This window comes from Humulus lupulus, chromosome 6, assembly GCF_963169125.1.
Source record: "Humulus lupulus chromosome 6, drHumLupu1.1, whole genome shotgun sequence".
Classification (NCBI taxonomy): Eukaryota; Viridiplantae; Streptophyta; class Magnoliopsida; order Rosales; family Cannabaceae; genus Humulus; species Humulus lupulus.
The window spans coordinates 33,632,507-33,704,595 of NC_084798.1; the positions used below are offsets into that span (position 1 = coordinate 33,632,507).

Sequence of the window (72,089 nt, forward strand, 5' to 3'; positions counted from 1 at the left end):
ATTTATTACAATGAAATCTCTTAAGTATGTTTATTATTTGTGAATTTGTTTTAATAAAATAAAATAAATATTATATTTATTTATTTTGTTCTTTTAATATATATAATAACACTTTAATCATATATAATTTACCAAATACTTTTATACAACTTTTCTAACTCACAACACAACACTGAGCAATTTTTTCCCACAAATTTTTTTCCCATAACACGATTGTACCAAACTCACCATTTATATATTTACGTATTTATTATATAGATTATTAAGAATAAATAATTATGAATTAAATATAAAAAAATAATTTCTTTTTATAATTTATATTTACTTGATAATTTAAAAAATTATTCGTTTTATTAATTTTATATTAATAAACCACCTCAATTATAGAGTTGATGTAATATTATTTTTGCATAGTACTTTCAAATTACAATTTCCTAGCAACAAATTTATAATTCAGTTATTTTTCATTACAACACAAAGGTCAACCAAACTAGTTCTAACAGTATACAATTAAGTTTTTGTAAGGTCATTTGTTTTTCGGCATTGATTTTTGCAAGCCAAATACTAAAACCCGTTAAAGTCGGCCACACGTTGTATACTAATAATGGTGATTGCAAAATCAGCTCAAGGAAAGTTGCTTTTGTATGTATGTATATATCTATCCTATATATATATCTTCTGTATAATAAGTGTGTAGATAACAGAAATTTTTGGTCTTAATGATTTTTTATTTTTTTTAAGAGTTTATATCTTTTTGGACCCTGTGTTTTTTTTCATTACCTGTTTAGACCCTGTGTTTTGACAAATTACTTTTTGGACCCTATATTTTGTAAAATGGTTAAAATAGAATCTTAAACTCAATTTTGATGAAGAAAAAATTGAATATAACAACACAGTTTTTAAACAGAATGATTTTATTTTTGTTATGAATTGTTAGTTTGGTAAATTATTTGTGATTTTAGTTGAGAAAACATTGATCAAAATCAGGTTTATGGTTCTATTTTAACAATTTTACAAAACATAGGGTCCAAAAAGTAATTTATCAAAACACAGTGTCCAAACAGGTAATGAGAAAAAACACAGAGTCCAAAAATATATAAACCTTTTTTTTAATGTTAACTTTAACGAATATTTTTATATTTAACAGAATATTATTATATTTAACGGTAATTTGTAAACACTTAAATTTAAATAAAATAAAATAAATAATTAAAAAAATTAAAATAAGATATTTTTGAGATATTTTACAATGATAATTATTTAAAAATAATAAATAATTAAATAAATTAAAATATGATATTTTAAAGATATTTTATAATGATAATTATTTTAAAATAATAAATAATTAAAAATTTTAAAATAAGATATTTTTGAGATATTTTACATTGATAATTATTTAAAAATAATAAAATCATACATTTTATAACTTAAATAAAATTTATTTAAAATTAAACTCATTTATTAGAATAATATCATATTAAACATATAATATAATCTACTATCAATTAGCAGCAAATTGTTCTTTAAAAAAAACTAGCAAGAAACTTAAATTTAAAATCCACGTATAATATTTAATATTATATTAAGCATATAATATATAATCTCTTCTTGTCACTCTCAAATTAAAAAACTAGAACAAACATAAACTTAAACAAAAATAAAGAAATTATTTAATTAAAATATGATATTTATTTAAAATTATATGACATTAATAAAAATTTAATAAAAATAATTAATAAATTCTATAAATAAAACTAAGCAGATGTGCATACTTCACGCTGTTTGTATCTAGTATATATATATATATATATTTCTTTTATATAATAAGTGTGTAGATAACGGAAATTCTTGGTTTTAACGGTTTTTTATTTTTTTAATGTTAACTTTAACGGAATATTCTTATATTTAACAGAATATTTTTATATTTAACTGTAGTTTGCAAACACTTAAACTTAAATAAAATAAATAAATAAATAATTAAAAATAAATAAAAATATGATATTTTTGAGATATTTTACGAGGGAAATTTGACTTTTTATGCTTAATAGTGGGTTGTAATTCAAAAAAATGCTAGACATTTTTATCATTACAAAATAATGCCAATTCATTTTAGCATACCCAAAATACCCCTATCACACCTATCTCCTCTCTTCCTTCTTCTTGTTTCTTCCTCACTCTCTTTCACTCACCTCACCTCACACCGCCACTAAGAGCACCACCGTAGAAGGAAGTCGAGCAACCCTTACGAAGGGACCCCTATGAAAGCCATTTGTAGAGATCAAGACCAAAGTAAGGGTTGAGAAATCTTGGAGAAAAATTTTATGGGTAAGCAATTTTTTCTTAAATACTTGGATTAGTGATGTTTCCTTTAAACTTTTTGGGCATTTCGAATAATTCTGAACAATATTTGCACATTTTTTGGTTTTTTTTTTCTGGTTTTTTGTCGATCTGCATTTTCTGGGTATTTTCTGGGTTTGGGTTGTGATCGACGGTTGCTCGATGCCTGCTCGATGCAGGCTCGATGGCATATCAATTTTTACGATTGCATGTTGTGCTTGAAGGTTACTCGATACCTACTCAATGGGGGCTCGATGGTAATGCGCATTATCACTATTTCATGCATGCTCGATGGTTGCTCGATGCCTGCTCGATGCAGGCTCGATGGAACATCAATTTTTACGGTTGAATGTTGTGCTCAATGGTTACTCGATACTTACTCGATGGGTACTCGATGGTAATGTGCATTCTCACTATTTCATGCATGCTCGATCGATGCTCGATGCCTGCTCGATGCAGGCTCGATGGCACATCATTTTTTATGTTGCATGTTGTGCTCGATGGTTACTCGATACCTACTCGATGCAAGCTCGATGGTAATGTGCATTCTCACTATTTCGTGCATGCTCGATGGAGGCTCGATGCCTGCTCGATGGTCATGTTTTTCAGCATCGTTAAAATACCATTTCCTACCATCTGTTTTTCAGCTAATTGTATTTGTGTTTTTTTATTTCAGGTTCTACTGTTTACGTATTTGTTTCTTACAACGGTGTTTGGGAAACAGATGGTAAGAAATTGTATTTTAAGGATGATGAAGGTGAAGTGATACCAGTAGAGAATGATGTCACTTACTTGCAACTACTTGACATACTGCACGAGACATTTCAGGTGGATAGAGAGGTGTATGAATTGAAACTCGAGGTGCCATACGTATGCGGCGACCAACCATTTGCACCGGTTCAATTGAGGAATGATCTTCAAGTTCGTGTATTCTTAGGAATAAGCTTGAAAGAATGAATAGTCTTATGTGTGACTCCAGTTAAGAAGAATTTCATATCAGATCCTTCTCCTAGTGTGAACAAAAAAGACAAGACCAGTGTCAATCCATCTCCTGCAGGTAGCAGTTACAAGCATCTTAGCGAGGTGGGCACTTTTGTTCCAGTTACTAATTCGATGGCTACTATTCAGCTTGATATACCACAAGGAGGTCCCACAGGTGTGCTTGAGGCATATGAGTACGATCCCTATGTGAATGATAGAATGGGGTATTAGGCTCATTCCTTTTTTTTTTTTTATGTATTGAAGATAATAATGATGGTTCCGAGGATGACTCGTATTATAGTGCAAATGTTTCAAATGAGGAGTTAGACATTTCCCAAGCCCAACAAGTAGAAGAAGAGTTAGGACTGCCTCTTGCACATGCACACCTCCCAACTCAAGGACGCCGAGCACCTGCTCGAGACAGTAATCAACCTGCTAGGACAAAAGATAACACTGGGTGGAGGGAGACAATTGTATCAAGAGAAGATCACACCAGATGGAGTGCCCCAATGTTTACAAAAGAAGATATTGAGGCATATGCTAAAACTCATTCCTCATCATCTGGTGCACCAATGGGAGAAATATATGTTGGGAAGACTTTTGAGGACAAGATTGATTTAAAAACCAAAGCTGCTCTATTTGCAATGAATAATAACTTTGAGTATATGGGGAAAAAGTATGGTACTTACGTGTGGTATATCACATGCAAAGATCCTGACTGTTGTTGGAGACTAAGAGGGAAAAAACTACCAATGTCCCCCATGTTTGAGATCACGGTATACAAGAGCGTACACACATGCTCACTAGAAGTGCGACAAAAAGGTCATCGTCAAGCTGCACCGTGGGTCGTTGGACACCTCATAAAGAACAAATATGTAGTTGATGGGACCAGTTACATGGCAAACAACATAAAGGAGGATATGAAGAAAATTTTTGGTATTGATATGAGTTATGAAAAGGCATGGAGATGTAGAGAGAAGGCACTTACGTATGTTAGGGGGACATATGAGGATTCGTATTGCAAGTTGTCATCCTACTTGCACATGTTGCAGCAAAAGAATCTAGGTACAATTACTGATTTTGTCACTGAAGATGGTCGTTTCCTATATTGCTTCTTTGCCCTTGGAGTTTGTAGGAGGGGATTCAGATTTTGTCGTCCTGTGATATGTGTGGATGTCACGTCCTTGAAGAATAAGTACGGTGGCCATATGCTATGTGTCGTTGCTTTGGATGCGAATAGTCATTTATATCCAATTGCGTTCGGGTTGGTGGATAGTGAGAACCACAACTCGTGGAAATATTTCATGACGAAGTTGAAGAAAGCCATTGGAGACGTTGATGACTTGGCTTTCGTGTCAGATAGGCATGCTAGTATATATATATGCGTGGATAAGCTGGTCATTTTTTTTTTGTCGTATATATCTACACTATATATATCTATACTACTATATATATATTTGTGAATAAGCTTATGAATCCTCCTTTTTTGTCCTTTTCTTTTTGTTTTTCTCTAAGCCCTGAAAGCTTTTTTTTCTTTCTTTTACTTATTTCATTGATCTCATACATGACCACGAGCCAAGTGTATTATAAATCAAATTTTATCAAATCATAATGTTAAGATTTTTTTTGTCTTATCTTCTCTTATTTATGTACAATAAATATGAAAATATATATAAAATTTAACAAAATAATTCATATTTATCCACTAATTAAACTACTACACTTTATATTAAACTGACAATAAATGAGTAAAAATATATTCACATATTTCTTCATAAATATATATCACATTCATGATCATATAAAATTGCTATAAAAATAATAAAGAAGAAATATTATTTTATGATTATTTTTTTAAGACAAATGTGTTCGTTTTCTTTTGATATTTTACTTGGTGTTTCATTTTCAATATATTATTATGAAGTTTTTCCAATGTATATAGTTAGTTTTTTATTTAAAAAAAAAAAAACTACTTAATGTAATAAGTATGTTAGTTTTATTTTCTATTGAATATCCTCATTTAATTTTTCCTTTACACTTGATTGGAGTTTTTAAGAATAATTATATCTATAATTTATTGATTTGCAAGGTTGTCATTATTATTTTTTTTAATGGGAGAATGACGTATTTATTTCTTCCAAATTAATAAATTGTTTGTGATGTTATTAATAATTGAATTAAATATTTAAAAAAATATTAGTTTACAACTATGTTATCTTCTCACAAAATATCAATTTATTAAATAAAGAAAAATTGTCATAGAATCAGAGAAGTGAAAAAATACATAATAGTAATAATAATACAATCAATTCAATTTCCAAGCCAAGAGGAAAAAAATATTAATTATGAACTATTTGTTTATATTGTTATTTAATTTCTTCACCTACAAGAATTCAAAACAAAAATATATTTCTTCACTTATTCATTTTTAAATCACTTTTAGTTTTTTGGCAAGAAGCAAAACGCTAGAGAAAGAGTAACAATGTTAACGGGTTGCTCGTGCCTTAAGCACGGACTATTCACTAGTATATACATTTATATATATAGATATATAAATATAATGAAATGTATCTTTTTGGAAAATTCTTCTATAGGGCTTCACTTTAAGCCCTACCGTTGGGACTCTAAGTGTTTCTCGATTAGTGAACAGTTTTCGGCGCGATTTTTTTTATGGCCGTGTATATTGTAGCTATTTAGAGCATCTTGCAAATTTTCAGAAAATTCCGAATAGTTTACAGTACCGAAAACTAGGTTCAAACACGTTGATTTCCACGCGCATAAAAAAAATTAGTCACGCGTGCAACAGCATGTTTGAGCCTAGTTTTTGGCACTGTAAACTATTCGGAATTTTTTGAAAATTTGCAGGATGTTTTACATAGTTACAATATACACGGTTATAAAAAAAATATCACGCTGAAAACTGTTCATGAATCGAGAACACTGAGAGTCCCACCGATAAAGCTTAAAGTGAAGCCCCTATGTAGCAGAATTCCCCGTGTCTTTTTTACTAAAATTTTTCCTTCTAAAACAACACATTATTTTATGCTGTTTTTAAGAAGAAAGTATATTTTCCTCTCTCCTCTCTCTTAGGCTATTTTGTTATTATCCCCACCCCCCTGCCCACTTCTCTATCTCCTACTCTTTCTTCTAGGTTTGGATTAAAACTTTTATACCTTTCATTAAAATCTTCCAGTTTTTCGAACAAGAAAATGCATTCGTATAAAATATATATAAATTTGAAAATTTCGAAATTATTTTCTAGATTGTGTAACCAATCACTCTTATTCATTTCTGGTGTGATTTGTTGATTTTAAGAATTAAGGGTAGATTTTTGTTAGGGATTTTATTATTTTATTGTTGTGATTTGTTGGTTGCTTTCACAATCGGAATAGATTTTTATTGGTGGGTTGATTAATGCATTTGTTGGTCTCTTACATCCATTAATGAGTGCTAATAATGTGTTTATATTGCTTTGATTGATACCAATTTGTGGCTGAGATTTGTTGTTTCTTTTCCGTTTATATGTATGAGTATTTGGTGCAAAATTACAAATGTTTGGGGTAATGGTTGGACTTAGAGCATCTTCAATATATATATATGATGTATTCTTAAAATATAGAACATTTTAAAGAAAATTTCCTCCAATACTATGCTAAAAGTGTCAAATTTAGCACATGTTAAAATGATCTAAATTTGGATTAGAATATAACATAATTCAAATTTAGATCAATAATAAATGTTAATTTATTTTTTATTATTGTTTATTTTTAGTATTTTATTTATTATTGTCATTAAATGTTCATTTTTATTTACTTTTTTTGCCATCATTTATTATTTAATTATTATTTTTAATATCTTATTTATTATTGATATTAAATGTGGATTTTTTATATCATTTTTATATCTATGTGTATTAGAGCACAATTATAAAAATTATGTTAAATATATCATTTATTAACTTTTGTACTAAATATAGCACTATTTTATATGTTGCATAAAAAGATGGCCTTAAATATTAAATATATTAATGGAAAGAGTATCTTCTTTTTATTTATATATATATATGTGGCGCTTAGTACCAATTTATTAAATGCCACAAATAACAACTCATATTGACCTGGTGTTTTTTTTTTCTTTTTTTCTTTTTCTAATATGAATTTTTCATTAATAGAATCAATTATATAGCACATACCAGTTTAAATTGCTTACAAAAAAAAAAAAAATCAATCTGACCTACATTAATTTATCAAGTTGAATGCGATGTTCAACATCAAAGAATTACCTACCCCAATAAACCTAGCTATAATTGTTCCAAAGATTAAGGCTATAATAAATACTATTAATGAAAATAAAACAACCATCCATAAATTTCATGAAAGCCAACACAATACGCCATTAGATCAGGAACCAAGGGGTTAATATCTACTTGAACAACACCCAGAGCCAAAACTGAAGGTAATCCATCCAAGTGTTGTCCAAAACAGGCACACCAATTGTCTCTACAAAACAAACACAACGAAGCACCACCATAAAAGTCACTAGCCCCATTAGTAAAGTAGTAAAACGATGGGTGATAAACACCATTATTAAGAAAACTAAACAAACTAAAATCCAAATCACAAACACAAAAAACCACAAAAGAAAAAAAAAAACTAAGTAATTAGTCCACAAATCCCATGCATCTTCCTTCTCCCCTGAACCCCTTGAACCTAACCCAAAAGCTTAGAGCTACCAACCCATCAGAAGCAACCTTGAACCATCAACCTCAGTCCATGGTCGAGCATCATGCCGCCCACCCTACGCCAAAGGTGAGACTAGAGAAACCAATGGAACAAATTAATTAAGCCACCCGAAGCACAACAAGGAGGAAGTCAAATCAGGACGCCATAAACTACATGGTTAACCACCTGCGAGATAATGCACCCTCTTGGCCAAAGCCCCGCTGAAGGCTAGATACAAGCTCGCAGGCTGAGAGGAGATGGAAAACGAGCAACCTAAGGTAATGGCTAGCAACTGACAAACCTATTGAGAAAAAAATAGGGTTTTTTCTCGTTAAACAAATACATTGAAATAAATTTAACAATTTATAAAATGAATTTTAAAAATTAAAAATGTTGAAAGACATTTTAAATTTATTAAAACTCTAAAAGAAAATAAGAAAAATTTAAATAAACTTTAAAAATGAATTGTTTGGACAAAATTTGATTCTACCCAAAAATCAAATGATAATTCTTTTAATCTTTTAACAATTATAATATATAAACAAAATAAGTTAAAATTGCTACTTGTAAAACGAGGACGTGAATCACCTAAAATCAACACTTTGTTTGAGCCAAAGAATTGCCCAAATGTTTAACGAGGGAAAGAAGTTACAATATGCTTTGGACTACAAAAATGTACTGACAATTTTTGAGAAATTGAAGGATCAGTCGGATGGACTTGTTGAAAAATTCGAAAGCAAAGGAAACTACACAAAATCCGAAAAATAAATCACCAACTACATTGATAAAAATTCTCAAGGACATGAGTTCAATAATTTGTTACATATTTTTTGGCTCGATATCTTTCCTCAAATCTCTTCTTTAATATCACGTTTTCATCTAATCAATGTATTGCTCTTTGTTGGTGTTGATCACCCGAAACATAAACATTCTGTTGGCTAAACCAATAGTATAAATGTGTTCTTCATTGAATTGAGTGAAAAGAACAAAGGGGGGAGTACCTGCAAAAGACATTCTGATGCTTAAGTTAGCATAATGTTCGCCTTCTAAATTCTCAATCTACACAAACTTTAATCAAACTAAAGTCTGAGGTCCCCAAATTTGGTCCCTCTTCTCCTATTTATAGAAAAATAACAACAAATAAGGTTAAAGAAGCTTATCGTGATTGGTCCATGTGTCCGGTTTCACTAACTTTCTTCTCGCCTTTTTCTTTCCTTCACATTATGAGCTAAACTCAAGCCACAGGCTCTCCACGCAATCTATCTGCTTTGAGCTCAGGGATCATTGATTTGTTCGTTCATTTTGAGCTCAGATCTCCTTGATCTATTCAATCATTTTGAAGCTCAAAGCACATCTCTTTGAGCGCAAAGCTCACCAATCCATTCAATCATTTTCAGCACGGAGCTCATCAATCTATTCAATCATTTTGAGCTTAGAGCTCATTAATTTATTCAATCATTTTGAGCTCAAAGCTCCTCAATCTATTCGTTCATTTTGAGGCCAAAGCTTCATCAATCTATTTAATCATGCTGAGCCCAGTGCTTAACCATCACACTTTTGTTTCCTTAACAAGGTACTTCTCTGATCTTTACATTTTCTCTTGTCAATTCAATGCCACGTCATCTCGGGGAAATTACCCACATACAATTGCCCCTCGCCTTTTTTCATTTACATCATGAAACAATGGACAAAGACGATTTTTGATCTGCATGATGTGCTCTGATCAGAAACTCTGCACTAATCCATGCACATGCTTGGATTTTTGTCAAGAATTTATTATCGATCACATCTATAAAAGTCCAAGTCAATCACGCGGGAAAAGGTTTCTCTATTGTAATGCCCCAAAATCCCTAATAAGGTTTATGACCTTGATTAAGAGGCCGGGAGGGCCATAATTAATTTATTATGCCATTAAATGATTATATGTATGTTTATGTGAATTATATTATTATATGATGATAAATGCATGCATATGGGTCCACATTTTATTATAAGGGCATTTGGGAGATTTGACCCGTTGATGGCGTAATTGTATATTTTCATGCATGTGGGTGAATTATAAATAAGGCCACCTTATAATGTGGATTTTTTCGAGCCATTCGGCATGAGATGATCTTTTAATGCAAGTTATCAGTTTGGTCATAACTGGGTTAATTTTGGGGCTCGGGGTGAGTCTTGGGGTGAATTGAGGACTAGAATATTGCCAGGAATTAAAAGGATAATGGGATATGGTATTAGCATTTGAGAATATTGGAAGTATCGAGAATTGGAGGGTGTTAATTATGAGTAACGAGATAGGCGGGAAGGGATGGTTTTACCCTTGGGAGCCTTTAGAAAACTTTAAATACCCTAGGGACATTTTGGTCTTTTGACCTTAAGATTTATATAAACCATAGATGGCTATAGAAGTTTACCAAAAACAGAGCAAAGGTTCCTCCTCTCCCGTGCACCATTTCTCCACTTTTTCTCTTTGAATTTTTGAGCTCAATTTGGGGAATCAAGCTAGGGAGACAAGCCTTGAGGGTTTTGGGTTATGTTCCACCATTGAAAGGGTCTTAAGCTGAGATTGAGGTGAGTTTTAACCATGGAATCTCTTGTTGTTGCTCTGTTTTCATTTTCGTTTTTGAGTTGGAAAGTTGAGGATTTGATGGAAGTTTTGGCCAGGGTTACTTGGGTTGTAATGCCTAGAATATGTATAGATGGTTTTTGGGTTCATTTGGGGGTTTCGATTCCCAAGGCTCGGGATCGAATCTACTCACTATTTGGGTACAATTCAAGGTCCCGAGAGTGAGGTTTAGGTCAAGACCCTTTTATTGTTGATTTCATTAATTGGATATTGTATTTGGTTATGACTAGGTGGCCACTAAGGGATTAAAGGATCGATCGTTCTCAAGGATCGTTCAATTGTTATTCTCACTTGAACCAGAGGTAAGAAAAACTGCACCCCGTATGTGATGCATGTGATGCACGAGAAACATGTGGTTAGGGCCTGCCATGAATGTTGAATATGAAATTGATCAGAGCTTGAGTCTTTGTGTTTGCGCATGATCCTAATTATGCTAGCAATTGTTAAGTAAGCATGCTGAATGGCCTACAATCAGATATTTGACATATGATATATGCCTGGTAGCATTGCTTACTTGTGAATGGCACTGACTTACTAGTTAGAATTGGCAATGGTGTCAGAACTAGTTGTGAAGATGTGACTTACTAATCAAGTTCGACAATAGTTTTGAGCACTGGTCGTATGTTACCGACCTAAGGGTCAAGAGTGGCATAAGCGTCATGAACGCAGAGCCGATAAAAGATTAGATCTAATCGATATCTGCATTGAATGACTCATCATGACCATTAATTCTGGACCGACCCCAAGTTCGATGAAAAACTAAAAGTGTTTGTTTAGTCTATGACTAGTTACTCAGAGCCAGGACTAGAAGGTCCAGGTGACCGCATCATCACATGGTTAAGGGTACGGAACCCACACTAGTGACTCTTTGGTCACTCATTTGGTTTACGTAGTGACTCCCTCATCAGTCACTCATTTGAGGGTGCGGAACCCATGTTAGTGACTTGCTCATTAGTCACTCATCTAGTTTAAGTTAGTGACTTGCTCATCAGTCACTCATCTGAGGGTGCGGAACCCATGTTAGTGACTTACTCCTCTATCACTCATTTGATTAGGGCTACAAACCCCAGCATGGTTATCGGAACCTTCAGTGTTAATCACTCATATGTTTTGGATTGACTTGATAGTCATCCATATAGGAGGGCATGACCCACAACCATTATTATTTGGATTTATTTGCATGCGTGATTAAGGCTTTTATTGCTAGGCATGCACATTATGATTTAGTAACATGTTATTACAGTTCATGAGCATATTGAGTTTTCTTGCTGGACTTCGGCTCACGGGTGCTATGTGGTGTAGGTAAAGGCAAAAGAAAGCTGGACCATCCTTGAGTTGAAGAGCTTAGGTGACGATGTGTACATATGCGGCTGCTCGTCCGCAACGACTGAGGGTTGAAAGAGGAACTAGGGTTAAACCCTATTTTGCTGCTTAGATCGGTTGGTTGTAAATATTTTCTTGTAATGAACCTTTAAATTATATTTTTGGGATCCCAATGTATACAGTAAACATTTTAGTGAAATGTTATATCTTATCCAAATTTTTTTTTTTAATCCTAAACCGCTAATCATACTTAGTTACATGATTATGGCCAAATGACTTGATTAGCGAGTTTAACATTGTTTAAAAGGCACACCATAACGGTCCCTAGAGTTTAGGGCGTTACATCTATCTTCTAACCGCCTACACCTTTTATCTTCCTTCTTTTTTTGGAAATTTCTTCCCTTTCATAAAACTCGTGTCTCCTTCTCCTAATTTCTTCCTCCCCATTCTTCTTCGAATCATGCCTAGTGTCTTATGCTACCATCTTTTTTATCTTCCAAATCTTCTTTTCCATCTACAAATTCACTGCCAATGGGGAGGAATTCAAGGCTACAAATCGCGAATCACCGCTCTGAACGTATAATAACATTCACGAGCACAATCCTATTGGCATTGAGATCTTGTTCAAAAATACAATGAAGAGTTACATGGCAAGGGTTATTTTCCTCACTCTATCGATCGCCGCGCTACATTTCTACTAGCTGATCGTGACAATAAGAGGGAGTACCAGTTCTACGATCGCTATCTTGGGTGTGTGTCAACCTACAAGACCAATCCTAATTATGCCCATCATGTTGCTTTTCAAGTGAACGACTTAATCATGCTCCAGAACATGATTTCAAAAAGTTCTGTGTAGTTTGTTGAAGCTTAGGAAGTGCCTTCTGACTCTGAGGGAGGTTCTGATGCAGTTTTGCTCAAAATCCTCATTCTCCCTCTCAATCTTGCACTTTGAGTGATAATGCTGGCCTTGCAAAGACCTTTGCCCTTTTTAACACCATAGTTATCACCCCATCCATCAATGACCCTTCTCTCACCATTGTATCTAGTGCAGCTTCTCATCCTTAAATTGAGGATTGAATGGTGCCCTCTTCTCCCACTGTTCGCAAGTCTAAAAGAAAAATAACTACACACAAGGATAAACTTTCTAAGTCTTCGAGCTTAGACGCAAGTAACAATAAACGACTGACTAGACCCACAGACAAGCCTGATGCACCTGAGCTCCCGTCTGCCCCCAAGCATCCTAAACTTTCAGCAATCCCACAAAATATCATTTCTTCTTCTCCTTCTGCATCTTCGACTAGTTCATTACCGCCCACCCTAACAAACTTTCAATCTCCTAAATTACCACTCCTAGATCCCCTTTTACCAAGCTCTGATAAAGAAAGTTGGGTCAATCCCAAATTTTTTGACATGTTAACTAGGGCCAAAAGCATCACTGCTTCCCTTACTGGTTCAACTTCTCTCCAACCTCCTCCCACGAGCTCAACTCAAACTCCTATTCTCAGTCCGAGCTCAGCTATGGCATTGGATTCTATTGTCATCTCTACTATAGTCATTCCACACCCTGTCTCATCTTCTATCGAGATAAACTTAGTAACTACTAAGCCTACCACTCGACAATATCATTGCCTCAAACACATTAACTTCCTCCCCTTCCGAGTTACCTCCAATAACTTTACTAAAAATTTCATCTCTTAATTCCATTGATGCTCCAACAATTTCTCTGCAAGTTGCGCCCATTAAATCTTGCCAACCTTCCCTTCTAGTCCCTGCGAAATGCTTTACTCCTTGCACTGCTCTCGGGCTGAATCTTTCCCTTGATGTCCAGCAAAAGTCTAGGAGACCTTACTGTAGAAGATTTCCAAGAGCTACACTTATCCCATGACTTTCGTGAACTTTACAAGTCTTCCAATGATACTACTATCATTTGTGCCTTAACATCTCTTGAATTTTTTGCTATGCAGATTGTTGATAATACTACGTATCCTGCAGTTCAAATAGGTGACATCACAATCAACTCTACTAACAACACCGCCCCTGTTATCTCTAGCCATTGTATTGCTAGCTCATCAATTGATGTCACTTTCGACATACCCTGCCCCAGTCCTCCCCCGAGTGTGTCATTTGCGCAGAACAAAATTGATCCATAGCAAAATGGTAAAAAAAGATACTCTAAGGGAATTCTTTATGATAACTCTTTCTCATGCAGAGTTCGTGATTCTGGGAGCTGAAAACACTATAAAGGATAAAGGTCATCGATCTACTGTGAAATCCAAAGAGATCCAAACATCAGTATTAAAACTTGTAAACAGAACGATTTGGAAGAAGTTGATTGTTATTTCTTGATGACCAAAAATGAGTACAACTGAGTATATATACAAGTAAGTAACTGAATACAACTGAAAGAACTAATCTTCTAACAGAAAGCCTAAGACAAATAACAGAACTAACAACTGGAACTAATACAATTACAAGACTGTTACAGAGGTGTCTTAACAGCCCCCCTCAAACTCATGGTTGAGAGAGACTCAACAGTGAGTTTGCCACGAAGAAGAGGAAACCTTGAGCTCGAAATGGACTTGGTAAAGCAATCTGCAATTTGATCAAATGCTGGTACATGTCGGACTTCCAGCATTTTGCTTGCAACTTTCTCTTGAACAAAGTATAAGTCAAGCTCAATATGCCTAGTCTTAGCATGAAGAACTGGATTAGCAGTAAGCAAAATTGTGCTGAGGTTATCACACCAGACCACAGGAGGACGAGACAAGCCAATTTTGAGTTCACTGAGTAGTGATTGAACCTAAGTGAGTTCAGCTGTTATAGTTGCAAGACTTCGAAATTCTGCTTCTGTAGAGGACCTCGAAACAGTTTGCTATTTCTTTGACTTCCAAGCAATCAAATTAGGACCAAGAAAGATACAAAAGCCACTTGTGGACCTTCTATCATCAGGATCCGCAGCCCAATTCACATCACAAAATCCAACAAGATCAAGAGTGGTAGACTTTTGTAAGTGCAAACCATAGTCAATAGTGCCAGAGAGATAACTTAGGATTCGTTTCACTGCTATCCAATGACTTTGTAAGGGATTTTGCATGAATTGGCAGACCTTATTTACACTGTATGAAATCTGTGGGCATGTGACAGTGAGGTATTGCAGGGCCCCAACTATGGAGCGATAAAATTGAGAGTTTTCAACCGGATCACTGTTGTAAGCAGACAATCTAAGGCCTGCATTCATTGTAGTAGAGTGTGGCTTTGCAAACTGAAGCTTTGTTCGTGCAAGTAAGTCTTTGAGGTACTTGGCTTGAGAAAGATGCATCCCAGTAGCTGTGTGATTGACTTCAATGCCAAGAAAAAAATTAAACTCACCCAAATCTTTCAGTGAGAAGTTCTTATTGAGAGCTGAAATAAGTGAGGTAGTGTACAACGTAGAGCTGCCTGTGATAAGTATATCGTCAACATACACTAATACAATGGTTAGATGATTGTTTGCAGCTCGAGTGAACATGGAATGGTCAGCTTTGGAGGCAATAAAACCAAGAGAGAGTAGAGCGGAAGCTAATTTGTCAAACCAAGCCCTAGGTGCCTGCTTTAGACCATAAATGGTTTTGTGAAGTTTACAAACTGCATTAGGGTGGTTGGCATCTTCAAAACCAGGTGGTTGTTGCATAAAGACATCTTCCATGAGATCCCCATTGAGAAATGCGTTGTTAACGTCCAACTGATGTATAGTCCATCCCTTTGACAGTGCCATTGTGAGAACAACTCGAATTGTTATGGGCTTCACAACGGGACTAAAAGTTTCTGAAAAATCAAATCCGGGTTGTTGGTGATACCCTTTTGCTACCAACCATGCCTTATACTTGTTTAGAGTGCCATCTGGATTCTCTTTAACTTTAAAAATCCACTTGCATCCTACTGGTTGTCTACCTTCTGGAAGAGTGATAAGAGACCAAGTTTTGTTGGTGGTAAGGGCTTGAAATTCTGCATTCATAGCTGCTGTCCAGTTGGCATCTTTTAGAGCTTCTTTGGGTGAGGTGGGAACCAGTGTAGAGAGGAACACCTTTGGTTTATGAATCCCACTTTTGGCTCGTGTTTGCATAGCATGAGTGTTTGCTGTTGTTGGAACAATGGCAGCTGGAGCAATAGAAGAATCGGAGGCTGGTGCAGAAGCCATAAGTGTACCTGCAACATCAACAACAGACTGAGCAGCCAAAGGGTTAGAATCAACACTTGGAGATGATGGATCAGCAGTGGATATTGCAGCATGTTGATTGAGTGTGGTTTCTGAAATTGAGTGAGAAGGGACATTATAAGAGGATGATGGCTGAGAATATAAGTTGTGAGACGAAGAAGACTCAGTTGTTGTGGGAGTTTGAAGAATTGGTGGGGAAGCAGAAGGAAGAATAACAGGGGTTGAAGAGAGGACTCGGGCTGAAGCTTTTTGAGTGGCATTTGGTGAAAAGGGAAAGGACTGTTCATCAAATCTAACATCCCTCCCTAGACAAGTATATTCGACCTTCTGGACTTAGACATTTGTAGCCTTTGTGAACAAGGCTGTAACCCAGAAATGTGCACCTAGTGGACCTGAACTGAAGTTTATTTTTGTTGTAAGGGCGCAAGTTTGGATAGCATGCACAGCCAAACACTTTTAAATTGTTATAGTCGGGTGCCCTGTGAAAAAGAAGCTCAAATGGTGAGATAGAGTTAAGACTAGGTGTAGGTAATCGATTAATAAGATAAGCTGCAGTTCTAAAGGCTTCATCCCAAAATTTTAGAGGCATGGAAGCATGAGCAAGAAGGAACAGGCCACATTCAACCAAATGTCTATGTTTTCTTTCTACAGTACCATTTTGTTCATGTGTGTGAGGGCAGGACAGTTTGTGTAAAATTCCATGGGCTTGTAAAAATTGATCAAATGCCTGAAATTCACCACCACCATCAGATTGAATGGCCTTAATTTGTGTGTCAAATTGTTTTTCTACTTGGGTTTTGAAGACTAAAAAAGTTTGAAATGCTTCAGATTTGGATCTTAAGAGGTACAGCCAAGTATATCTACTAAATGCATCAACAAAGCTAATGTAGTAGGTGTAGCCGCAAGATGATGGATTTGTTGAGGGACCCCATAGGTCCGTATGTATGAGCTGCAATGGCTTAGTATAGACAGTTTCAGAGCTAGAAAAAGGTAGTTTATGAGACTTTCCAAGACAGCAAGCAGGACAAAACTCAAAAGCATTTTTATTGATTGAATGAATATTACATTTTTGTAGTATAGACTTTACAATTTTGGAAGATGGATGGCCTAAACGACCATGCCAAAGCTGAAACAAAGATGGATTTGTAGAAACAGAAACAAAAGCTTGAGGTGGGCACGATGGTGGAGCTGAAACAGGCCCTAGAAGAGCAGACTTGAGACTTGGAAATGAAGACTTGAGATCAATTTGAGAGTGATCTAAGACATATAGGCCACAGTTAACAGTCCCAGTAAGAAGAGTCTTCTTGGTAGTTTGATCCTTCACAAAACAAGAATCAACATTAAATTCAAAGAAGACATTATTATCTTTGGAAAATTGGGAAACACTGAGTAGATTCTTGGTAATGGAAGGTACATGTAAAACATTATGGAGAATAAGGGAATGAGTTTGAGATGGGGGAAGAAAGGTGGAAGAACCAACATGATGAATATCCAAACCTGTTCCATTACCAACAAGAATTTGCTCCTGTCCTTGGTAGTCAGACCCATTGTGAACATTGTGGACATCAGGCGTGAGATGGTTTGTGGCTCCTGAATCGGGATACCAGTTTTGGTCTGCTACAGTCTCAGGGGTTGCAATGAGGGCTTGCATAGATGTGCTTGAAGGAGTACTAGTACCTAGAGAAGTGTTAGAAGGGCCATAATAAGATTTATCAAATCTATAGAAACACTGAAGAACAGTATGTCCCTGTTTTAGGCAAAGTTGGCACATCGGTTTGCTAGGCCAGGAAGATGAAGAAGACCAACGGCCACCGCGATTGCTGGGTCGTCCACCTCTATTGGGGTATCCACCACGGGAATCACCATCAAAGAAACCATGTGAGTTGGCACCATGAATTTGCTGTTGGTATCCTCCATTATAGCCACTGTGAAATTGATTGTAGCCACCTCGAGGGTATCCGAAAGAGCGAAGGCCAGGATTGTGAGCAGCAAGATTGGCCTCACCAACCACAATATCAAGATCTTGAGTGCTTTTGTCGTTGCGAGCATCCTGGGCCATGAGAAGAGCTTCGATTTCAGCTATGGAGTACTCCTCGGTCTGAGTGTTGACTGAAGTGATGAAGACTTCGAACTCTTTCCCCAAACCATTGAAGATGGCTTCGATGTGATCAGAGGGGGTGAGTTTGTGACCTATGGAATTCAAGAGATCAACAAGATTCTTGATCTTGAGGAGGTATTGACTGATTGAAAGGGAATTTTTCTTTGTATTCCGCAATTGTGTTTTGAATTGACTAATTTTGGCTCTGGTTTGAGCTGTGTAAAATTCGTGAAGAGCAGCAGAGGTGTCATTGCCTACCATTCGAGTGAGGATTGGCTCAGTCATGGACGAAAGCAACCAGGAAAGAAGGAGCTGATCTTGAGCTTCCCAATCTTGATAGGTGGTAGAAATCTTGTTTAGGGCACGATCTACAGTGGAGGTATATTTCTCTGGAATAGAATCTTCGTCAAAGAAACTTGTGAGACGATGTCCTTTGACTGTGGAAAGAACTTGATGCTTCCATGGAAGGAAGTTGTTGTCATTTAATTTGATGGATAGAGCATGTTTGAAGTTGACTGTAGTTTTCGAGGTGGAAGCTTGAGCAGCCATGGTGACAAGAAGATGAAGTGAAACAAAGGATCGGCTTAGAAGCTTTATGGCTCTGGTACCATATTAAAACTTGTAAACAGAACGATTTGGAAGAAGTTGATTGTTATTTCTTGATGACCAAAAATGAGTACAACTGAGTATATATACAAGTAAGTAACTGAATACAACTGAAAGAACTAATCTTCTAACAGAAAGCCTAAGACAAATAACAGAACTAACAACTGGAACTAATACAATTACAAGACTGTTACAGAGGTGTCTTAACAATCAGGAGTGTCGTAGAGTGCCTTGTTTGATGAAGGAAAAATCTTAGAGCTTCCACACGCACAATTCGTAGCTACCACACTTCAAATGGGTAGTGCATTATTGCCATCCTTTATCAAGAGCAGCTGGACACCCATCTGACCATGGTAAAAATTTTACTGCTAGTTCTTCTTCTTATAACAAATGATATTGAAGTTGATATCACCAATTGACGATGATGTTATGTGTTGAGTCATGCACACTAATAATTTTTTATTGCAACTGTTAATGTGTAATGACTAAATACTACCAAGAATTGCACAAATCCCACTACGTTGTGGATGTAGTTGCGCTTCAGAATCTCTATGCGCTGGACATTGCACTGCACATGTTTACCATCAAAACTTTACTCAATCGTGTGGGTAGCAGTAGGAAGGCTTTTTTGGAGATGTTGGCGAACTTGAAGTGTGTTGAGGCTGCGATGCAGAGCGCGTTGACGCAATCAAGACTTAATTTGCAGAACTGGAAGCAAAGTGGCAAGAGCTGAAGTCGAAACTGGCATCCAGCGATGACTAGTAGATAAAACATGGTGAGATCAACAAGGAGAATGAAAAGTTGAAAGAGAAGGTGAACAAGATGAACAAAGCACACACAGTTTTTATTCAAAATTTGTTTACTGCCTATAAGGACAACAAATATTGTCTGGAGAATCTTGAGTCACAGAAAACTACACTCCAATAGGAAGTCGCTAAGCTCACTGATAGTGAAAGGTTAGCTAAAATAATGGTTAAAGATAAAGAGGAGGATTATATTTCAGCTTCGACAAAATTGAAAAAATCCTTCAAGGATGTTGATCAAGTTCGTAATGACAATGCAGCTGAAACATCCCGACTAAATAACGAGGTGGCGTTACTGAATGCAAAAGTTGAAAGCCTATAAAAGGTAGAAGCTAAAATGATGTGTTTACTCATTAATTTTCTGTATCTTTAATTGTTGTTCATTACATACTGAAGATATTACTTGATTCAATGTGTAGGAATTAGAGACAAACTATTTAGAGTGTACCAAGGTCCGTATTTCAGACATGTGTCGTGCTGATCAGAAAATGAGCATACAAGGCAGAACGGACGTGGCCTACTATATGGATTGTCTGATCTAGTGTGACAACCAAAGCTTGAAGGACAAGCAAGACCTTCTACACTCCTAATGATATTTACATTGAAAGGATGGGAGGCTTTCAGACCAGTTACCCAGCAGAGCATATCCGGGCGCTCTGAGAAGCTAGAGGCCCATTCAGATTTGTCTGTAACGCAAATGGTGCTCCCTGATAGAATAACGAGATGGAAGCCGCACAGTCTTCTGCTTACAAAAATATAGGCAATCCAATAGTGGTAGAAGTGATCGAAGATGTTTCCACATGCAGTGGGGGTCTCACAACTGAAGGGCCAAGCCATCCCCCACTAACTAGTGCTACACTTGTTGACTATTCCAACATCCCTCCCTCAGAATTAGCATCGCCTCAAGGGGATGATGGTGGATAGAGCTCTAAGTATTTTTATTGTAACTTTGATTATGCTCTTCCCCCTCCTGTTTAAAAAAAAATACCAATGTTTATTTGTTTTAAGATTTGCCTAAGACAAATTTTTAATATCATCTGACTAACTGAGTAGTCTTGTTAATTTTTTTCTCCTTGCGCTATCTCAACTTAGTTTCCTTTTTACTGTTTGTGTTTAGTCATTTACGATACATACTCTTGCTATGATAGAAGTTTCCACGGGCCATTCAGACCTTTTGCCCCAGGCAATACTCATGATCGATATCGATGGTGGGAATCACTCCCATGTAATTATACTTTTCCCTTTTCTCTGAGCATCCCTCCCATGTTCATAATAATTTTGATAAACTGAAACATAATAATGCGTTGTCACTTGAAGTGCGTCGATCCTGGTACTCATCTTGTCATTTTAACATAATCTTCTATAGAGGATATTGCTCATTGCCTCGCCAACCCTACAATGCATACTGAGCAACTGCCTTCGATATTGCATATCTAGTCTAAACTACCAACTGGGCTCTAAAGCTCTACAACGTGCTCTATTGGAGTTTGCACGCAGAACTACTCCTCGAATTGCTCGACCCTTACATCAACGCAGACGACACTAACCAGCTTAATGAGGATGTCACTGCCATATTTTACTTGTAATGTCATTGTATCTGTTTTGTTGTCATTCGTGTTGTCAACCAAACTAACTTGCACCACCTTCAAATGAATTTAAATAAATAGTTACAAAAATCACAAAGTAATTTGGCCATTTGCTCATATATGATAGTTCCCTCTGTATTTCATCATGAAATTTGTACTTTTCCATAATAGATTTGATGCGCTCTAGTCGTATTGAGCCCTCAATTCGATGTTAATGCAAAACCGAGAGTGTTAGCTTTTAATAGTAACTCCATACGCGAAATCGTTAAACTGCTCAGTCTTAAACTTCACTGAGCATGGTTATATTTTATGTGCAGTCTACTAACTTTACCATTTGAGGTGTCTGCGCAGGAATCTCCCTCAAAGGATTGTCGTGGTAGTGGGATGCCTTTACTTTCGAGTATACTAGACATGTGAACATTTAGGAAAACAAATAGTAATAATATAATTAGAATATAAATAAAACATATCATTCTTTTGATAACTTGGTTCTACTCAATCACACTAGTATTCACGCTTGCTCAAACTTAAAAGAAATATTGAAATTTCATTCAACATCACAATAAATGCTATTGGATTATTACATCTCTTTAACACTGTACAATCTGCTCAAAAGGTTCAATACATTAAAATGTACAATTTTTCTTCTCTGCACAACTACGATACTTCTGCTACCCAAACTTTTCTTGCTTGCCTTATGTCTGGTACCCAAACTTTTCTTCGTTTGGGTAGTATGGGCTTACCTCTTATTCTTGCTTCTTGGAGAAAAGATGATGAGCCGTGGGGCATGACTAGCAGACACTTGGGGTCTACTGGCTGGCAGCTACTACTTAATGGAACGACCATTGGGTAGAGCCAAACCGCTGAGAACTTGCTCCAGTACCTAGGAAAGTTGTCTTGGAGATGACAGAGTCGACTGAGAACTCTCTATGCACATCCCGAGCTTTGCATTATTATCATGCCATTGTTTGACAGCTGCGTGAACTCTCCCACGATGTAGATCTCCTTATACTTGCTCAAAGTTCCCTTGCTAGAAGCATTGGGAGAGTAGAAGTGCGTTCTCTCTTGGAACTCCTTTCCTCACTTGAGAAACGCCTCTCGCTCAAGGGGCGCGACCCATACCAGAAGTCGGGAGTGCTCGGGCTACCTGGAAGGGTGCATTTTTTACTATGCATGCTCATGCCTGATTGGTCTTCACATGAACAAGTCTATTTTCACCCCTCATTTGCTCGATACTGAAATCTCTTCTTGTGAAAAATTGTTGTCGTTGACGCCATCGTCTTCTTCGTCACCAAATCATCTTTCGTGTTTCAGGCATGTTCTTTCTCGAGCAAAATCTTTGATGAACCAGCTGCAGATTAAGTCGAGAGGTTAACCTGATCCATTGGTGAAAAAAAATCACGTTTCTAGACTGTTTAATAATTTGAGAGAACTTGAAGGCGTAAGAATTCTAAACCAACAAGTCTTGCTTTTGTGGCTGTGTATAATGGATGATAGTTGATTCTCAATCAAAGCAGCACTATTTATAGGGAGGGCTTAAGCATGCACCCTAACAATTCGATCTTTAATTGCCATAATGCCCTCAAATCACTTAGTCAAAGGTGTCATTATATTCGTAATTGTTACTGATATTTCGTGACTTCCCCAGAGTTTGAATTGTCATAGTCGCGTGTTCTGAACTCTCAGACAAGATTCATTCGTACTTTGGTGAAGGGTACTTTCGTTTTTTATTCTAGTACTTTGAGGTATCACGTGGTTAACATTTTGTACCACAGAGTAGTTGGCTCCGCATTCTGCTCAAACTGTTTGCAAAGCAAAATTGTTAAACGTGGCAATCTTTATTCAGTTCTTGTTGAGCAAAAACAAATAAAAGAAAAACAATAATCAAACGGTGCTTCAATTTAGTCTACAAAAATGCACTTCATTGTTGATAAATGCAAATTACTGTTCATCTGAAATACACAATTCTGTTGTGGTACAATGGCGACAGATCACCTAATATTGCAAAACTGTTGAGCACAACAACATTATTGAGCACAAAATTCTCATTAAAAATAATACTTTTTAAAAAACATAGAATTCCACGTTCTGGGCAGTCATTTCCCCCATGAATTTCCTGCAACGTGTATGAGCCTTTTCCTAACACCTCTGATATCTAAAAGGGCCTTTTCCAATTTGGCTTTAACTTATTCTGATTGCCGGTAAACCGCTTGAGCACCCATTCGCCTGCTCTGAACTCTTTGGGGTTGACCCTTTTTTTGGTATTGTTACTCAGCCAATATCTTATACTTCATATTGCGAATATGGGCCACTTGCCTAAACTCTTCAAGCATATCTAAATTATGGGCAAGTTGCGTAGCATTGAGAGTTTTGGAAGCTGCTATATCTGTGCGCAAAGTTGGCAAACCAATTTCAATTGGGATCACCACTTCTGTTCTATACACCATCGCATATGGAGACTCGCAAGCAGAAGTCATGTGTGTTGTTCTGCATACCCATAATATGTTGGGAATATATGGTTTTATACTTTGCAAATCAATAATGAATAATGGGAAGAATGCAATATTTCAAACTCTAGATGTTAATCAAGATCCAAATTAAAAGCATGAATGCAATTCTAGATAATCAAAGAAACATGTGTTGATGTGGTTTTTTGCCAGCAGTGTATTGAGAAATAATAGGGGCAGATTAATGCTTGATGATAAACCCTAATGAAAATAACAAGAATTCACTCAAAAAAACACAGAACTTTTACGTGGTTCAGTGGTTAAAATCCACCTAGTCCACGAGTCAATATTATTGTTATTTCCCTCTATTTTGACAGAGTTTCGGTCCCCTTCCTTGTTCAATATTCTCAGTATTTATAGGAGAATTCCATGAACAGGTTTGGGTAACTGCGTGAGTCAATCACATAATTACATAATGTCTATATTTAACCCAAATCATTCCCATTTATGTTTGGATATGATTTGATAACAAAATAAATATGTTCCTGCTATCTCGGATAATAATTATGGCAGCCTGGTCATGAATAAGAGTATAAACAAATCTCGAATATTTGGGGATCCTTTAGTATGCGTTATATCTGAATCACCATGAGCTGCATATCTCTCTCGCGCTTGTGCTCTAACAGCTATCTGACCCTGAGCTAGCGCTTTGACAGCTATCTTATTCTTAGTTCGTGGTAAAGTCAGGACGCCTCACTACAACAAATTACCCTTTCCACAACACATGAATATAAGCTTTTTCAAAAAGTATTATAATAAGTCATATAAGAAACAAAAAGGGTAAAATTGGATTTCTGAAAATGAAAGGTGGGAAACTAGGGTCTCATTGGTTCGCGATTAGAAAACTGTATTTTTGAAAAGTGAGATTCTAAAATGAAAATCTGAATTTAGTGACTAAAATCATGTTTCTGAAAATGTGATTGGTTCAATGTCAGTAAACTGTTTTTGAGTTTTAAAAAAATGAATCTGTGATTGATATTAAATTTGAAAATATAACATAAACTGTATATGTGATTGGAACAGCTGAATTTGAATATTATTTTAATTTTATATATTTTATATACATAGGTTGTATAATATTAAATTTTGATTTATCAATAGATTTAATTAAGTAAAATTTAATTATATTGATAGATTAAAATTTAATAATATTTATTGATTAAATTTATAACAATATTGCATTGTCATCTATAAAAATACCAACACAACTTATTTTTGAATTGTGCATAAATGTCATAAAATGTTCCATAAACACCTTATTACTAGTGGGAACATACTCAAGTCATAAAAATTGGCAAAAAAAAAATAAATAAATACAAGCAATGATACAAAGGATAGGAGTAGAGAGAACAAACAAATCCTGATTTTGATTTTAAGTTTTTGGAGAAAAAATCACAAAACAGAGAAAACGCAAAATTGTTGTTTTCTAAATTACAACACAAAATTAGAATTCTGATTAAGATATAGTTTTAAAAAACAATCTACCAATCAAATATTTTGGTAGGTACCACAAATTTTAAATTTTCAAAATCATAAAATCATTTCAAAATCCTCTACCAATCACACCCTATAAATTTTAAGCGGCAATTGGAAAAAAATTCATTATCTCTCCTCATTCTTTTCTCTCGCCAAAAACACTGCCCGATAGTCAACATCCATAGCCTTTGTTTCTCCCCATCTCCATCTTCTCTATCTAGATATACACTACTTTCTCTTCCACTCTTCCACCTTTTCAGTTCTCATTCACTTTCTTTCTCTTCATCTCCACGCCACTATTTCGCCTCGACCCCCTCTCTCTTTCGTCACTTTCATTCCTCTGCCTCTCTCTCCCTCCTCGACGAAGCCCTAATGCTCTCAGTAAGGTATGTAGGTCTGAATGTGGTTTGAGATTTTATTAATTTTATTATGATTGTTTTGTTTTACCATTATAAAACTCAACCAAGCTTTTAATCTCCTAATTCATCGCCTTATTTTGATTTAAGTTAATTTTGGATTTGTGAGTGATATTTGATTGAGTTGGGTAAAATCTTTACCTTAAATCTTTATAAATTCCTTTAAGATTTCGAGATTAATCACAATATTTGATGATCATTTTGGATATGCAATCTGAAATTTAGTCTTATGTTCTTCAATCTCATTTTTCAAGAACAAGTTTTGGTAATTGCTTTAATTATTGTTCTTCTGTTTAGTATAGAAAATCGCACACCACTTGTTTGATAATAGTGCTCAAATGATTTTTGAATTTAGTATATTGATTTTTGTTGGTTAAATTTCCATTACCATATTGATATTGATATTGATATTAACCACTCTCCTAATACATAACCTTCAGTCTTGTAGGCGAGAATTGTTGCCACTTCAAGCCTAGGACTGTCGCCCTTTTACCCCTCAAAGTTACCACTCCTTTGTCATGATCTTTCTCTTGATTTCTCTTCCCCATCTGTAGTAGTTGAACAAATCTAAAGAAAAACTTTTATTTATTATTTATTTATTGTTTCTTGAGATTTCGACTTTGAATAGATTTTATAATTTGTTTTTATATATTTTTTTAATTCTTTTTAGATTAACTGACACGTAGCCTAAATAATCATACTTTTACCATCAAAATATTTGAATTAGTACATAAATATAATAATTGATAAATTTTCAAAGGTCATTAGTTCTGGAGTTGCATCTTGACTTCTTTTAAAAAAGCTTGATGAGATAAAGATTAAGATTTACATTTAAATTTAGTTTTGAAGGCACTGACTAATCAGTTATTTTTAAGTGAGCATAACAATTTCATGTTTAGAAAATAATATGCACCACAAGTGTACATTTTGAAAATGATAAAAACTCGTTTGTGATCTCCAATCAATTTTGAAGTAAAAAACAGAAACAGGAAAACAAAACAAATTTAGTGCAATGTTTTAACACGCTATTTCACAAGTTGGATTGAAACTCGACTTGATTAACCGACACTAATTATTTAGCTTAAAAACAAAGACAACAAGTCTTAAACTGGGAGACCACAACGACCATATATATATACCACGACACGAATATTTATTGTGTGATTTTTGTTGGTTAAATGTCCATTGTCATGACTTGATATTGATATTGATTTTTATTGTAATTTTTTTGTTCTTGGCTATTGATATTGTGTGAGTGGTTTTAGCTTAATTTATTTGTATTTTATCTTACAAGCTGCAGAGCATGACTATGAACGGGAGAAGCTCAGTGAGACACTTGTAAACTTTTTCGGTGGTGTTGCTGTGATACAAGTAAACACTAGAGACGTGTTAAAGATGGTTCTCACCAGAGCTTACACACTTGGGTAATGAAAGAAAGTCCCATTTTTTCCTTATGATTATACAATAAAAAAGTTGCCACTTGATTTATTATATTACTAATTTGCCATATTTTCTTGGTAAATGTCTAATATTGGAGTTTTCTCTTGGTGTTAGACTTTGCTTAGTCTTGGTAACAAAATATTTTAGCACATGTAATTGAACTGAATTTAATAATTGTTAATTATGAATTGAACAGGCCAAACTAATATTGAAACAAGGAGAAATTGAAAAACTAATTGATCCAAAGCTGGGAAGGGCCTATGATATTACTCAGCTGAAAAGACTTGCCTTTGTTGCATCACTTTGCATAAGGTCACTCACAAAATGGCGGCCTACCATCACCAAGGTATTAAAAAAACCCTTTTAATGACACACCATATATCTATATGTATGTATATATATTATACTAATACTATAACAAACCTCTGCTAAATGGTATTTAAAAAATCATGATTCATATCAATAGAATAGCAAACCTTGTTGCTTATTCTTGCATTGTTGAGAGGAAATGATATTATATTATATATATATAACTTTGGTTCTAATCTTCTGAGACGCTTTCCTTATTAATATGTTCATATTATTTTTATAAATGGAAATGAATAAGAATATGTATAACTTTGTCAATAAACTATTTTCTCGTGGAGGAATATCATGGGTTTAGCTTAGACTACATATATTGTGCCACATGTTAATACAGTAGCCTTTAGTTGACTGGCCTGGCCAGTAAGCTACATATAGTTTTATATATATGATACCATATTTGAATTAATATTTTTTTTCTTCAAACTATTTATGGTGGTTTGCCTGTAAAATGACTTTGTACATCTCTATCACCACCCAAAGGTCTTATAGGAGACTTAGATTTGGTATTTAAAAAAAATATATATTATTTTAGTCTTGATTAGAGGATCATTCATTTCAGTTTTTCACGCAATTTCTTAATCAGAAAATACTCTATCCAACTAACCCCTAATCAAATTATTTTGTTGTGTTGTTTATGTTTTTATCTATCTATCTATGTTTTTGCTTCAAATGGTTGAGTTTGGCTTCACGTTGGGGTAACTTGTTCTCTTGATGAATGTGTGCTAGGTATTGATACTAGCCTTGTTTTTCGAATTCAGAGTCGTTGGCACTGCATGAAAGAACATGTAAGACTAGGGTGAGTCTTTCCTCATTCATTGAGCTCTCTCTCTCTTTCTCAAGCTCTCTGTGTTAGCCTTTTTATCTGAGATCTATTTGTTTGTGATTATTTGTCTGAATTTTTTTTATTCAAGTTAGAAGTTCACTAATACTATAGCATCTTAGTTTTTGCTTCATGAGTTTTCCTCTATTGATGGTTGAAGTTTGTTATGGTTTTTGTTATGGGCTCGAAAAGTTCTCCATAAATTTCACTTTTTGGTTATAGTAAAGTAGTTCTCTGTAGGTTTCTGTTATGGCTTTGTGTTGTTATACTAATAAAATTAAGTTGCTCTTAGTGAGTTAATGATTTTTTTTTCAGTGTTTCCTCATCCCATTTTTGCAGTTAAGTGCTCAGTAGGTTTCTGTTCTGGTTTTTGATTTTTTGCAGTGCTTTTTTGATTATGCACTTTGGCATTGTTTGGGGATACTAGTGACTCAAATGAAGTACCCCTTGTAACCAGTTAATGTTGGTAAAGACTTGCTTTTTAAAGTTTGATTATGTCTTTGCATTTTCATCTTAAAATCTATTCAGATAATCTTCCTTTACAGTATGCCAAAATCAAAGGCAGCGGCTTTTTTTTGGCAATTCTTGTTCTTACTTCATCGATAAGTATATAGTGAATTCTTGTTTTTCTTCAAACAAAACAAAGCTCTAATATATCTTAGCATCTTGAATGTGGCTTTGGCTGACCTCCATCTTTGGGCTTTTGTTTTGCTTGTTTCTTAGTTTTAGCTCTCAGACTTGGAAATTGTGATAATCAAGCCGTGACCCAATTTTTGTTTAAATCCTTTGATGTTTTCCTCATATTAATCTATATTCTATTTGTGGTGATATTCCTTATGTTTGGAGGCCTTTGAGCTTTGACTACATTTAAGTTTGCCACTAAAATACTCTACGGAAGCTATATATTTTTAAGTGGCTATTCTTACTGCCAATTTTGTTTTTAATATTAAAATATAATCCTCTTATGAAATAGACCCGTTTTGAGTTATCATTTTCAATTTTTGTAGGAAAAAAAAAGTCTTCGCTATGATGAGCTCAAAATTCTTGTTCACTAATGGTGCCTCCTATGTTTGGGATCCAAGAAAATGGTGCTCATTTGGCTATGGTGGGTCCTGGGAGGGAAGCTGCATCTATAAAGTACTCTGATTGGGTAAGGTTAGTTCACTAGATTTCAGGATTCTCATCTTTAATAGCTGAACTTTTTTTTTTTTGGCAAAAGTGACATGTTTTATGTTATGTTACCTTCAACTAAACTATAACATGCCCCAAAATATAACAACCAAGTTCTTAGAAGAAATCCACACTTGAATAGTCTTAATCAAACTCATGGTATAATTAATAAAAACACTAGTGATTATCTGGTAGTAATTGTTGTTTGTATTTTCTTGTTTAAATTGTATTGATTATTCATACATTGATCATTCAAATCATATAGGCATGTACAAGTGTTCATGAGTTTGTTCATTTGTTAGGCATGATTTACTTAGATTTGCAGTTATAACTGTTCACGACCTCTATCTTATTTCAGAGAAAGCAATTTAAGTAGTGGCTTTATTATTCAGGAACTTGTTGATATTGATTTTAATCATTACTAGCCAATGCACATTTATGGCTCCTAAAACCAAAAATAAATATCAGTTGTGACTTTGCCTCAATGTATTTTATAAGATGTTAATAGAGAGAGAACCATATCACCACCAAAAATGTTTATGAAAAAGTGTAAGTAGTATGAACAAGGTGTATAGACTCTATACGTATTGTTCGCACAACATACTAGGAAATTCTGTTTAGCATCACAGGTTGTTCCTACTCATTGAAAATATTTTGCTCCTGTTTTCTTTTAAAACCCTTGTTGGATTGGTGCCTTTTTTTAGGTGACAAATAATGAATTTGTGTCTAAAAAAATGATGGTTCTGTTTCTTGAATTGCATGTCATACCATTCAGTATTTTGTTCTTTCTTATTTTTCCAATTTGCTTTTCATAATAGGTCGTCTTTATATTTTCTTTTCTTTCCAATTGACACTTACCAGGCAAGAGCTCACCTTGCTTTATTTTGTCATATATATACCAGTGTTTACTGAGATCAATTTGTTTGAGAATTTTTGCTCTTTTTCTTTATTTAGTTCAATTAGTTGTCTTCTCAGATTTTGTTTGGTTATGAATTCTCATTTTAGCTCACAGATTCAAGAAACACCACACATGAGACATTATAAGTTCATAGTTCAAAGCTTCAAGCATTGAAGAATATATTTTTCTTCTTATTATTCTCAGTTTTCATATCCACCACAACATCATTTTCTTTGCTCTTTTAACTGTTAACTGAAATATATTCAATAGGACCCTATTTATAATCACTATTCTCTGCTATGATTATTTGTGTGTGTGGTGCACAATGTTTTAGTACTGTTGTTAAAGCAGCCAAGAACAGATGACACTGCATCTGCTTTTGTTTCGTTTTGGCAAAGTTAATCCCATTGCTTATTGGTCTAATTGGGATGAAGCCAAGAAGTTCCCAATCATTTCTTCCCATACTTTTGACTCAACTGGCCATCCCTTCAACATTTCCAGGTTGTTATGGAGGGTTGTCCTGTTTTCTAATCTAGTACATGTTTGGTTTTCAGGTTGTACAGTTATTTTAGTTAATGCTATGCTCTCAGACTACAGAATTTGTTTGCTTGCTGTTTTTTTATTTTGCTGGTTTGTTTTCTGATTATTGTCTTGAATAATGATTGTTCATAATGAAGATCATTTTTCAGTGTTCAGATTTCAAAAAAAAAATATCAAGTATATGGTTGCTTAGTACTTTTTTCTAATACTAAGAGTCTAAGACCTCTACTTTTTGTCTTCAATACACTCCTGCAATAGATATTTGGAGCATAGGATGTATTGGCTGCATAATGATTGTCTTTCAGGGTCATTTATTGATTATTTTGTTGATTTTTCATTGGTGGTTCTATTAAAGTTGACATTTTTCTTTTTCTTCGTAGTTTTTTTATTGGATTTATTGCTTTAAATTTTTCAGGAATCACTTTGCAGTCAGTTTTGTGACAGAGAAATTTTTGTTGATGGTCCTATTCGGTGTCTTCTTTGTAGCCTAGAAGGTGAATTTCCCTTCAGGACTGTGGAACTTATTTGCCTCTTATGAGATATGAGATTCGATGGATCTACCCTAGAAATAATAGTATCATTCTAAATGCTTTTGTAACTCAATTTTGAAGGCTTTGTGTTGGGCAGCTGTAGAATATTTTGTGCTGAAAGTAGTAACTTTTCAATATGTTGAATATTTAAGACTCCTTGAATACTTAAAGAACATTTTGTTGTTGATGATAGTGTTGAATGTTTTAAACTACTATGTGGATTGTTAATACAATGTTGAATTTTTTACTTTTTGTTATTTGAAAATCAAGTTCATTTGATGATGCTAGTATATATTAGAAAGCTAATTTTAATTATATAAAAAAAATTAAAATATAATAGAATAAATTAGTGTTATATAAATAAAATATATAATGAGAATTTAAACTTATCTAAATATTAAAATAATATGAAAATTGTGTTATAATATCTATTACAATAACACTTTTTATGCAAAGAATTGTGTTATGCAAACTACATTATTTAACACAAATAATGTGTTATACTAAAGTGTAGTATAACACAAAAAAAGTGTTATATGAAAGTGTAGTATAACACAAATTTATAAGTATTGAAATGTGTTATATAATCGACTATAAATAACATAATTAAACACTTATCTATATATTAAAATAACACAGAAAGTGTGTTATCGTTGACAGTATAATAACACTTCTGTATAACAATGATAAAGTGTTATGTAAAGTACCCTGACCTACGATAACATAGTCGGTCTTAACACATCAAAAAGTGTTATGGTATGTTTTGATAACACATTTTCGGTGTTATTAAAATCATTTTTCTTGTAGTGCCTAACACTAAGTCTAACCATTATGAATCTCAAGCTGTCCACATGGATAACAATCAGATATCCTACTTGGTTATTTTTCCACGTATTTATCTGCCAGCTGTATCTGAGCTGAGTGAATGAACTCATGCTAAAATGAGGGTACAATATTTACCCCCAAGCTCCTGCTTGTGTTTGATGTCGTCATTTTCTGACAAACACAGTAGGGGCTTTTAGACTTCTGTCACATAAAACCATGATTGCATACTAGTCAAGTACTGGCACGTGGTCTACTGCAATTGGCGTCTGTTCGGGTTTTGAGGGCTGAAATAATTGTCTTGTCAACTTTTTGCCTCCATCTGGTCTATTTAATCTTGGCCCTTGGATCTCGAGATACCCCAATTGGATGGCCGTGATTAATTTCCGTAGTTTACTTATAAATAGGGTGATCAGACTTCAAATCTCACCACCTTTGCATTAAAAAAAATTTCATTTCTCAACTCTCAAACTTCCCTTCTTCTTCCCCAGAATCCCCAAAATTATTCATCGTGCCCAGACCTTCAAAAGCTTTCCAAGAGCTTCCCGTTTATGAATCTACATCCTTTAGTCACCAAGCATATTTCCTGTAAGTATCTCATCCCTTGGTTTGAAAAATATTTCCTTTGTTTTTTTTGTTCTTCGTTATCCAATGAGATTTCTGTTCTCAACAATGTTCGTTCACAACATTCATTGTTTGTTACTGTTAGGTTATTTCTAAATGTTCATAGGAAATAGGTTTCGACTTAGGTTCAATGTGTGAACCCAAACATGTGTTTAAAGATAAGATACTCATGAACTTGGGAAAATTTCTGGGCTCATCTAGGGTAGCCCTAATGGAAAATTAGTTATAGAATACCCATTTAGGGTAAAGAAGCTGAAAGGTCTTTAGGTTTAATACCATGTAGCTTAGGGGTTATGCTTCCTTGAGTGGTTTCACACTGAACTGCATTCCAAAGAAGAGTAGTGGGTCTGACATTTCTGACATGCATATCCCGAATTATCTGGGGATTGTTAAGAAACCGAGGTGCGTAGCCTAGGATATCGCGTGGCACCACGTGCTGGGGCTAAGGCTAACTTTAGCTCGCATAACAAAATTAATCCATTTCATCTTTTGTACCTTTACGACATAGTTATAGATCATCTTAGGTTGCCTACTAACTAGGTCGATTTGTCGCTAGGCGATCTGATGGCACCCCCTAAGAAGAAATCCGTGAGCTCATCCACTCAATGCAAAGACAAAGGAAAGTAGGTTGCCCCTGACTCTCATATTCCGCACTTTGGTCCGGTAATGGAGAAAGATGTTCCCATCGACCCCAATCCATTCTTCGAGGCCAAGCACATAAACTCGAAAATCAAGATTCAAGGGAAAGTGAATAAAATCGTGTTGAGTCATAACATCGAGATCAGAGTTGGTGGTCTCCTCCCTCGACCTGCGTTTGAAGGGGAAATGAGCTGTGCTCCTTTCCAAGAAGATTATGCGGCCTGGAGCGATGAGCATCTGAAGGCTGGGGCCTTCCTTCCCTTGGACCAATATTTTGTAGATTTCTTAAACTATGTAAAACTGGCTCCTTTCCAGCTCCCCCCAAATTCATATAGACTTTTGGTGGGGCTAAATATCTGTTCTTGAGGCACAAGTGGGAGGTCCCCTCTCCAACAGATATTTTATTCTTTTTCTGTCTCAAAGCAAGCCCCAACCAGAGAGGACGCGGTGATGGGTTTTACTACCTCACGCGGTTTTTGAGTTTCGTCTTCGTCATTAAGCTTCCCAACCATCCAAACGACTATAAAGATCTATTCTTTATGTCGAATGGCTTTAAGAATTGTGAACACCGATACTTCAATCGGCCTCATAAGTCTTCTACCTTTGTAAATCCAGCTCGTGAACTTTTATTCCTTTTACTTAAAATATTTTTTTTGTGCACGTCCTGATTGAGTTTGTTTTTCGTGCATCCATATTTGCCAGGACGGAAAAATCTGTGACTCTCTAGGGTCAGTATGAGAAATTGTCTAGACTTTCCCCCAAGGAAAATGATTATCACTAGGTCATGAATGATGTCATGATGCTGGCCTGTAAGCTGATCGACGAGGGCCAAACACTGGCCCTGAGGATCTGAGCTCTTCTTCCAGTGATCCCCGAGCTTCCCTCCTCTCAAGAGGCTTTGCCAACCGCTAAAGATACCGACGAGGAAGAGGCCGAGGTGCTCCTCGTTAAAAAATACGGGTTCCCGAAGCTAATCAAAGACCTGATCTGGACCGAGCTGCTTCTGGGGCAGTCCCTTCGGCCAAGGTAACCCTTACCTTTTTAGGGAGTTAGATCGGGCTGCTGCTAGATTTAGGTTAATACGTTTTAACCCTAACCAGCTAGTTAATCGCCACCCCACCGACCCGGACCTAAATGTGACTTTCCTTCAATGCATAGATCGCTTAGTAGTACGTTACGACCATAGTTATCCCAAAAACACCATTGTAGTTGACAACACACTAAACTTTAGATCTTCTATCATTGAAGAGTACGGAACCAACCTTAGGACATGGCCTTCTCTGCTCCAGGGAGCATTTGCTCTTGGGTTTAGACAGTATGTAGACGAATCCAGCCTCGAGGAGGGTCCTAAACCCCTTAGAATCTTAGAGATTGTATCCTTAGATTCCCCCTCCCCTCTGTTAATCCAAGGGCCGGAGGTCATGCTTAGCCCAACTCATACTCCCGAGATGGTTATAATAGATTCCTCCCCCAGCCCAGAGGGTAGGATCTTTACTCCCCCCCCCCCCCCCTTTTTTATATGTCTTTGAAACATTACTTTTGTGAATTAACTCCCTTTGTTATTTTCAGGCGAAGAGATGGAATCGACGTGAGCTCCCGACCTAAGGACTACCTTTCAGGCTAAAATGTCCGGAGCAGGCCCCGTCGTGAAGAGGCTCAAGGTGACTAGGAAGACCACCCCTAAAGCGGGGGATACTACAAAATCCCTCTCCAAGGGTAAAGACACGAGCTCTGCTCGGGAGCCAGCTCCAGTGACTACTGTCGTCGTTGGGCAAGTTCTTCTTCCTCCCCCTCGACACATGCCTGCACCTCTCCAAGTAATTCAAACCGAGACCCCCATCGTCCAAATACCAGTTGAGTCACAGGACTTGGAAAAGATCCCCGAGGCCTTTTGGGGTATAGTGCATGAGACATCGACTCATATGGTGGGCCATGCATATAAAGCCAATGCAAGGGTCCTGAGGGCCATAGAGGAGCGTAGCCTGGAGGATGTCCTCGAATCTTCCATGGGGATGAACCTCACCGTGAGTCCTTCTAACACATCTGACTCTTTTTTGTTTACTTTGTTCTTCCTCCTCTTTTTTTTATTTGAACTTGTTTTGTTATTCTGTAGTCCGTCTTGGACCAATATCGAAGCATAGCATGTGTTAAGGCCAGAAACAAAGAGAACCGAGCCGAGCTAGCCACTGCCAAGGAAAGTGAGCAAGCCGCCAAAGCTGCCTTGACAGTTGCTCAGAAGATTGAGCATGCTGCTAAGGCTGCTCTTATCTCTTCCCAAGAAAGCGAGCATGCCTCAAAGACCGCACTATCTGCCTCCCAAGCTCAGGCCGTAGAGGCAAACCACCGTGCTGAACAACTTCAGGTCGAGAATGGTGAGCTCAAAGCAAAACTACTCAAGGCCAAAGTTAAAGCCAAGGAGGAAGCGGCAGTGTCATCATCAACCATGGAGGAGATGCTTTACCATTAATGCGCTTTCAACTAGGACGAGAACATTTCCTTTATGAAGCCCGGGCTGTGGGATCCGTACCTTGCTAAATTCAAGGCTCGGTTCTTGCAAGAACCCTCAGAGACTGGTGAGGCTTTCAGAGCGATGGAGGGAGATGGTGATGGGGCGAGCTGACGGAGCCTAATGATCTCATTTATGATTTTCTTTGTAATTGGCTAACAATCTTTTGGTATTAAACAATTGCCTTCGGGCTTTGCTCGAGGTTATTTCTCCTCGATGTGACAATATATTTGTTTGTTTTATTTCAACATATATCCAACTTTTGATCTATTTGTCTTTCCTTTATTATCTTCTCTTGTTTATGAATCCTTAGACTCTTATACATTCAAAATTTTAGGGATCGACTTTTGTTGACCCTCGAATTGGCCAACGACACGGAGTCAAATATACGAAAAAATATGGAACAACACTTGAAAAGATAATCTAATGGAAAGGGAAAAAACACCAAGGAATTATAGTGGTTCGGCCCCAAAGATTGGTAACAACCTACGTCCACTTAGTGTATTGTTATTATTGAACTTCAAAGTCGTGATCAAAGAACTAGGGTTCTTTGAGTTTCACAAACCTTGGAAGGATTACAATAGAATGATGAACAATCACTATAGCTCTTTCTCTCTCAATATCAAGCAAAACAGCTAATGAATTCCAAAGTCTTTTCCTTGAGCTATTTCATGCATATTTATAGGCTCAAGGAGGGTTACACATGCTAACGTGTCCTATATTTCATTAATAATCACATATCAATGATAATTATTGAGAAATATTCAAATGTAGTTAATATTAGATTACAACTTAAGAAGGAAATACGTCGGGTTTCATGATCAGCCTGGTCGTATAAAAAATTAACACTGACGATGATGTGTGCTTCTGGTCGATAGTCGAACAGCACCTTTGCCCTTTAATTACACCACGTCTCAATCCATGTGTGAGAAATCTTTTCCACGTCATCAATAACCATTTTTGGGTAAACATTTTCCTCCCAAGTTTATTTATTGCGACAAGCAATAAGTAAACTTAGGAAACCGACTCTTCGAATACCCCACGAAATCTGTCAAAATCGCCCATGCTCTCTAGAAAAAGGTGACCAATCATGTCTTTTTTGGTTTCCCAAAAATGTGTCCGACGGCTATCACGCTTCCCCATTCTTTGAAAAATCACCCTTTATGATTACCTTGGTAACCGCTCCTCGGCTAGTATAAATGACCCTTCAGAATCATTTTTCACTTTTTACATACTTTTTCCTTCCTGAAGAACATTGAAGAAGTCGTGTTCTAGAGCCCAGAAATTTTCAAACATCTATACGCGGACGTTCAAAAGCTTTCACCTTCGGACTTCAATCTTTATCTGAGTAAGTTTCACGAACTTTCTTGTCTTTTGAGTTACCATACAAAATCTCCTTATGCTTGCTTTCATCTCTGAACCCTTTCGTGTTCTTGGCTAAAAATGTATGGGGATTGTTTGCATATTGACAGATGATTGATAGGGTAGTGAATTATTGTTCCGTAGGAGTTAGGAGCCAATTTGGTAGTCGAGATTGTAGATTTAGGGCGTAAAATCGAAGTAAAAATTTGATTTTTAAGCTAGGTGAAAAACTGGGTTTTTCCCGCCCCTTCGGAGTCAAAAAAGCTTTTTCCTAAAATTTTTTTTTACTTCCGCTGTTCAATCTGTTTTTCAAACTACTTGTATAGAACTTCGTGTTTCTGTTAGAATGCTGCTAGTCGTATACGCGAGCAACGTTATTCCAACTTTCAACACAAGCTTTTAATCTTTACGTCTTATCTCCCCCTTTCTCTATTCGCAGCTTTCATGCAAGATCCGTGGGGAGGAGAAAGACCCATCGACGACGACTTATTGGCTCAACTACTTGAGGACGAGGAGCAACCGTCATCGCTAATACCTGACATTCCCTTTTCTCGTGCCACTTCAAACACTCCGTATATCCTTATTCAAAATATGGCTCGAGCAAAAACTATAGCCCAGAAAAAGAAAACTCCCAATCCTTCAAATCAGCCTGCTCCTCGGGCTGAAATTTCCTCGACCAGTGGTTGAGCAGAAAATATTCCTGACCCCAATATCCAAACTCACGCTCAGCCCCGAAATGCCATTCAACCAGATGTTGAGTGGTATGTTGTACCTGAGAGCCGGGTGACAATCAGGATGAGCGCTAACTACATCAGAAAATATGGACTCCCGGGGGTGACATTAGTTCGACCCAATCAAGACCAAATGGTGAATTTTCCTGGAGGCGCCTTCAGCGCCTAGTCGAGATACCATATTGAGGCAGGGGCTACCTTGCCTCTTCATCCATTCTTTAAAGGGGTGGCCAACTACTTCAGAGTCGCCCCTTTCCAAATAACTCCCAATGGGTATAGAATGCTCGCAACACTCTATATCCTTTATAGCCACAAAAAATGGCCTGTGCCAACTCTCCATGAGGTTAATTATTTGTTCGACCTCAAGTCTAACCCCAACCAAGAAGGTACGGGGTTTTTTCACTTTTTCCATCAGGAAACTGGGCGCACCTTCCTGACCGACACTACTCACATATCGAACGTGGGGAGGTACTACCAGGAGTATTTCCTTACGACTGACATGGACGCAAATAATTTGGCCTTTACTCATGGAGGTAACACCTTTATAACACTAGTCGATAATCTTCCTTTAATTTTCCCTCTACACTTTCTTATACTTTTAATGCCTTTTAGGCCCATGGTTGCGACCAGACCCCACTCCTGACATGGAGCTACGATCAGCCCTCTTGGCCAGTATGACTAATGTGGAGAAAAGCGTCAAGCATCTGGTTACAGAGGCTAACCTTAGGCTGGTCGGCCTTTTGGCCTCTCATCAGGACATGAGGGAGTCAACAGCGGGGAGTGCTACTAGCGGTGAAGTTCCCGAGCAGTACTCGGACATGGATCAAACCCCTCCAAGGAGGGCCACTAAAGTAACAATCAGGGGAACTTCTAGCACCCCACGGGCTGCTGCTCCCCCTGCCCCAAAGAGAAAAGGGAAAATGGAAAAAGAAGGCCACTGAACCTCTCGGGCCCCTCAATGAATCTTCAGACGAGAACGGTGCTGATCTCTCGCTCTTAGATAGCTGGCCAATTCCCTGTCACTTATTTGACGAGGACGGCAATTTTAAGTACGCTCCAAATTTAGATTCAACCTTCTTCATGCCAGAGAGTGAGTGTAAGACTAGTAGAGTATATAATGTAGCGACCAGTAATGATAGCTCGAGTATTTCACTTGCAATCTTTTCTGTTTCTTTTCCTGACAACATACTTAATTGTTTATACTATCTCACTGTTCGAATATTTGCTTCTTTTCTAGATATGGACTCTGAGTGCGTGTTCGACATATACAGCGCTCCCGAGGCTCCCGAAGCTCCCTCGAGCAAAAAGAAAGCGAGCAAGATGCATCCTGGGGAAAGCAGTAAAATGCCTTAGGCTAAGAAATCTCGCATTGTAGGCCTCCCGGAGGACAAAACCTCAGCCAATGCAACACCAGCCCCTTCTCCTCATGAGCAGCAGACTCCCCCTGCTCATGCCGGGTTGACACCGTCTCCACCGGCTCCAACTGACCAAACTCAGCAGACTGGTCCTGCTTGCACAGGGGGTGACATAACAAGTCGTGCCTTCAGATCACTCAAGAACAGGGTCGCAAAAATTGTGAAGCACAACCGCTGCCAAGAGGCGATGGCTGCGACTGAGACAATGGATGTCGACCAGATCCTAACCCGCGCCTTGAATGAATTTGCCAATGTAAGTTATCTTTTTCTGTGGAGACGGCTTCTTTTATACTCTACAGTCTGTCTAATCTTTGCTCTGATTGCAGGCATTTATAACCTTTACTGCCGGTCGGCTACGCTCGGGCGTCGTCACCGAGCAGTCCAAATCTTTGGAGCAATGGCACGCTGACGAACTTAAAGCAGCCGAGACGAAGTACACTGAGCAGCTTAAGGCGGTGCTCGAGGAGAAGAACAAACTAGCTGAGAAGTTGAAGGAGAAGCAAAATTCTCTGGATAAGGTTGTCGAGCAAAGGGACTAGCTCAAGGATTCTAACCGCATTAACTACCGCAAGGCTAAAAAACTTGAGGAGGAGTTAATCGCGAGTAGACAAGAGACTACAACCTTGGAGGGCCGGCTCGAGGAGCTTGAAAAAGCCAATGCCAACAATTTGGAAAAGTACAAGAACGCCACGAGTAAGTGTTTTTATGACTTCTGGAAACACAACCAAGGGGAAACTTCAACTACCTTCCCGAACGCGCAAGGCAAGCCAAGATATCCCACTGCGCTGCTCGACTGGCAGAGGAGGAGAGGGCAAGAGTACCTGCCTCGCCCGAAATCTCCTTGGCTACTGGCATGGATGGGGCGGACAATGAAACTGCAGATGTCGTCGACCAGGGTACCCCTCAAGATCCTCCGGATTCGTAGTCTACTATTTCTTTTAATCTTTCAAGTACTCGACCTACGGATCGTAATATAAAGACATGAATTTTTTATTACTGCATGGGCAGCTATTTTCCTTTTAATCAGACAACTACATCCGAGCAGTACTGCTCGCAGTGTAAAGTAATTCGTTTTTGATATTATGACACCTTTTTATTTTATTATAATATCTGTTCGCATGACCAAACTTAGAATAACACTTTGGCTTGATTTAACAAAATACAAAATTTTGAAAAATACTCTAAGTACCCTAGCATGCTTTCACTTATTTTGCTCGTGTGTTTACATACCTTTTAATGACATGCTTTGCTTACTTGTACCTTATATTCCCCCAAGTGATTGAGGAGCTTTAGGTCCTTAGTCACTTGCCTTGACCAAAACCTGTTTAAACAATGCTGCTCGGAGCAAAATAATTGTAAGTGTAATACTGCAAAACAACACACGTAATGAGCAAATACTTGTAATAAATACAATAATTGGAAAGAAATGATTGGCTGTGCACAGTCCCTTATATTTCTTGTAATAAATGGATGAAACATGTCTATACGAGTGATCAATAAGATCTTACACTTATAAGCGATCAGTCACATAAAATGACCAAACCTTTTTCAAAACTTGTAAAAAGTAAAATTAATACAAGCCAATTCTTTAAGAAGAATTGCTTATTGGTAATACTTGCGCAGGTGTTCTCCATTCCAATAGCGAGGAACGAGATCTCCGTTTAAGCGTGCAAGCTTATAAGTGCCTGGGTGAAGGACTTCTTCAATCTAGTACGACCCTTCCCAATTAGGTCCGAGTACTCCAGCAGCTTGGTTGCGGGTATTTAGAAAAACTCTTTGGAGTACAAGATCTCCAACGCTGAACTTTCTTTCTCGCACTTTATAGTTGAAATACTGGGCGAATTTTTGCTGGTACGCAGCTACTCGGAGTTGGGCTTGTTCACGTTTCTCATCGATCAAGTCCAGGGATTCCATCAATAGCTGGCTGTTCGAACCTTAATCGTACATTATTCTGCAATGCGATGGCAGATCTAACTCGACAGGAAACATAGCTTCATATCCATAAGCCAAAGAGAATGGAGTATGACCCGTTGTTGTTCGGTGGGAAGTTCTGTACAACCAAAGTACTTCAGGCAATTATTTTGGCCACCCCCCCTTAGCTCCTTCTAATATTTTCTTCAGTGTATCCTTCAGCGTTTTGTTGACTACTTCAACTTGTCCATTTGCTTGGGTATGAGCGACTGAAGAGAAGCTCTTAATAATACCATGCTACTCGTAGAAGTTCGTGAATAAATCACTGTCAAACTAGGTGCCGTTATTCGAGACGATCTTCCTTGGTAATCCATACGACAAATGATGTTCTTGATCACAAAATCCAGCACTCTCTTGGCCGTTATGGTTGCGAGCGGTTCAGCCTCGGCCCACTTGGTGAAATAATCGACGGTAACCACAGCATATTTGACACCGCCTTTTCCGTGGGCAAAGATCGGATTAGGTCGATACCCCAAAATGAAAATGGCCATGGGCTTTGCATTTGTTTAAGCTCATTAGGGGCTGCCCGTGGGATTTTGGAGAATCTATGACATTTGTCACACTTTTTCACAAACTCCATCGAATCTTTATTCATTGTGGGCCAGAAATATCCTTGCCTCAGTATCTTTTTCGACAAACTCTGCCCCCAGCGTGATCTCCACAAAAACCTTCATGCACCTCTTTCATCAATTCTTTGGATTTCTCCTTTGTAATACATCTGAGGAGTGGCATTGAGTATTCCCTTCGGTACAAGATTCCATTGACCAGGATATACCTAGCAGCTTGCCATTGAAGGGTCCTGGCTTTGTTTCTGTCCGTTGGTAATGCGCCTTGTGTCAAATACTCTACGTATGGAGCCATCCACGTATCCGCCATCTGGATCACTAGAGTGGTTTCCTCCACTTGAATGCTTGGCATTGTTAGCCGCTCAACCAGCACTATATTCAGAGTATTAGCATCCTTCGCACTTGCTAATTTGGCCAAAGTGTTCGCATTGGAATTCTGATCGCAAGGTACTTGCTGGAGACTGTATTTTTCGAACTGAGCCAATAGATCCTTTATTTTATTCAGATAGGCAACCATCTTTAAACCTCGCGCCTGGTATTCTCCCAGGACCTGATTCACCACCAGCTGAGAATCACTATAGATGTCAAACACTTTTATATTCATGTCCCTGGCTAACCGCAATCCAACGAGCAGTGCTTCATACTCGACCTCATTGTTAGAAGCAGTGAAGTCAAATCTGATTGTAAAGTGAAATCGATGCCCCTCCAGCGTTATCAATATCACTCCTGCCCCAGCATGGGACTCGTTAGAAGAACCGTTTGTAAATAATTTCCACGTGGGGGTCTGGCTTTGACATTCAGGCTCGTTAGGCTCTTTAATCTGCTCACCATTCGTAGGTTTAGTGAATTCTGCAATGAAGTCCGCCAGGGCTTGTCCTTTTATCGCTGCTCGCGGCAAGTAAGTTATGTCGAACTGCCTGAGTTCGACTGCCCATTTTAGCAATCTACCTGTAGCCTCTGGTTTTTGCAGGAGTTGTCGAAGAGGCTGATCGGTCAAGACCATAATTGGATGAGCTTGGAAGTAAGGCTGCAGTTTCCTGGAGGCCAAAACTAGGCAATAGGCTAGCTTTTTGATGGGCGGGTACTGCTGTTCTGCTCTAATCAACCTTTTGCTTACATAGTAAACAGCCTTCTGCACGCCTTCTTCTTCCTTTACTAGAACGGCACTAGCAGCGTATTCCGTGATCGCCAGGTAGATGAATAAAGTTTCTTTATCGACCGGCTTTGACAGGATGGGTGGTTGCGCCATATGTGTTTTTAGTGCTTGAAAAGCCTGTTCACACTCCTCTGTCCATTCAAACTTTTTATTGCCCCTAAGTAGATTAAAGAATGGGACGCACTTATCTTTTGACTTCGAAATGAATCTACTTAGAGCGGCAATTTTTCCGGTTAAGCTTTGAACATCGCTAATCTTTGCTCGCGATTTCATATCGACCAGGGCTTTAATTTTCTCGGGATTGACTTCAATTCCTCTCGAGTAACTATAAATCCCAAGAACTTCCCTGACTGTACTCCGAAGGAGCATTTAAGGGGATTTAGCTTCATCTGATATTTGTTCAAGATGTTGAAGCACTCCTGCAAATCCTTTACATGCCCTTCTGCTTTCTTTGACTTGACCAGCATGTCATCGACGTAGACCTCCATGTTTATGCCGATCAACTCCTTAAACATGTGGTTGACGAGTTACTGGTAAGTCGCACTAGCGTTTTTCAAATCGAAGGGCATCACTTTGTAACAGTAGAGCCCTGTATCAGTCTGAAAGCTAGTGTGATCTTCATCAGGGGGATGCATACTAATTTAGTTATACCCGGAGTAAGCATCCATGAATGAGAGGATCTCATGTCCTGTAGTGGCATCGACCAGCTGGTCGATCCTTGGGAGTGGGAAACAATCTTTAGGGCAGGCTTTATTTAGGTCTGTAAAATCAACGCATGTACGCCACTTGCCATTTGGCTTGAGCATTAGTATGGAATTAGAGACCCACGACGGATAAAACGCCACCCTGATGAACCCATTCTCCTTCAGCCTCTCGACTTCTTCTTTTAAGGCCTTTGATCTATCTTTGTCGAGTAGCCTTATTTTTTGTTGCACTGGTGGAAAACTCTTGTCGATGTTTAGGACATGGCTGATGACTGTAGGATCTATCCCGACCATGTCTTTGTGCGACTAGGCAAAGACTTCCTGGTTCCTCCTTAAAAACTCCACCAGTGCTTGTTTTGTTGTTGTTTCTAAGTTTTTACCGACTTTCACAACACTGGTCGAATTTTCTTCATCGAGTTGGACCTCTTCAAGGTCCTCGATGGGTCCCACTTCTTCTTCAAAATCCCCAAAGTGAGGATCCAAATCCCTATCCTCACTTTGGGCAACACCCTATTTGGTGACATTATCACCTGAATGGGCCTAAACATCAATCGCTATTTGTAATTCCTTTCTGGTAGCATCTCTCGATACACTCTTCTTCGCCTTGGTGATCGAGGCGTTGTAGCACTCCCTCGCTTCCCTCTGGTTTCCCAATACGCAACCTATCCTTGTGTCTGTTGGGAATTTCATGGCGAGGTGCCATATCGAGGGGACGGCTCGTAGGTCAACCAAAATTGGTCTCCCAATTACAGCATTGTATGCCGAAGGAAAATCAACTACTATAAAAGTAGTGAGTAATGTCCTATTAGCAGGTGTGGTGCCTGCTGTAATTGGGAGTCTAATTGACCCTGTTGGGACGAGCCCTTCTCCAGAAAAAGCATAAACGATTTGGTTGCATGGCTCCAGGTCCTTTACGGACAATTTCATTCTTTCCAGCGAAGACTTGTATAGGATATTGACCGAACTTCCTGTATCGACCAATACCCTCTTCACCATCATGTTTGAAATCTGTACATCCACGACCAGCGGATCGGAGTGTGGGAATTGCACGTGCTGGGCGTCGTCGTCAGAGAAGGTTATCAGTTCCTCCTCTGTTCGAGCCTTTTTTGGTGCTCGATCCTCGACACTCATCATCTCGATGTCCTGGTCATGGCATAGGGTTCGAGCGTATCGTTCCCTTGCCTTTCCACTATCTCCTGCAAGATGTGGGCCTCCGCAAATGGTGAGTAGAGTGCCTGCCACAGCAGCTGGCTATAAAGGTGGCGAGCGTTGGCATGCAGGCGCCTGCTCGTTGCCACCTTGAGCCTCTCGCTGAGAACCTCCTGCAGCTCGCACATATCTTCTTAAATGTCCCTGCCTTATCAGGAACTCAATCTCGTCCTTCAGCTGGTTACACTCATTGATGTCGTGCCCGTAGTCGTTGTGAAAACTTTGTTGTATCTCTCTTGGATATATCTTTCCTTATAGATGCGGGTTGTTTGTAGGGAACGTTTGAACTGGTCGCCTGATAGACCTCAGCTCGGCCTTCGACAAGGGCAATGTAATTGGTGAATCTCGGTTCATACCGAATGCCTTTGGGGCGCTTACTCTTGGAGGTCGAGGGTTCATTATTCGCCCGCTTTCCACCATTTCTACCATTGCCATTCTCGTTGCCTTTGCCGTTGCCATTGGGTTTTTCTGACCCATTGGCGGCTTTGGCAGGATCTTCCTTGGGCCCCTTGTATTTTATTGGCGATTTCCCTTCGTTGGCAATCGCGTCTTTGAGCTTGATGTATCGATCAACTCGATCTAAGAACTCTTGGGTGCTTCTTACCCCATTCTTTCTGAGGCTGCTCCAAAGGGGTGAATGGCGTCTAACCCCAACAGTTAGGGCCATCATCTTACCTTCATCGCCCACAGTCTTGGCTCCAGATGCAGCTCGCATGAAGTGCTAAACATACTCCTTCAAAGGCTCTCCCTCTTTCTGGTGTATCTCGACCAGCTGATTGGCCTCAGTGGGGTGCACGCGACCCGCATAGAACTGTCTCTAAAACTCCTTTACGAACATTTCCCATGATACTATACTAGCAGGAGGGAACTTAAAGAACCACTCATGGGCAGTGTCAGACAGTGTTGTAGGGAAGATACGGAAGCGGGCATCTTCTGACACATTTTGTATATCCATTTGTATCTCAAACTTATTAATGTGAGATACCGGGTCTCCATACCCGTCAAAATTTGGTAGTGTTGGCATCTTGAATTTATTGGGGGTTTCAGCCACAACAATCCTCTGTACGAAGGGGGTGCCTCTCCTTCGATCGTACTCAATGTGGGATGTTTGCCCCTCCACTAGCTGCTGCACCGCCTGGTTCAGGGCATCGATCTGAGCCTGAACAACTTCTGGGATTGCCGGGGCCATTGGTGCCGAGGGAACGTACTCATCGTGCCATTCACGGAGGTCGTTAAGTACGTCCCTCAGATCATCGTCTCTTCGTCCCTGCTCGCTGACTAAAGATGTTCTGCTGCCTTGGCTGTCCCCCAGTGTTATGGCCTACTGGTTGGTCCTCTCTAGGTGGGGGGCTCCTGCCTCCACCTCTTTCTTCGTTTCTCCGACCAGCATTTCTTCTGCCGGAATCGGCTTCATTGTAGTCATGGCCATCTTTGAATTATAGCTGACTATGGTGTGACTGACTATTCACTTTGTTGCTTCCTCGGGCTGGCATTTCCTGAGCGTTAGGAAGAGGCCTGCGCTAGTCGGTGGGTCCCCCTGCATTGTTATGCCGTGGGGGGCCACTGACCGTAGAGCTTGTCTCGGAGTTCCTCCTGTTGGCAGAAGGACGCTGTCCCCTGCTCGATAGATTCGGCTCCTCATCCCCTGGGTGTCTAGGGTTGCGGGGCGGTTGCCCGGCCTTATTCTGCCTCGGGCGCTGGGGATTGCCTCGACCAACCTGAGATGGAGGCTACTACTCAGGATCCCTAGGTGGGACATCATCCTGAGCCACAGGCGGCTGCTCTAGCCTTTGAGGGCTTACCGGCTGGAGCGGAGGACTAGGATTGGGACCCCTTTGAGGCAGCCCGTTTGGTGGCTGATTTGGCTGGGAGGCTGGCACAGCCTGATTCCTAGCTAGTTGGATGGCTGCTTCAAGGGCGGCCATGGCATCCCTCTACCGACGATCCATCTCAGCTTGCCGCTCGCACAGCTCTTGATGTTGGCGCTCTATTTCTCTTTGCTGTGACTCCATTATCTCTGTAGCATTCTCTTGATTGGCCCTCAGATTGGCCAGCTCATCCTGCAACACCCCCAGCGTTGCCTTCAGTGTTTCAGAATCTAATTCCTCCTCATCAAACCCCAAATTTGGTTTGTCCTCAGCCACATTTGGGGGAGGAGGCTGAGATGATGCAGCGCCAGCGGCCTGTCCGATCCTCTTGGATGTTTTTTCCATTAGATTCTTTCACTAGCTCTCAATGATAGCACCAGAATGTTGACCCTCGAATTGGCCAACGACACGGAGTCAAATATACGAAAAAATATGGAACGACACTTGAAAATATAATCTAATGGAAAGGGAAAAAACACCAAGGAATTATAGTGGTTCAGCCCCAAAGATTAGTAACAACCTACGTCCGCTTAGTGTATTGTTATTATTGAACTTCAAAGTCGTGATCAATGAACTTGGGTTCTTTGAGTTTCACAAACCTTGGAAGGATTACAATAGAATGATGAACAATCACTACAGCTCTTTCTCTCTCAATATCAAGCAAAACAACCAATGAATTCCAAAGTCTTTTCCTTGAGCTATTTCATGCATATTTATAGGATCAAGGAGGGTTACACATGATAACGTGTCCTATCTTTCATTAATAATCGCGTATCAATGATAATTATGGAGAAATATTCAAATGTAGTTAATATTAGATTACAACTTAAGAAGGAAATACATCGGGTTTCACGATCAGCCTGGTCGTATAAAAAATTAACACTAATGATGATGTGTGCTTTTGGTCGATAGTTGAACATCACCTTTGCCCTTTAATTACACCACGTGTCAATCCACATGTGAGAAATCTTTGCCACGTCATCAATAACCATTTTTGGGTAAACAACTATTAGATCGAGATAGATTCTACCAAACTTGGTTATGTCCAAGATTTTGTTCGCTTATTTGCGTCGTACCTGTTAAGAATCAGGCCTCGAACCTGGTTATATCCAGGGTTTTTAATGATTTAAACTTAGTTCGTTTTAGGTTTATTGAAAACTCAAGCTTTAAAAGGTCGTAGAATATTCAATTTTTCCAAATTTCTAACCTTCAGACCTGGTTACATCCAGGGTTTTAGATGATTTAAACTTAGATCGCGCTAGGTTTATTGAAAACTCGAGCTTTAAAAAGCCATTGAATAATAAATTTTTCCATGCTTCTAAATTTTGGACTTGGTTACATCCATGGTTTTAGATGATTTAAACTTAGTACACGCTAGGTTTATTGAAAACTTAAGCTTTAAAAAGCCATTGAATAATCAATTTTTCCAAGCTTCTAAGTTTTGGACCTTATCCGAGCCATTGAATAATCAATCTTTCCAAGCTTCTAAATTTCGGACCTGGTTAGATCCATGGTTTTAGATGATTTAAACTTAGTTCGCGCTACGTTTATTGAAAACTCAAGCTTTAAAATGCCATTGAATAATCAATTTTTCCAAGCTTCTAAGTTTTGGACCTTATCCGAGCCATTGGATAATCAATTTTTCCAAGTTTCTAAATTTCGGACCTTATCCGAGCAGGCTTAATTTTGCCAATACTCGAAGTGCAGAGCATTCCAGGTCTGTGGGACTACTTCCCCATTCAGTTGAGCTATCTTGAAACTTCCCTCATGCAAGAATTTTATGATCTGGTATGGTCCCTCCCAGTTCAGGCCTAATACACCATCATTGGGATCTTTATTTTCCAAAAAGACCCTTCGAAGAACTAGGTCGCCCAATCCAAGTCTGCACCCCTTAACTTTAGAATTGAAATAGCGGGTGCTTTTTTGTTGATAATGGGCGAGCTGTAACTGCGATTCCTCTCGTTTTTCTTCAATCAGATCGAGAGATGCATTAAGTAGCCAGTCATTCTATTCTTGATTAAATGTCCTTTGCCTGTGAATAGCTACCATGGCTTTGATTGGAAGCCATGCCTCGCAGGAAAAATAAGTATGCCCCATGGAGGTCCTGTGAGAAGTTCGATAGGCCCAGAGTACTTGTGGGAGCTGTTTAGGCCATAGTCCTTTGGCTTCCTCTAACATCTTCTTCAGGCTCGCCTTAAGGGTTTATAGCCTCGACCTACCTGTTGGCTTATGGGTATCACTACTACAAAAAAGGATTTTTAGGACTAGCATTGCGAGTCCTCTATTTGAGAGCCTTAAAAACTAAGGTTTTTTAGGACTCGCGTTGCGAGTCCTAAAAACTCTGGTTGAGTGCCTGTAATTAAGTTTTTAGGACTTGCATCGCGTTGCGAGTCCTAAAAAATCTGGTGCGAGTCCTAAAATATCTAGTTGAGTTCCTTTAATTAAGTTTTTAGGACTCGCAATATTTTTAGGACTCGCAATGCGAGTCCTAAAAAATCTGGTGCGAGTCCTAAAAAATCTGGTTGAGTGCCTTTAATTAAGTTTTTAGGACTCGCATTGCGAGTCCTAAAAGAATGTTTTTAGGACTCGCAATGCGAGTCCTAAAAAATCTGATTGAGTGCTTTAATTAATTTTTTAGGACTCACTTTGCATGCCCTTAAAAGTAATTTTTTTAAAAAAAAAAATGCAGCTACAATTTTCATTTTGATTTAGAAAAAATATATCCCTTTGAGTGTCCAAAATGTATTATATATGTTAGATTTAAAAAATTTCAAAAGAAAATACAACAAAATAATTTTTTATTAATTACTCAAAAATATAATTTTAATATTTAGTCTACTCGGCTTACAAAATCATATTACATGATAGTTTATACTACAATCAAATTCTATTATCACCAAATTTTAAACAAGAAATGTATACAAAGTTAGTGAAATATATTTTTTATTCTAAAAACTTCAACTACCAATGTTGTCTAGTATTGCGCCAAAGAAATGCATCTCAATATAGACCTGCACATTATAAAAAAGTTCTTTAATACACATCTTGCACTGAAAATAGAAAGAAAAAAAAAGCCAAACATAGTAAAATACACATCTTGCACTGAAAATAGAAGAAAAAGAGAAAAGCCAACATGTCACCATCTATAGAAAATCGGACAGCATATCCCCTAATTTACTAGCCTAGCTATCTGTTACATTCAACACCAACATGTCAAACAAATCAAATAGCACACAGATTTTCAACCATATAGTAACACCCTTTCATCTTTTCATTAATCGATAACACCCTTTTACAATAAATATACACACAAGGTTGAAATAAACTTAGTGCATTACAAACATACACCCTTTCATAAGATTTGAACAATAGATACATATATATGTTTAAATACCAAATCAGAACACTTCATGTTTAACCTCAAAAATTATTTGTATATAATCAATTATTTCTAGCTAAATTTTCATATTTGACCCCGTCAAAGCAGGGGAACAAAATACATTGACTAAGAAAACCAGTAATACACCAAACCATCCTTCAACACATAGAACAAAGAAACTATCAAAGCAAAATAACACCAAAAATGATGTCCAAAGTTGGTAATATGAGCCTATATATCTTCCTTTTTGAAACCTTTATTTTGTGAGAAGGGACAAGAAGAAAACTAACATATATAAAACAAGAAGTACAAAAGGCTATGCTATATGTGTATGACAACACGCAATAAGTACATTCATACAAGTATATGTTATAATGAAACCAATCAAACAAACAAACACAATTCAATTATAGGATAATCATAGACAAGTCTACATAAAATCGAACAACATTTTCCATACACTAGGAACCAACCATCTGCCAATATCAATTCAAACAACACACAAGTTTTCTTCCTTATCTCCGCAGCACACAAATTTCTCAGATCCTACTTCACTAAAACACACAAGTTCTCAACCTTCCGCTATCACCGCAGCACACAATAATAATCCCAGAACCTACTACACTATGGATGAATATTTAAGATATTCAAACTCCTCTAACATTTGCATAGTATTAAAATAAAAGTTAGAGGCATACCTCTTGCAAACTGTTGCCAAAAAAGTTTCTTTGAAGTTCGTCTCAGCACATAAACACCTTTACAATGTAATAAGATATAATGAAAGTGAGTCAAATCCGAATTAAATAATTAAATAATAATGGAAAGAGTGAAAAATAAAATATAACTAAGGTATGAATGGTAATATTAAAAGTTTATATATATTTTGTTTTTCCAATTGAAAGTTGATATAAAGGTATGAATAATATTGACTTTACTTGTTGAATGTTGTTGAGTGTTTAACTTCTTTTTTCTTTTTTGAGGAAAGTAGAGTATTTAACTTTGACACCTTAAAAAAAATATGAGTTACTTAAAATCGACTCAAGTAAATGAAAATATGAAAAACTTATTCAATTAATAAGTGACATATATATGTATGAATAGTATTTAAAAATACATAAATGGCATTTGAATATATCATGGCACGTTTAGGCCCAGTGTGATAGAGTAACTTATTCAATAATTAACTCTAAATAATTCTGCTATTGTAAAAAGTATATAGCTGTAACATATATAAAAGTTTTATGTGCTTCCTAAATTATAATTTTAAAACAATGTAATAATATGTCTAGCTAGAGAATATCTAACACTAGTTATATATTAAACTGCACCAATAATAAAAAATAATGTCAAAGATTACCTTATAACAATAATTCTTGATATAATATAATGATAATTTCCATCTCCAAGAGTCAATTCAATAAGAGATCGCTCATATGGATGAATAGTATGTCTCTTTGGAAAACTCTCCATGTAAGTCCTCAAAGGAGCTGCCAATTCCTGAAGACAGAGAAAGAAAGCAATATGTCAAAAAATTTACAGAAGAACCACTCTCCTTCCTTCTCAACCTCACCAACTACCAATATTTATGTCGAAAGTGCAAAACATATTACTATTCAGAGTATTTAATGGGTGATGATACTTTAAATTATAAATGACAAATGGAAGTTAAGAACAAACTTTCATCAGCGCATCAAGCTGCTTTGCACCGCTATTTCTCTCTCACTTTGCAATGTTGGCAATGCCTATGTCATAAACAAGCTAGTTTAGCAGCAGGAGCTATAAACAGAGTTCCATCTAATCCCTTTATGAGCAGTTATGTCAACAAGAAACCACCCAAAACAATTACCCTTAGTTGGAGAAACTCTCTTGGCCTTCTTTATTGCTGAGTAAAGAATATCAAAAGATTGCATCACCATGGGCAGCTTTTGAAATGCACCAACTGTTTCAAGCTTCTCTGGTAATTTTTCCTAAATTAATAGCAACAGAATTACATGAACCATCACAGATTTATTATTTATGCAGGTCAAAAAGGAATAGCAAAGAAAAACAAGTATGAATAATCAAATCACAAAGAAAATTTAGGAAAAAAGGTGAATTTACTGACTCAATTCTTTCCTTCTTTGTTTATTTTTTCCTTTATAATGATACATACATGATACAATAGTATATATATATGTAGAGAGTAAGGCACACATATATGTAGGGATAAAGAGAAAGCTTAATGAAACTAAAGTACTAGAAATTAGTAATAGATTTAGACCAAGAAATCTTTAGTGGGACTAAGAATCATGGTACTAGAAAATCAAGTAACTGCTATAACATACAATTAAAAATCTCAGCACTAGAACAATCAAAACCATTTGAGCAATAAGGAATGAATTTTAATAGGTAAAAAAAGAAAAAGAGAATATATAAACTTTAGAATGAATGAATCACTAAGATGATCTTATCATTGATTCACTATAGCATCTGGTTATAACTATAGCATATATATAATTAGTCATCATGATTTGTCCTACGTGATGCATAAATTAAAGCAAGGCTTTTGGAATGATTATTCATTGAAATTTGGAGTGTCCCACTAAAACAATTCCAATTAGTACTAATATTAAGGCTAATTCTGAACCAAATCCATTTAAAAAATCTGCTTTCAAAACAATAGAAAAAAGAAACAATATCTCATGATAGTAAATTAGTTTCCTAACAGAATATTACCTTCTGTTGTTAAAAGAAATGACAGTTCCTCCATCCCTATTGCCAATAAACTATTGATTTAGTTCTTTCTAGAAAATGACATGAAAATAAAAACATCAATGGACAGTTGAAGCTAAAAAAAATAACCCACTATTATTATTTTTCATGAAACTGAACCTTTTAACCAGTAGGGGGCGCTAGAATGTATTCGATAAACAACCAGCCAAGAAGAAACAAAGAGAGAGACTATAAACCAAACTTGAAACCTGTTTAATCATAACTTGCAAGCTAGCTTCTCAAGTCCCATCCTCAATTTTCTGAAATTAGAAAGATTATACAGAAACAATTAGAAGAAAATTACTACACTTAACTTTCTTTGATAATATTTTCTCTAATTAATCCGCTAGACAACTACATACAAATATATTAGAGCATTAGATCATATATAAATCTTTATGATTACAGTTATTATATTAAAACTACCTATTCATGCTATTTTAGATCATATAACTATAAACCCAGCTACACAATTTATCATCCCTTTATGCTTTCTTTAGTTCTCAAGATTGCATATTAGAATCAATCAAGTTTTCCATAGTCTGTAGCAATACTATGGGAAGCAGCCATTGTGTAAAACTTCTCAGTAATTTCTAAAACCTGAAGACTAACAGAAGCACTCAAGTTTTCTTCCCAGAGCTCCTGAAAATGGTAAAGTTATTAGCCACCTAAAAGTAAAATATGACTGAACAAATTCAGAATGGGGTTGAAGCTTCAAGAGACAAAAATTCCCCATTGGCATAAATTTCAATGCTCTTAGGGTGAAAATGTTCATAACCATTCAGCAGCAATGCAGATCACCATTAGAAAAATAAATTAAACTCAAATATAGGTCAACAGAACCAAGAGGCATCACAATGTCTCAAACTTCCTTTTGGATGTGCATTGTAAAAACAAGGATCAAGTCATCAGAACTATTATGAAAACAAAGTAAGATAAATGAAGTCAAAGAGTAGAAGCACGCATACCTATCAAGCCTCTGAGTTGTCTAGCCCCAACGAGCCACCAAACCTCCGCGCTGTCCAGCCCCAACGAGCCCCCAAGCCTCCACGTCCTGCCCAGCCCCTGCACCGTCGAGCCCAGACTCGAGACCCCCCCACCCGCTGTCGAGCCCAGCCCTCGAGCCACCAGTCGTTGCTGTTGAGCCCAGCCCCGAGCCCCCTGCTGCCGAACAGCCCGACCCCGACCCCCTTGCCGTCGTCGAGAGAGAGAAAGAGGGCTTCGGATAAGAGAGCTTCGGGGAAGATAGAGGGAAAAAAGGGGGAAAAAAAGGAAGATAGAGGGGAAGAGGGAAGATGGAGCTCGGGGAAGATAAAGGGAAAAGAAGGAAGATGGAGGGAAAGAGGGAAGAGCTTCGGGGAAGATAGAGGGAAAGAGGGTTTCAATTTTTTTTTTATTTTAAAATTTTCTTATTTATTTAATTAAAAAATATATGATATCTAATATATAAATTCTTTTTAGTTAACACAATTTCTTTTTATTTAAATTAAAAATATTTTGTGTGTGACTGAAATAAATCCCAAATGTGTATTTTGACCCTATATTTTTTAAACAATGAGACAATTTTAAGGACTTTCTTTGAGAGTCCTGAATACTCTAGTGTTTTTAGCTCAAGTGTTTTTAGGACTCGCAAAGCGAATCCTTAAAAAGTATTAAGGACTCCCAAAGCAAGTCCTTAAAATTGTTAAGTAAAACACTCATTTTTTAGCCCAGATTTTTTTAGGACTCGCCTATTTTTTTAGGACACTCATTGCGAGTCCTAAATTGTGTTTTTTCAGGACTCTCAATGAGTGTCCTAAAAGCTCCATAAATATTTTTAAGGACTTGCATTTATGTGCGTGTCCTAAAAAAGTGTCCCATAAAGGGTATTTTGTAGTAGTGTATGCTACCGACAAGAAACTCTTCGTGATGCCATATTTTTCACAGAAGTCACTGAAGAGATCACAGTCGAATTGCGTCCCGTTGTCTGACACAATTTTCTTAGGAAGTCCAAATCGACATATAATACTCTTCACCATGAAGTCCAGGACTCTTTTTGAGGTGATGGTTGCCAGAGGCTCTGCTTCTACCCACTTTGTGAAGTAATCGATCGCCACTACCACATATCGAACTCCTCCCTTTCCCGTAGATAAGGAACCTATTAGGTCGATTCCCCATATTGCAAATGGCCACGGGGATGAAATCATCGTTAGCTCAACTGGAGCAACTTGGGCAACTATGGTGAAACATTGGCATTTGTCGCACTTCTGAACATACGACAACGAGTCTTTCGTTAAAGTGGGCCAAAAATAGCCCTGTCTCAGTATCTTCAGTGCCAGGTTTTGCCCCCTAGCATGATCTCCACAAAAGCCTTTGTGTATTTCTTGTAAAATGGTTTTGGCTTCCTCGGGTGGAACACATCGCAGGAGAGGCAACGAATGACCGCACCGATATAAGGTTACATCTACTATTACGTACCGTGGAGCTTGATAAAGTATTTTTCTCGCATCTTTTCTGTCATCAGGTAACTTTCCAGTTGTGCGGTATTCCATTATGGGAGTCATCCAGGTTGGTCTTATGTCGATCATTCTGACCTCTATCATTTCTCCCGTCACACTCGGGCTCTCCAAGAACTCCTCTGGCACTACATTCAATGTCTCAGCCTCTTTTGATGTAGCAAGTCATGCCAAAGCTTCAGCGTTAGAATTATGCTCGCGGGGTATCTGTTCAACAGAGTTGTACTCAAATTGAGATAGTTCTCCCTTACCTTAGCTAGGTAGGCCACCATCTTGGTACCTCAAGCTTGATACTCTCCCAATACCTGAATGACCACGAGTTGGGAATCGCTATAGCATTGGATGGCTTTCGCCTTGAGCTCTCTCGCCACCCTCAGCCCTGCTAGTAAGGCCTCATATTCTGCTGCGTTGATGGATGCCTCAAATATGAATCTCAGAGCTGTATGAAATCGATGACCTTATGGTGAGATTAAGATGATCCCAGCTCCTGATCCATTCTCATTTGACGATCCGTCAATGAAGATTTTCCATAATTCCTACACCAGGTCCTTCAAGAGCTCTTCTTGAAAACTGGTGCATTCAGCCATAAAGTCAGCAAGGGCCTGACTCTTAATTGAGGTCTATGGAATGTACGATATCTCAAACTGGCTAATTTCAATGGCCCATTTTAAAATACGTCCCGAAGTTTTAGGATTTTACAAAACCTACCTTAAAGGTTGGTCGGTTAAGACGTTGATTGAATGGGATTGGAAATATGGCCGAAGCTTTCTGGAAGCCAATATCAAACAGAATGCCAGCTTCTCTATCTATGGGTATCATGACTCGGCTCCGAGAAGTCTCTTGCTTACATAATATACTGGTTTTTTAGCACGGTCTTCTTCTCGAACTAACACGACACTGACTGCATTCTCTGTTACGGCCAAATAAAGGAACAGAGATTCTCCATACATAGGTTTAGATAATATCGGGGGCTCAGCCAGGTGCGTTTTTAGGTTGTGGAATGCCTGTTCGCACTCCTCGGTCCACTCAAATTTCATGTTTCCTCTGAGCAAGTTGTAGAATGGCAGACACATATCAGTGGATTTTGAAATGAATCGATTCAAAGCCGCCACCCTTCCAGTTAGGCTTTAAACTTCTTTACGAGATCTTGGTGAGGGCATTTTTAACAACGATATAATTTTCTCAAGATTCGCCTCTATTCCCCTCGTGTTGACTATGAACCCTAGGAATTTTCCAGATGCCACTCCGAAAGTACATTTATGGGGATTCAACTTCATGTCATATCTCCTTAATATTCCAAAACATTCTTCTAGATCGGACACATGGTTATTGGCAGTCTTTGACTTAACAAGCATGTCATTGAAATACACCTCCATATTTCTCCTGATCTGTCCAACGAACATGTTGTTAACCAAGCATTGGTATGTAGCCCCGACATTCTTCAATCCGAGTGGCATAACTTTGTAACATTATACATTATGTTCGGTCAAGAAACTAGTATGTTCCTGGTCCCCAGGATTCATCGCGATCTGGTTATATCCAGAGTACGCATCCATGAAGGACATGAACTCGTGACCTACCGTGGAATCTACCAACTGGTAAATCCTTGGTAGTGGGAAACACTCCTTGGGACAAGCTTTATTTTGATTGGAGAAGTTGATACAGGTTCTCCACTTCCCGTTCGGCTTCCGGACCAGCACGGGATTGGCAACCCAGATCAGGTATTTTTCCTCCTTGATAAACCTGCATTTTAATAACCGAGCTACTTCTTCCTCAAGGGCTTCATCTCGGACCGTTCCCAAAGGTCTCCATTTTTGGGATTTTGCAGGCACATTCTTGTCCAAATTTATGGTGTGCATTATTATATTCGGACTTATTCCCACCATATCTTCATGTGACCACGCGAAGACGTCCAGGTTTTTCTGTAAGATTCAACCAACTCCTTCTTCCTTTTGTCGTCAAGGTTCTTTCCAATCTTTATGACTCTTGAAGCTTCTTTGGGAACGATGTTTACTTCTTTGAGCTCTTCTATGGCTTTGAGCTCATATCTGTCTTCGCTTACCCTTGGGTCAATGTCGTCGTGTCGAGCAACCTCACTATCCTCTTTTTGCTGAGGTTCTTCCGTCCCATGAGTAACTTCTACTTCCTGGAACTCCTCATCTCCGTCATTTATGACCATCGCTTGTTGCTCAGGTTGTGATTTTCCCTTCATAGAAATGCTATAGCATTCCCTGGCAACGAGCTGATCGCCTCTAACTGTGCATATTCCTGCAGCTGAGGGGGATTTCATTGCCAGGTGGCAGATAGAGGTTATGGCTTCAAATGCCATCAGCGCAGGTCGACCCACAATCGCATTGTATGCAGCTGGACAATCAATTACCACGAACTTGAGTAATTTGGAAACAGTTCGTGACTCTTCTCCCAATGTCATCACCAATTTGATCATCCCGATGGCTGCTGACCCCTCACCCAAAAACCCGTATAGAGTCATCGAAGTCGTCTTCAAATTAGTTACAGATAACTCCATTTTTTCCAGGGTGGACCTGAAAAGTAGATTCACAGAACTTCTGTTATCCACTAGTGTTCTTCGGACCCTTCGGTTGGCGAGCTGAATGGTTACCACCAGCAAATCATTATGTGGGAATTGGACGTGGCTAGGATCCTCTTCCGTGAAAATGATTGGTTGCTTTTTCCAATCACTGTTGTTTCGATAACTGTTGTTTCGGGACAAACTCCACCCCGTTATGAGATTTCAGTTCGTTAATGTACCTCTTTTGGACCCTGTGCTCATGCCAGCCAAATGAGGTCCTCCCGCAATGGTGGTTAAATCTCCCCTACTATCGGAGGGGGGTCGACCTGATTTTCTTGAGCTCCGGGTTGGCTTGTCGGAGCTTCTAGAATAGGTAGCAGATTTTGCCCAGAGGGCTGACTTGGATTCACCCGATTTCGGGCGTACTGGGCCAAAGGTCCCACCTTAATGAGAGTTTCAATCTCACCCTTTAGCTGCCGACAATCATCAGTGTTATGACCGATGTCGTTGTGGAAACGGCATAATTTTGAGGAATCTCTCTTCACCCTCTAGTTCTTCAATGGTTTTGGCTTCTTCCATGGAAGGCGACTAGAATTGGCAAAAAAATGTGCTCACGTGTGTCTGTTAGGTCGGTATACGTGACGTAGATAGGTCTGCAGGCTTGTTTTTTTTGTCTTGCTCTGGTTGGGTTCACCATTCCCTTTTCTTTTGTTATTCCCCCTTGGTTATTCTGGGTAACTGTTTGGGTTGTGGCTGCCGCATCCGTTACCGCTCCAATGGGTTGGGTAGGGGTCTGGCTGGTTCCCGCAATAGAAGCCCGCGCCTCCTCGAGATTTATCCACACTTGAGCCTGAGCTAAGAATTCATCCACCCTTTTAACTCATTTTCTTTCGAGTTTCTGCCATAGGTCGCCCCCAACAAGGATTCCTGTCCTCATTGCCATGAGTTTGGAGCTGTCATCAGCATCCCTATCTCGTGCAACAACATTGGAAAATATGCTCAGGTATGCCTTCAACGTCTCGCCAGGTTACTGCTTTACATTAGCTAATGAGTTAGCCTCAACCCGAGCTGCCTGTGAAGCTCGAAATGGTTTTTTGAAATCAGAAGAAAACTTCTTCCACGAGCTCATGGAATGCCTCTTGTATTGTTTAAACCACTGCCTAGCTAGCTCGACTAGAGTTGTAAGGAACAAAATACACCTTAGATCGAGCCCGACATTGTGAGACATCATCACGGTGTTAAAAATTCCGAGGTGATCTGACGGATCCCCGTCTCCATCAAATTTTGACAGGTGTGGCATTCTAAAGCCTACCAGATATGTGACCGTCGCAATATTTTGAGCGAAAGGTTCGAACTCCTCATCTGAGTCTCAATCAGCCTTTTCTTTTCCAGAGAAAAGCCTCTTCATTTGCTCATCCATCAAAGCTAGTGTTTCGAGGGTTTGGTCCCTAGTCCCTATGTTAACTGGGGACTGTTCAACAGCTCCCATCCTATCATCATTATTTGATGGGTTATTGTCCCTCCAAGCTCGAGCTTAGTTTTGCGGGTCATTCCCGTTATCACATACTATGGACGAACCTCCCTCTTGTCGTGTTTAGCTAATATCTTCATCCCGAGCTGGATACCTTTTCTGCAAGTTCAAACGATTGCACAAATTGGGTTGCGGGTCATACTGAGGGCTCTGCGCTGAACTCAAATGATTCCTTAGGTCACTCTCGGACTTGCTGCTACGATGGATTTCAGTCCAACAACTCCCGTTTACGAAGCTTACAGCTCGCGGCTGGGTCCGAGGACCTGGATTCTCGACACGTGTTTGTTGGACGTAAGTATTGGCAGATGGGGGAGGATTTCTCCTACTGTCTCCATGAGTTGGAATATCCCGTTGAGGACGAAGTGGTGTTGGATGTCTTATAGGTGACAAGGGATTCCTTATTGGTGAGGCTATCCTTGTTCCATCAGGACAGACTAAATTAGCTCGCCTCTGTTCTACTCTAATGTCTCTAATTCTTTGTGCCTGGTGATCTGATCGCGGTGTAGGAGGATTTGTTGGAGCATTTTGTCTTCGTGAGCCTGTCCCAGCCCCTCCTCATGGATTATCATGAGCATTCATGGGGACCTGTGAAGAAGGCATCGAACTTGGGGTTGCCGTCTTAACCGACCGACTGACATGCTGAAGACCCCTATGATGGTTGCTAGGTTGAACATTCTGGTGATCTCGCCCCGCAGGTACAGAACCTGGAGTGGCGGTTCTGACTGATCGACTTCGTTTGGATCGATTATTCCTATAGGACTTATGAGACCCACTTTGCCTCTTCCCGACATTAACGTCAGTTGCAAGAGAGGGGAACCGAACCAAAATGTTAAATGATTGAGATCTCATTTCTGTGATTAAATTCACAGAAATATCATTTATAAGTGTTGACGGTGAGAACTCGTCAACCAAGTTAAGTTAGAAAAATAGAAATGTAGAGATTATCAAAAGAAAAACTTTAAAGATCTAATTGGAAACTCAAAGAACACATGCAGAAGAAAAATGGTGAATTGAATTTGTATTCCTTATGGTGTAGTGCTATAGTGTTTTTTCCAACCCCCTTCCATGTGGAATTGGGGTTCATTTTATAGTGGGCTCTAATGGCCCTGGGTACATGGTGGTCCAGGGGACCAGGTGGTACACAAGTACACTGTCAGGAGATTGGTCTCAGGGGTAGTGGTGTTGGTTCCAATACATGGCCAGGTCCCCATTACTTGATTCGTACGAATGTCAGAGGAGTGGTGCCAGGCATAGTGGTGCAGGTGGTGGTGGTGTCGGCTCTGACATCTGGCCATAGACACGCAAGCCATGTCCCTTCTCCCAGTACTCCCACTACTCGACTGGCATGAGTGTTCGTACCAGACATACGGGGTCTTAAAGGTCGTACCCCGTACTAGATTGTACTAGCATGAACCTTTTGAATCATACTTAGGCTTTTACCTCTAAATTCTGGAGTCTCGATAGGCCTTCGTAAGAGATACCACATTGAGGTGTAGGGAGTGAGACACTGGATGTATGTAAGGGTCGTGGCGCGAGGTGGGGCTCTCGGGTCCTTGGTACGAGACGCCCGAAGCACCTCAAGGCCACCCTCGGACATAGGTGATAGGTGTGCAAGACGGTCCTGGGGGCTCGAGATGACGTGGCCTCGCCAAATGCCTGGGTGTGTGAGACGAGATGCCTCCCTCGTGAGGCCCTTAGTGGTGCAGCTCACGTGACGCTCGCGCAGCCTTTAAGAATACGCGTCTCATGGGGCCCCTTAAGATGCGGCTATGGCGAGGCCCCTTAGGATGTGGCTGTGGCGAGGGTGTCTCCTGCGAGGCTCCTAAGGACACGCGTCTCACGAGGCCATGAGCGCGCGGGCACGAGTTCAGGTGCGCGCGGGCATGTAATTAGGTATTTATGGGAGCTTATCACGCGCTTTTGGCCTTTTTATAACTGTTGAATTTTGAGCATCCATAATAAGAAACTTAGTGGGAGTTAAGGATAAAATACTGATAAGGGGTAAAACGGTAATTTGCACCCAGCTCGTTAGTAAGTCATCGATAGATGATTTACTGACTGTAATGGTTATAACAATGGATAACGTATTTGTGGTTTGGAAAATACGTTCTATGAATTCAAGAGTACAATTCTGAGTCTATAGTGGAGTCACGAGGAATTAATAAGGTAGTGAAATTATTCGTAAATAAATTCACGGTAACTTATTGGAGCTTGATTTCATGGATCTATGGTCCTCGCATCATCTTTGAGTAAATCATCTAGAATGTCTCAATTAATTGATTTAATTATCAATTAGAATTTTTAAAGTTGACTAGGTTAATTTTGGAAAATTTACAGAGATATGAGATTTAGATAATAAAAGAGAATCTTTGGATAAATTAATTAATATTGATAAATTGGTGTCAAAATAAATACATAATATTAAATCAAGTTTCAAATTATAATTAGTTAATTTGAATAAGGATTTAATTAATTAATTAAAAAAAATAAAATGTTTTGAATTTAGGCTCAATTAAGATTTAAATTCAAAACAAAGAGATTGGGCCGAAGTCCATTTGTGGGAGCCTAATGCTTTTATGTTTTGTTTATTATTTTTAATTAATTTAAATTTAAATTAAAATTAAAATTAAACCCATTAAGTTGCCTATATAAGGAATATGATATCTAGGATTTTCACAAGGAAGTCTTATTTGATTTATTGGGTAAGTGAAAACCTAGACAGATTATTTCGTTCTTGGCCACTCTCTCTCTTCTTCTTTTCTAGATCTATATCTCATGTGTTGATAACCAACCCACACTAGTTCTAGGTTGATCAAAGGCTTGGTGAGGAAGACTGTGTTGCTGATCTAGTTCAATCTCTTGATAATACTCTGCTACAGAAAGGAATCAAGGGGTAGAGAGATTTAATGAAGGAGTTGTTCCAGTTCCACCACGTATATGTAAATTTCTGTACTTAACTCTGTTTTGTATCAATTTCATAGGAGCATGTTCTAGGAATTTACATGTTTCTTTGATAATATGTAAATTATTACCTGAAAATAAATAAAGATCATGCAGTATGTATTTACTACAATTGGCCTTAGAGCCAGGTTGCTAGTTTATTTTCATGAATGAGCATGTTTGAAATTGATTGATTTGTTAGGGTGTTAATTGGATGGTACATGTTATTGGTGCATGTTTATGTTTTGTTATGTAAATTTAGCAATAATTTGGTTGTTTTTTGCTTGTTTTTGTGATTGAAAAACTGCACAGATTTTAATAAAAAAACTCTTTTTTTTTTGGACTGATTGGGCAGTATGCTTGCTAGGCACGCATGAAAAAGCCGTCGAGATCCTGGGGCCGTACGGATCCGTACGACGTCCGTACGGCGGACCCGCACAGGCTTTTTCACAATTTTTTCAAAAATTGGATATTTTGTGTAGTTAAGTTTAATTTATTTAAAATTGATTATCTGATTATTTTAGATATTTTAGCTTTTTAAAATATTTTGAATTTGTTATGTGATAATCAGGATATTTTAAGATAATTTTTTTATATTATTATAATTGAAATATTAAAATTAGTTATTTGATTATTCAAGATATTTTTATTGTTTAGAATATTTATAATTGGTTATGAGATGTTCAAGATATTTTAATTTGGGTAAAAGATATTTTGATATTTTAAAATTAGTAAAAATATTTTATCTTTTGTCATTCTAAACAACTTAACAACCTAGGTTAAATTATTTATTTGAAATTGAATTTTGTTTGATAAATTCTATTTTAATTAATTTAATATTTTGCACATTGTTTAATTAATTATATTGAATTTTTCTTGATGAATTCTATGATAATTAATTATGGTATTTTGCAAAATAGTATATTGTTGTGCTATATTTGCATAATTTAATAATACATGCCTATAGAGTAACATGTTAGGCCCATCCCATTATTAACATATCAAGCATCATTATTAAGTTATTTTTTGCATTTTGACTTTAAATATAAGTATAATGATGGCCCAATTTTTGTGTTTGAAAAATGTGGGAAAACTCAAATAAAACTTTTTGTTAGGTTTTATTTGGGCTCAATTGAACATGTAAAGTTTAAATTCCTCTCTTGTTGGTGGTTCCACTTGTGAATGGTCATTTGCATTGCATTACTAGATTGAGTTTAATCAATTGAATAACAATTAATAAAACGAATGTTCAAATTCCTGTCCATTTGGGATTTGTATGGAAGTTAGGTAGCCATAGTAGTAGGTCTGACATATTGAACCCAACTCTCTTCCATGCAAGCTCGAATTGTTAAGGCTCATTTCCTAAGTTGAACTTAGTTCTATTATGTTATTCTTTTTAGTTGGACCTAATAATTGATTAGAAACAAATTAATTCTATTTGTTTGAATTAGTTTTCAATAGTAATTTTAGAATTAATGGGAAAAAATATAAACTATGGTTTGTTGATTATTTTGATAATTTGGAAAACCTAAGTTGGTTTATTAATTACTTTAATAATTTAGAAAACCTAAGTTGATATTTTTTAAAAAGAATAAAATACTAATAGAATTAATAATGAGTTTTAAAATTTTGAATTCTATCTCTACTGTTGATTTAACAAGGTTAGAGTTCAGTGGGGCCCCATGTCGCTTTATTTCGTCTCCCTATGGAAGGTGTTCACTGGACTTCTTAACATGGTTAAATTTCTTATGATAGATGGTTATAGATAGACCTTCTATAGACTCATCCCTACGGTGACTATAGGAATTAAGTCTATAATAATCGAACTGTGGGTCAAACTCATCCTCTTCTGCCATTGGGATTTGGTTATAACCGGAGTAAGCATCCAAAAAGCTCATTTGCTCATATCCCGTAGTTGCATCCACCATCTGATCATATTCTTTGCAATGGGAAGCTATCCATTGGGCATGCTTTATTCAGATTGGTGAAATCAATACATAATTTTTCTTTCTGTTCTTTTTTGACACAACAATAGGATTCGAGGTCAAAGAAGGATACATACACTCCTTGATTGCCCCTATTTGCAGTAAGCGCTCCATTTTTTCATTTATCAGCTCGTTTATCTTAGGGGCAAATCGTCTCTATTTTTGCTTCACGGTTGGGAAACACTTATCAATGTTCAATTGATGAATCATAACCGTAGGATCTATGCCCGACATATCCTTAGTCGTCCATGCGAAAGTGGAAATATACCATAAAACACTTATGCTCATTACTCATTCCGGCATTTACTAGCACAAATTTCTCATTGTGCTCTTCATCCAACTACATTTCTTTCAATTCATCAACAGTCAATTTTGGTTATGAGGATTCTTCCTCCTCCTCAAGCAGTTTCAAGTAAGCTGGTAATTTTCCCTTTAATTGTTATGCTTTGCCTTCCTGTTTTTTTTCTCTTGTTTCTACTTGATTCACCTCTTTCAACAACACACAACATTTCTTTGCCTATTTTTGACATCCTTTAATATTAGTTATGTAGGTTCCACAGGGAGACTGGCAGCGTAAAACTTGATGCAAAGTCGAAGCCACTCCCTGCATTCTATGCACCTAAGGTTTGCCTATGATCACATTATAACCCGAATGAGAATCAATTACCACAAATTCCACCACCAGAGTTCACTCTGCGACAGTCAATTTTACCTCAATTGTGCCTTTTGGTACTACTTTTGTACTATTGAAAGAAGGATAGGGAATGTTGAAGCTCTTAACCTCTCTTCTGGAATCCCCATGTCTTGGAATGCGTCGTAAAAGTGAAGTTCTGTGCTGCTTCCCCCGTCTACAAATACTCGGCTCCACAGACAATTTTCTACTTGCAGCTTAATCACCACTGCATCATCATGTGGAAGGCTCACATTCTTTAAATCGTCCTCAGTGAAAGTGATAGGGTGTGCAGGGAAATAGTGATCAGCTACAACAACATAATTTACTGTATGGTGCAAATATCGCATTCTCTTTACCCTTTCTTCCTTTCTCTTCTCAAATTTCATCTTTGCTTCTCATTCTATCGAGTGCTTTGCAGAACTGAATATCATCGAGACCTGCTTTATTGGCTACTATGGTTGGTCTTCAACTAATGCATGTGTCTGTACGTTCTTTTATGCTACTGCTTACACATGCAAATAAGGGGGAGTCATGTGTTGTTGTACTATGTTCTGTACATTCTTAACATATTGGGGCAGTCCTCCTGTCTCAAGTTGCATTGTACTTGATTATACAATGATCTGTACTCAATAAGAGTATGGTCTACATCTTTATGGAAGGGACAATATTTGGTTTGATCTCTCTATTCTACTGGTGAAGTTATTTTGAACGGGTCTCTCCATATTGTCTTGTCTTTGTTCTCGTTGTAAATTTGGTCCACAGGCACTGTAGTTTAAATATGGGGGCAATTATTTTCACTATCTTCCTACACACCTCTTGGTCCTCCTCTGTTTGATATGTCCTGCTCTGCTATTCTTTTATGCATTTTGTCACTCACGGGTAGATTCCCTTCTGCGGGTTTGGTGATCAGTGTAGTTCACCTCTCTTCTTCAATCATTTAGAGATTAGAGATCATCAATCTATTCGATCATTTTGAGCTTAAAGCTTCATCAATCTATTTAATCATATTGAGCCCAGTGCTCAACCATCACACTTTTGTTTTCTTAACAAGGTACTTCTCTGAGTTTAACATTTTCTCTTCTCAATTCAATGCCATGTCATCATGGGGAAATTACCCCATACATGTATATATGTACAATTCTTTACTTTTTTCCCTCATAATTTTTTATTAGGTTTTATTTCATGGAAAATCATTGCTAACTTCTTTTTTAATGCCAAATTGTGTGCTTTCTTAAGGTGTCATTATTAAACCTAACAGCCACTTTGAGTCCAACCTTGAGAAAATTTTGTCGATGTCTTCGAGACCTAATTTCCTTAAGCCTCGCCTTCCAAATAATCAATGGAAAAGTTAACACATAATCATTAATATGATGTGTATAAGTTAATTAATGAGGTATTTTTCTTATTGGTGGGACAATGAGAAAGAGAAAGCACGACATAGGATTTCAGACAATGTTTTTGACTTGGTGATTGGAAAATTTAATTAAATAAAATCTCACATCACCTAATAAATTTGCAAGGGAATGTTTTTTCCCAATAAATTCGATGATATAAAAGTAAAACACACTGTTTTATTTAATAGCTTGAGAAGAGCTGAATTGAAAAATAAAATAAAAAAAGAGCTTAAAGTGGTTGTTTTGGGAAGATTTTGACCCAAACAATTAGCCCCGCATGTGGAAAATATATCACAATTCCAAGATCTAGCATTTATTTATTAATAATTTTCTTTACCAAATGTGATCTCAAAGCAAATCAATCACTGAGAGATCTATGTCGAAGTTGTCGTCAAAGAACGTGAGTAGTGGATAAATTTGACCACACTATAATTAGGTGGTTCGATTCTCACTTATTCATAAAGTTTATTTGAACATATATATATACACGCTTGACGTGCTCCTAGATGATGGTTGAAATAACATGAGTATTGAAATTTCATTTTTCTAAATTAATTACCAACTAATTATCAGTGTATTTTAATTGCGGAAATATAATAAGCGGATGTGTCAAACACACAATTTGATTAATCACAATTGAATGGTGATGAATCAAGCTTAAACAAGATAATGACATGAATATACAAATCAACACATGAGATTTTTACATGGGCTGGTTACTCTAGTCCATGGAGCCACGCTCAAAGAAAAAGTCTTATTAATAATGATCACAAATATAAAAGCAGTGACTTATACATGATTAGACTTCATCTATATCGTTGTCACACTCTTTTGTATTCAAATATCTATCTTGTTTCTTGAAGAATTAGATCTTCACTCGAACTCCCTTCGATGATGCCTGATTGCTTTCTTTCTCTAGAAGAAAGACTTGAATGACTCTTCTCCCGAAGACCTTGATGCTTTCTCTCTCCCGAAGACCTTGATGCTTTCTCCCTCCCGAAGAAAGTCTTTGAACAACTCTTCATGTTAAGACATTTGATGTATATACATTGGAAATAACACCTTGAATCCTAAAGGATATCAAAGATAGTGCAACACGCACTTACAAATAACTAGACTAAGTATTTCCACTCTTAGTATCAAAAAAATACAATCACACTTTTCAATAAGAATTACACATAAATGGTATGTGAAAAGAGTAAGTTTCCTTGGCTGCCAAGGCTTCTATTTATAATCCAGACAAAGTCCTCTTTTACAGGCCCACGAAATTAGAAAAAAGAATATCCAAGAAATTCTATAAATGGAAAGTATGTTGGATCTGTCAGTTTCCCAAATTGCTCAGCCAGTTAGGCAATTAGACAGTTCAGCATGTACTTGAACAGACTTAAGACAAGAAAATAACCCATCAATCTTTGTTATGAAAATCACATAGATTTTATCATAAACAATATGGAAAACAATCAGAATAATACATATTAATGTAAATGATTGTTACCAAATAAGGTGGTATAAAAAGACATTTTCGAAATCATATAAATAAGGAAAATATTACAGATATTTTATACCATAAAAATATTTAATTGATTTACAATTAATTTTGTGAGATCAGAATAATATAGATTGAGTAATATAAAAATGCCTAAAATAATTTAGTCAACTTTAGGATCTTAATTACAATCTCTCCCTTTTAGACAAAAATAATTTTTTTTATAGAACTCAATCAGCGTGTACGAAAACAATGTTAGTATAAGACTAACAAAAATCCTTCTGCACAAAACAATTAGTAATCAACATAGAAGAGACAATAAGAAATATTTTTTGAATGAAAAAAAACAGTGTCACCCCCTAAGAATAATATCCAAACTAACAGAACCATAAAAACATAAACTACTTCCCCTTTTTGACTAACAAAGAGGCCAAAGACAACGAATGAAGTAGTAGACTATTTCTTGGATTTTGCTGGGGTAGCACGAAGACTCATCCAAAGCAATTGCTGAGTTTCAGTGAGAACATTGAGCTTCTCCATGAAAGTCTTTTGATTGAATTTACAACCCCAATTGCACCATTGAGAGTAGATAACTGTGGTTTCCACATAGGTGAATATGCAGGAGCAGTATATCCATCTGTCATTTTTATGATTTAAACCACCACGAGTCTTCAACAATTTTTTTTTCTGCAGAAGAAACATTAGAGGGAAACAAACACGAGAGCACAAGAAGAAAGAAAAATGGGTTCTTCATTCCTTGATGGGATTGGAATAAATATATGAAAATTCAAACCTAGAAGGATATGGACACTAAATGCAATAAGTACTAAATATTTGGGGTACTCATTTTGGGTAACTTCCACAAATCAGACCAAAATGTTAAACAGGGAAAATATGAAAATTATGGACTTTCATTCACAGAATATGTGAGTAAATGCATTAAAACATTTTGATGAAATATTCCCAAGACAATGATACAGTCAGACCTTTCCTTTTTTTATTACAATATTTACTATAAATATATAGATAGATATATTTGCCAAAAGAATGTCCTTGATTTAGTGCTCAAGATTTTCGTGACCTCACTAGAGAAAAGAGAAAAATTAAAAATATTGATTAGTAACAATTTGTACTATTTAAAGCTTAGAAGATCTATTTAGAAATAAAGAGTACTTTTCAAGAATTAAAAAATTTTAATTTAATAAATATCTGGTAATAATAAAAAATGTGTTTTTTCAGTTTTTGAAACGTTTTTCTCTCTTCAATTATTCCAACAAATGCAATTTGGGTGTGAGTGTGACAAGAGCGAGTATATAGCTTCTTTTTTTTTTTTTTTATAAACTAGAGAGTCTATTTATTTTTTTGAAACTTTGTAACTAAGATATAAGCTTTCACTCTACAAAAATGGTAGCCATTTTCAATGGTAGCGTATTGTCTACACAATTTTAGTTACATAACTCAACCTTACTCAATGATGGCTTTCACACATTAGTGTAGGTAGCTCTTTTCTTAATTGGAGCATGAGAGGAAAATCAACGAGATATTAAGAGAACTGAACATCAATTTTTGTATAAAAAATATTTAGAAAAATAAGATTGTTTAATTTTTTGAAAAATATGAACAAATTTCTAACTAGCTAATCTAACACACAAAAAGCAACAAACTACTAACCATAATTTTGGAAGAATCTCTTGATCAGGAACAAGTACACTAGACATGAGCACACACTTTGTTAGGACATGGCAACATAGAAATATATTTATATTATAGAACAAACTCCCAAAGATTTCCTAGGGAAGTTTAACCTGATCGTATCAAGAGCTTTAGTGAAAATATCAACATTTTGTTTAGCAGTCTCATCATATTCTAAAACCAAAGTTTTATTTTCCAAAAGTTCCCTTGTGCATCGTGACACACCATCAACACAAAAACTTTTTTTTTTTATGGGAAATTTTCAAATGTTTTCCCAATCGACATGTTCCACATTTACCAAAAGAATATTTACCCAAATTTGATACATCATGAACATGACCCACACTTCTCAAGTTTTCAAAAACCACATGACCATGTTTTTTATGACAAAAATTTGTATCACTCATTGAGTTTGTGTGACAAGTGTGTGATTGAGATAATGTGCAACAATCATCAATAGATTTATAATCTTTGAACACACAATTTCCATTTTGATCAAGCAAAAAACAATCATCATGAGAAAAATTTACAAACAAGTCTTGGTCACAAATTTGACTTATACTAATTAAATTAGTTTTAAGTCCATCAACCAAAAGAATATTTTGCAACTTTGGTAGTCCCTCGTGATTTAGAGTGCCACTACCAAGTACCTTACAAGACATAACATCTCCAAATGTGGCTTCCTCATTTTTCAAAGTCTTGAAGTCAATCAGTATACTTTGTTACTTGTCATATGCCTAGAACAACCACTATCAAAATACCAAGAGTTAGAAGCACATGTTCTAAGAAAGCAAAGGTAGCAAGACATTTGAATTCATTTTTATTCACCCACACTTTCTTAGGTGGTGTCCTTTTCTTCAAGGGCATTAGTCTCAAATTACCACAATGATTAAAATAATCCTTTTGGAGAAAATTTATCATGGTAAAATATTTAGGTCGGATATGACCTTTAACACCACAGAAATGACGAATAGGAACAAAATGATTTTTTCATGGTTTGGACACAACTTTGTTTTTACCTGATTATCTTCTGAAAGATGAACCATATTGCAAGGTTGATGTCTCGAAAGTTAAAACAGATCCTATAGAAACAAAGTTAGGAGCAACAGACAAAATTCATGATTTAGAATTAGTAACATTTTCTTTGGATTTAGTTTTATCCAAACCAATTCCTCTACAATTTCCAACCTTTTGACCTACACGCAAAACATCATCTAAAATCGTAGAACTAGGATTAATCATCTTGATACCTTTCACTATGTGATCAAGTTCTTTTGAGAGACGGTTAATTTCATTGTCTTTTAATCCAATCTCTCTTCACACTTGGACATAGGGATTTTAAGCTCCTCAATTCTTTTCTCAAGAACAAGATTGTTACTAGAACAATACGATTATCAGAACACACTTTCATCCATTGAGAGTACATCTGTTTGTAAGATTCTTGCATTGAATATGTGTCTAGTTTGGATACATTAGAATTCGAATTCGAACCGTCAAGTGACAAGACCAAATTTTTAAGACATACTAGTTTGTCTTCCTCCTGCACAGAAAAAGGTAATCCATAAATAACAAAAGAAATTAAAGCAAGATTATCACTACTTTCAGAGTCCTGGTCACTCCAAGTGGCTGCCATGACCTTCTTATTTTTCTTCAAGGTATTGACACATTCAAATTAAATATGTCCAAAACATTCACAGTTCCTGTATTGAATACCTTTTTTGTTTTGGTAGATTCAAAATGTTTGGAAATATTATTACCATTGGAGGATTTAGACATGTTTTTCTTGTCACCAATATTTTTCATAAATTTCTTAAAGTTTTTTATAATAAGATCATTTCATCATCATCTTCCTCATCCGAGCTTTCCACTTTATCTTTGGAAGATTTCAAGGCAATTGATTTATCCTTCACATCTATTGGTTCCTCTTGTTGGCAGATTTTTTGAGTAAGTTAAAAAATTCGAAGAGATCCCATCAATTCCCCAACTTTCAAGATGTCAAGGTTTTTTACCTCCTCAATGGTTGTGATCTTGGATTGAAACATGCCAGAAAGAGATTTAACAAATTTTCTAACCAAAACAAAGTCAAACAACTTTTCTCCTAAAGTAAAATATTCATTAGCAATGTCAGAAAATTCTTCATAAAACCCATACAAGGTTTCAAAATCTGTCATCCCGAGCTCTTCAAATCTAGTTGGTAACATAACAAGTCTAGATCTTTTTA

At 37.4% G+C, this 72,089-nt stretch overlaps 1 protein-coding gene across 1 annotated transcript; it reads left to right on the top strand.

The window, feature by feature from the left end:
- Positions 1-35,149: 35,149 nt before the first annotated feature.
- On the top strand, positions 35,150-35,991 carry LOC133784951 (uncharacterized). Its single transcript, XM_062224215.1, has 2 exons — positions 35,150-35,548; positions 35,638-35,991. Exons 1-2 carry the CDS (start codon positions 35,150-35,152, stop codon positions 35,989-35,991), a joined length of 753 nt encoding a protein of 250 aa, XP_062080199.1.
- The last annotated feature ends 36,098 nt before the right edge of the window (positions 35,992-72,089 follow it).

Coding starts and splice junctions, on each gene's coding strand:
- LOC133784951 (XM_062224215.1), top strand. CDS start 35,150: ATGTCCGGAGCAGGCCCCGTCGTGAAGAGGCTCAAGGTGACTAGGAAG. Junction 35,549..35,637: donor CCATGGGGATGAACCTCACC/GTGAGTCCTTCT, acceptor GTTATTCTGTAG/TCCGTCTTGGACCAATATCG.